At 37.7% G+C, this 60,948-nt stretch overlaps 2 protein-coding genes across 9 annotated transcripts; one reads left to right on the forward strand and one right to left on the reverse strand.

Moving 5' to 3' along the window:
* Positions 1 to 23,163: 23,163 nt before the first annotated feature.
* LOC108428912 (urotensin-2 receptor) lies at positions 23,164 to 27,654 on the reverse strand. The gene is made up of 2 exons (XM_017700291.1): positions 27,596 to 27,654; positions 23,164 to 24,474 (listed from the first exon to the last, which is right to left on the reverse strand). The coding sequence occupies exon 2, from the start codon at positions 24,313 to 24,315 to the stop codon at positions 23,164 to 23,166; it is 1,152 nt and encodes a 383-aa protein (XP_017555780.1). The 5' UTR covers positions 24,316 to 24,474; positions 27,596 to 27,654.
* An 11,834-nt stretch (positions 27,655 to 39,488) lies between these two features.
* kcnj14 (potassium inwardly rectifying channel subfamily J member 14) lies at positions 39,489 to 60,500 on the forward strand. 8 transcript variants are annotated; one of them, XM_017700513.2, is made up of 7 exons: positions 39,489 to 39,658; positions 53,953 to 55,299; positions 55,428 to 56,066; positions 56,167 to 56,206; positions 56,332 to 57,452; positions 58,070 to 58,387; positions 60,027 to 60,500. In XM_017700513.2, exons 5-7 carry the CDS (start codon positions 56,361 to 56,363, stop codon positions 60,291 to 60,293), a joined length of 1,677 nt encoding a protein of 558 aa, XP_017556002.1. In that variant the 5' UTR covers positions 39,489 to 39,658; positions 53,953 to 55,299; positions 55,428 to 56,066; positions 56,167 to 56,206; positions 56,332 to 56,360; the 3' UTR covers positions 60,294 to 60,500. The 8 variants fall into 8 exon arrangements, with proteins under 8 accessions (XP_017556002.1, XP_017556001.1, XP_037392172.1 ...); XM_017700512.2 differs by having other exon boundaries at positions 56,352 to 57,452; XM_037536275.1 differs by having other exon boundaries at positions 55,428 to 55,893; positions 55,982 to 56,066; positions 56,167 to 57,452.
* Positions 60,501 to 60,948: the final 448 nt, after the last annotated feature.

Consider the following 60,948-nt stretch of genomic DNA (forward strand, 5'->3'; position numbering starts at 1 on the left):
TATGCTGACTAGGCTTTTCTCTGGTGTCATGTTTTCTGGTTTTGATCACGTTATGTGTCTTCATTTAAAGGATCACTACAGAATCATCATTTATCTCTGTATCTTTCTGTAGTAGCTCTGTCGTTGGCCCTGGGCACGTCTTTCCTCTTTCCTCTTTGAGAAGGCTGCCTGGGAAGGAAAGAATAGAGGAGTTTGAATGAGATTGACTTGAAATGGTTGGGTGGCATATTTCAGTAATCAGTGCTGACCTTGGCAAGACTTTATTTCAGAAATATCAGCAGCCCTAACTGAAGATGAATTCTATGCTTTCAGTTCACATTTTTGCTCTTGAATTACAAATAGTATTCTGAATGCCTTTACAGTCTGTATTTTATCTTGACACACAGCGTCTGCTGTTCATTTATAAGGATAAAAAAGCTTCAAGTAATTAAACAAAATGAGCTTTTTTTCTTGAATGTTTTAATTTGATCCTCTGCCAAGGTCCACCCACAATGCTGCTTTGTGTGTTTAATGTAAGGATGTAATATTGACCAAAAATGATCACAGGAGGCACTCAATCATAATATATTAGGATTCTCAAGTTATATTGTACTTTTCAAGGTATTTTGTATGCTCAATACATATATTAATAGTTACGTTGAATTTTCAAGTATCAAGTACACAGTGGGGTCCAAAAGTCTAAGACTGCTTTGAAAATTTCATCCTACAAATACACAACAGAAAGTTTTAGAAATTTGACTTTTAAATTTTAAAATTTAGAAAGTTGTAAGGAGTAAAACGAACAAGAAATTAATCTTCACTAGGTCACTGTTCAAACTTAAGCAAAATTGTGAAACTAATCATGTTGAGGCCTTTGTACAAAAAATACACTTCCAATTTTATAAATGAAGGGTTGACTCTGACTTTTGCACAGTAAATTTAGAGTTATGTTGTAGTTGTTACACTGTACTTTTCAAGCTGTATAATATTCTATTATATGTTGTGTATATATAGCTGTAGTTATATTGTACATGTCAAGGTATGTTATATAGTTTCATTGTACTTTTTAAGCTAAGGCTTATATTTGTTATATTTTATAAATTGGCATGATTAAAAAATAGCATGATTATGTTTTACTTACTTTTCACATTTTATTGTATTGTCTTTGTAAAAATAATTAAAAATAGTCCAAACACTGGAAAACTAAATAATGAGGAAAGCCATCATGTGTTCAGTATGATGTTTGGATACGCTTCCATTTTACCATGGAATTGAATGAAGGCAGTAAATTTTGCTTTCTGATGTTTGATTTGTTAGAGCATGGCTGATATCTGCCTCTTCCACAAATTCCACTGCAGTATGAAAAAAGGTTTGTCATTACTTGCTTTTTGATACTGATGAGTGTAAGATACTCACTTCAACATTTACTTCAAAATTTGTAGTAGAAACGATCCTGTTCTTGGGCAGTTTAACTGCTTGGGAGAAATCTTGGCATGATTCAAACCTTACAGCCCTCCTGACTCAGTTAAGCTGCAACTCTAGGGTTATAATTTGTTTCTGGGATAGAAGTTGAGTTGTATCCTTTTGCTATGTCTGACCAAAGAGACAGATCAAATGTATGCTTACATTTTAAGAATGGCCTCCTACCTCATAAAATCTGCGCATTAATCTGGTCTTGGTTTACAGTATTCTTTGTCAGTTCAGACAACATGACTGGCTGCCCTCCCATAGAGATTTTAGTAGGCCACAAACCACAGAGAATTTGGATGCATTTAAACAGACCATAAACTGGAACAAAACATATGGCCCCAGCCATGAACTGAGCAGCCGGCAACTTGTTGACTCTTTTGCTGCTATCATGAACAGCTCATTGTGTACACTGTTCTACAAAATTATACAAAATTTCCCAAGATAATTATATACCAAAGGTTTGCTAACTGACCTTGAATATGATTTCTGCTCACATTGGACTTCTTACTGAATGTTGGAAGTTCAGATTATCAGTGAAGTGACTTGTTCGTGGCTGTGCTTTCTTCAAGATATGAGTTGTTTCTGTGCCTAATTTAGACACTTTCATAAACTTGTCTAGTATTCAGTGAAACAAGTACCTCAGTAAAGTTATAGACTTCTAAAAATCTCCTTCTTCTCTAAGCTATCATGTATATTTGTTCAATAAAGCCCTAACATTAAAATATACACATACCTGACACTTTATAAGGAACCCAGAGGAAATTTTAATTGCTGAAATGTTATTCTTTATAGCTCAGGAGTGATGGCTCTCCTAATGTTTCTTAAGAGAGATAGCGTTAGATGAAAATGAGACATTAGATGCAGGACAGGTGAAGGAGAGAAGTGATTATAGTTGCAGATAAACACAAGAATTGTTATCTCAGAAAATCTGAGCACAATATGTCACTTTACTGAGATTTTACTAAAATTCAAGGAAGACACATGAGATTACCAAAGACGTTTCTCAGGAAAAACATCTGAGCAGCAGGAGACTTAAGTGCTTAAACTTAAGCTCTGTTGTGTTTCCATTTAATTTGGTTGTTGTCTAAAGAGACTTTATAGATGTTATTGAGATCTCTTTTACTATTTTTCTTTTCTGTGTTACCACCTGTACACCTGATCTCTTTTGCAACTGTCCAGTCAGCCAATCATATGGCAGCAGCACAATACATTAACTCATGCAGACACAGGTCAAGAGCTTCACCAACTGCTCACTTCAAAGATCAAAAAATGTGTCAGAATTGCAGAATGAATCTAACACCTGCAGATAAAAACCCATGGTAGAGATTTACTTGAGGCAAAGGAATTCAAGGTCAAAACCAGAAGACAGGATATCCTGAACAAGAGAATCATAATGAGAGGAGAACACAATCCAGGGTCAAACACAGAAATGCAAAAACAACAACAGGGCAAAAGGGAAAAGACAAATTGCCACAGGTTATCAACAAAACAAAGAACACTCAGTATGCAACTGGAGATGTTGGCAATACTTCATGATTGACTAAACTAAAGTCTGGGCTTATATACTGCCTAAATGATTGCATGTAATGACATACAGATGAGACATTAGAGCTCAGGGTATGTGGAGTGTAGATAAAAAGAATCTATTGGTTGACGAAGATGAGGGTGGAGACACACGTTCCCCAAGAGAGTTATGGAAGAAGACTTACTACGTGACTTACTAATCGTTCTTGGCAGTAGGCATGACAAAATGGGATCTAAGACACTGACCTTGGCATGGTTGTTGATGCCAGTCTATTTCATGAATTGCTGAACTCAAAACAAAAAAAAAACATCTAGTAAATGGCAGTTCTCAGAGGTCAGAGTGGAATGGCCAGACAACCTAAAAGGAAGTCTATGGAGTAACCACTGTTTACAACTGTGTTGGTCAGAAAAAAACCTTTCTGAATGCACTAAATGTTGAACTCTGTGGTGGATGGGCTACAACAGCAGAAAACCATATCCAAACCTGTCAGCCAACAACAAAAATCTCAGAGAGTTTAAGATCACTAAAACTGGACAGCTTACAAGAGAAAACCGTCATCAGGGCTGATGAGTCTTGATTTCTGCTGCAAAATGCAGTTGGTAAGATCTGGCATAAACAGCATGAATTCAAGGACTTAATCTGTCTTGTGTCAGCAGTTCAAACTGGTGGTGGCATGCTGATATGAGGAAAGTTTTCTTTGCACATTTTGGGTCCTCTAACACCAACTAAGCATTTGATTAGTGTTGCTGACTGTGTGCATCCCTTTATGGCCACAATTTACCCATTTTCTACTTAGAATAATAATGTCATTTTACAAAGCCCAAGTCATCTCAAACTGGCATCATGAACAATGAGCTTGTGATGATTTTATGTTTCCCAGTGTGTGTCTCCAATGTTTGTTCTTCATCCAATACTTACTTTGAATAAGTACTTAAGTATGTGAAATAATGTGTGCTGGTGATGGAATTCAACAAATGTGCAATGGTTGGCTGAAAGCTTGTGTCCATCTATCTAATCAGAGATCAAGAATTTTTTTAAATTGAAATATTCTTGTCACCTTTTACTCCTTAATGTTTACTTGTATTTATTGTAATGCTACATAGTGATTTTACAAGATAAATACTCTTACTGCCCATATAATTTTTTTTTTCTGTTTCAGGTGACCTAGAGTTTTGTACAGTAACTATATGCTGCTGGGGGTGTGTGACTGTCAGTATGAGGTCAGTGGAGAGTTATGTTAAAGCTGGCATGTTCAGTATGGCCTGTGGCAAGCCCTCATTCAGGCAAGGGCTGGGGGGGGATACTAGTTTGATCCGGTTCTTTCTGGTGCAGCATAGCTCTTTACTCAGCACTTTTAACACTTCCACCATAAGCCACAGCAACACACCTGCCTCTGCCTATCTAACTCATGCACACATACACACTCTCTGTTCCACTCCATTTTGGCAGCGTTCCCTGTCTGCCTGTCCCAGCCTGCACACCATGCACCTGTCCTTCACAGCGATAATGTATCCCATCTCTAATTAACTACACAAGCACAGCCCAAGCCCACCAAATGCACACGGAAATAAACACATTCACTTTCTCCATGTGTCCCACATCTAATTAGCCTCCCAATCACAACCTAACCCTAAACAACCTATACAGACACATCTACAGACTACTCAGCATCTGAGTGTGCTGCAAGTAGTTGATGTTGCCAGTTTACTAGATACATCTGGCTTTTATTTACATTTGTTGGCCAATTTGTTTTGTTCATGTACCAAATAGGTGCATTTTAGGTATACAGTAACACACAAGTTACACAAGTGCACAAGTGCACAATTTATCAGCCCCCCCTCTATCTCATCTATCAGTTTAGAGGGCCTCTGTAAGGCCACCCCAGGATCACTGTAGACCAGATATTATTTGGCTGATGCATCATCCTTAACACAGCACTGACAACAACTTACTGACAACAGTAGCATGTTAATGTGTGTTGCGCTATGTATCAGTATATCAGCTGCATTATAAACACTTACACTGGCTACTTTATTAGACATCCACTGGGGTCTAAAAGCCTTAGACCACTAGAAACAATGCTTCTATGTTCTTCCATTTTATTCAAATTTATTGTAAACTTTTCAAAGAATTTATTTTATCAGCATAACTCTCTGAATGACCAGTAGAATCTTTTAAATATTTACATATATCCCTCTCTTGCTTGAATGACCACATTCATTAGAGCTGGCAAGTTTTTGCAAAAAAAAAACTGATTAGATCAAATCTACCTGTGAGTCGTTTGATTCACATGCCTCAGTGGAAAGGATAATAAGACTGACCATTTTGTACAAAAGCCTTAACATGGTCATTGTCACAATTTGCTTTGATTTGAATAATGACCTAGAAATTGTGCAGAATTTTGAATATCTCTTTTTTTTTTACTCATCAAAACCTTTCTTTGTTTTACTTTTTTCAAAACTCTAAAACATTTTGCTTTTTATTTCCTCATTTAAATAAAAAAAATCCAGAATTTCAATGTGGTCCCAGACTTTTGGACCCACTGTGCCTACTTTGCTACTTTTTGTAGTTAGCTACAACAGGTTAGCTATTACAAATAATAGCTACAGTGTTATGAAATGTAGATGGTAGCTGTAGCACCTACAAATTTTTATGTAGCTAAAAATGTAGATGCAAAAACAAGGAGATGGTCATAATGTTATACCTGGTCAGTGTATCTTGCTGAAATGTTTAAATTGTAGCAGTTTTATTCCAACAGTAGACAACACTTTGCACAAAATTCTCTGGTTTGTTTTTGGTTATTGGTTATTATTAGTCCAAATTCTTGTTGGATATCACGCCTTTGGGTGTGTAAGTTTGATTGTTGGTTACACTTTTTTTGTGATCTGCATATTTACATCTTTTCAATTGTGTGTTTCTTTCTGGCACATCATTAAATGCAGTGTCTTGTTCACACTATCAGTTGGGTTTGTTTGGTGTGTCAGGTGGAGATTCAGCCACTACTGTTTCTGGAAAAGTAGCTAAATTGTAGCTAGCTACAAAATTTGAGAAAGTAGCTACATGGTAGCTAACTATTCATTTTTCAGTAGCTATCCCAACCCTGCAACTTTGTTGCCACACTTTGTAAGCATACGGTTAGAGAATTAGAAAGTTGGGTTCCATTGACAGATGGGGTAGAGGGGGGCGGATACATTAAAAACAGATGAGTTCTATAATTGTAAACCTACAAAGTGCACCTATTTAGTAGGTGTTTCTGATAAAATGGCCACTGAGTGAAGGTACAAGGTACCTAATAAACTGGTACTACTGTGCAGAAATTAAATACACAAAAGAATAAACTATGAACACTTTAGTCCTCTGACACAGTTTTATCTCTTGAGGCCTGCCAGTGTCAGCGGTGTTTGTTTATCTCCTTTCCCTTCACCTATTAATGTGTGAGCAGTGAGGTGGGTGTAACTAACAGAGTGCTCTGAAGGAATGGGAGCTGACACAGTGAGTGTTTCTATCATGGGCTTTTAGTGGCTGTCGGCAAGACGCAGTCTCGTGGGATACGGCTATGAGGATGCTCTGAGGCATTTTGAAAACATAGATAAAAATGGCTTATAAAGATCATTTTATAAACTCTTTAGCTGATATGTGGAAGAGAGATTTCGACTCAAAACCTAGATGACTCAGACTTCAACTCGCCAGGCTGGCTCATTATATTAGCTTGAAAGTGAATGTAGAGTTTTCCCTGATCTGCTATATCACACATCTTTTGGTTATGTGTTTAGGAGAAGAAAGATGAAGCCATGGCTTTAGCACACCTCCTACTGTTTAACTTTCATTCATAAAGCTGCTTTTCTGTGTTGTATTATTTTAGGCTGTTATACAATGACTTCAAGACAACACCCCATGGATTGCACTCAATTATTTTATTCATTGTTACAAATTTGAGAAGACAACAAGGGAAATGTTCACTTTTTTCCTGTGACACGGTGCTAGGAGTTTAAAAATTAAGCTAGAAAAATAGGCTGTTTGTTGGCGCAGCTTGTGCTATTGACTGTAACTCAAAGTGTTTTTCAATCCCAATAAGTGATCTTTATAAGACCTTCAGAAATCACTGTCTAACAATGAAATTGATCAATAACCAGTAGCTCATGAGCTAATTGGCTTATGAATATGGACAAAGGCTCATCTTGAGATTAACTGGAAACCTGTATTTATGGCACTCGTGCACTATTAATGGAATTATGTCATCAGTGGTTGAAATTTTCCTTAAAAATCCTATAAATAAAGATCAAAAGATCAAGCACGGTCCAAAGTGTCCAGGTTCAATTCTTCCTTCACAAGAAAAAATCTTGGTCTATAAACAATGTAAGACCTTCTGAAAACACCATTATCCTACTTGTTAAATCTTTCATGTAAGGCCTGAACATATCTTGTCCGTATAAGCGTTCACAGTGCATGCATTTTATATTGTCACTAAGCTTGAAGTCATAAAAGAAGCAAGAGCTTCAGTGATATTGTTACCTGAATGAATAAAGGACAGAAGGAAATGGAATCCAAGACCTTGAAAAGAAAAGAGAATCTATAAGAATTCCTCTTCCTGCTGTCTTTGCAGTAGTGGGACACAGCCAAGGAAAAGACATAAAGCAGGACAGAGTCTGACGGCAAGACTAACTCTGAATATATGTGCATGCCCTGTGCCAAATTTCCAGTCCTAGAGGAAGAGTATTCAAAAACCTAAACAGCGTTGCTGTGTGTTTTAGCCGCAGGCCATGGTTTCCCTTTAAATGCTACTGCAGCTATTTAAATGCCACTAAATCCTACAGAAGCTTTTGGTCATCTTTCTGCAGCAAACATACACACACGCACAAATTCTAATTGAACCACTAAACTCTACTTGCCTGTGCATAACCTCACAGGCTCCCTTTATTTCAGAAGCTGTAGTGACGCCCACCTTGCTAAACTTGGACGACTCAGCTTTCGTTAAAGCCTCCTGATTACACTTGTCTGAAGCTGGAGCTTCATTTTGCTAACTTTACTCTCTCAGCCGCCCCCTGCTATTGCTGACTCGACACATTGGCTTCCTGGACATGCCTCACGTTGACATTCAATTAGTCCTCTAACTACTGCACCTCCCTCTACCTAATGGCTCAGAACCCTTCTTTTCCACAGGAATAATTTCTTTTCTTCCGTTTAATAGGCTCACCTCAAAATGGAAGGAAAAAATGGCCTTGGGATCATTACAGTTGGAATGAGAAGGTGGAGATGATAGATACGGAGGAGACCGCTCTTTCTCTTTCAGACTTTCTTCAAAAGAAGTTCTATTCCCAATGAATATTAAGGAAGCGGCTGATCAAAGAAATGTACGTATCCACATTCAGCAGTATTGCCTTCCACCCGGCGGTCCATTGCAACACCCATGTTATCTAATGCTTTGATCTCGAACGACCACTGAGGACCACAGAATTTCAGTGAGGTTCTTCAACAAGTTTCTTCTCTTAGTGACGTATAGTATTCAGAGAAACGATATAACCACAGAACTCTTTAAAATACGCTGTTTGTAGGAACCCTATTTCTGTAATAAGTACTACTGTATGTGCGAGACAGGGTACAATGAGAAATATAATATTCACTTGTTCCGTTGTGCACTTTCAGTATTTTAAATATGTTGCTCATAATTCAGTGACCATGACCTGCTGAACTATGTAAATAAATATGAGAAAAATGAGAAGAATCTCAAGCATTACGCTATACAATGTTGTGATGTGATATAATGATAAAAGGGGAATTCCATAGATTTTATGAAGTTTCTGCTCAGTTCACTCATTGAGATCCGGGATGGATTATTTTCTCCTGGGCATCAGCATCTTTGGAGCCCACTCAATAATGCAAGTAAATAAATAAATAAATAAATAAATAAATAAATAAATAAATAAATAAAAGACCTTAAATAACTTTAATACACAAATTATGCATACTTATATGCACTTTTTACAACATTGGAAAAATAAAGATACTAATTCTCGATGAATGTACAATGTTGCTGCACAATATTTGGTGTTAGGGAGCTTCTAAATATTTAAATAAAGTGGCAGGGTATGGGCTTTTATTATATAACATATTCAAGGGATATTTGTTCATTTAATTTTAAATCTCCTGGCCCTTGATGGCAGAGCCCCCTGGCTGACACAGGTCCCTGGGCGCTGGCCTCACTGGCCTGGTTAGAAATCCATTCCTGATTGATATGTAAAAAGTTGTGTATGCTGACTATTTTGCCTTACAACACCCTGCATGTGCCCTCTTGCATGATTAGATTTTTAAAAAGTACATTTTAGGCTTACTCTGTCATAAAACAATGTAACATATTCATAATCATTTCATCACTTCTGGTAACTATCAGCAGCATTGGGAAAATTTTTAACTGGCTAAGTTTCTCTAGAATTGACTTTGTTTATATCTTATTCATTTAATTATGTAGAAATTTTGAGAAATCTGTGGAATTCCCTTTAAGAGTGTAAAGCAGCATGTTAGTTTGAATGTGCATGCTGAATAAGGAGAAACAGTATCAGGGCATCACCTCAAGAAACAAATGGACTAGAAAGAAACTAACTGACTACTGTTAAAGCAGGAATGCTGCTGAGCCTCTAGTGTGGAATAAAGCAAGCTTCTACATTTGTATAAAAGAACACATTAACTGGGTTATGCTCAGAGGACACTTAATGTCTTTCTGACTTTTTCACTGCTTCTCATGCCCTAGTGTTTCTGGGCTATGAAGGCCCAATTGGCAGATTTTGGGTAAGGTGGCTGAAGTGGAGAAGTAAGGCTCCATCTAGTGGTAACTCTCATAAACTGATCAGTGACACTAACGGTGGAGAGCAGGGCACTGCTGCCATCCACAGGTTCTGAACATTAACAGAAATGTAAGACAAACGGGTCCTCATTCGCAATTCACCATACAGATGGTGCCTATGTTAAATCTCATGCTTTTAAAAATTCATGTTAAAGAAGTGCCTCATCAATCCTGAACATATGGACATATAAGTTCATTTTCAGTGCATTTCTTGTGCCCATCAATAACACACTGTCTCCTCAGATGGGTTGTAAAATGCATAGCATTTAAAATGGCACTGAAAATCTGTAATTTTGTAATACTCTGAAAACTCCTCCATTTGAAAGATGCTGGAGGGAGCCAGTGGCTTTAACTTGCTAGTTGTACTGATAATGATTTTCAGAAGAGCCCAGTTTAGTCAGAAATATAAAAGTTTTGAAAGTCATAGAGTGAGTTTTCTCAATTGTAACAACTGTGCATGTGTGAAATTGCAGTTTTGCTTTTTATTTTTCGGCTGCTACTCACTAGACACCAAGCAACAGAAGAAGGTGTTCAGCTTTGGAGGCACAGCCGCTACAGTTCGGAAACTCAGTTCTTGCACTGTATGTATGCATTTATTTATTGGCTTAGAAAAGAAATGGTATACCATTCTTTCTGTATTTTCCTGAGCATGAGAATTGTATAAATAATGTTATTCACACAATGCCAGTCTGCATTTTAAACTCAGTCATTAGGTGACCGTTATTAGTCCCACAACAGGGAAATTTCACCTCCACATTTAAGTCATCCATGAAGTGAAACACCACATACACACTATTGAGCAGACAGCACACTTTCCCGGAGAGGTGGACGGCCCTATCCACAGTGCCTGGGGAGCAGTTGGGGGTTAGGTGCCTTGCTCAAGGACACTTCAGTTATGTACTGTTAGCTCTGGGGATCGAACCGGTGGCCTTCCAGTCAAAGGGCTGGTTCCCTAACCTCCAGCCCATGACTGCCCATTGTTTGTTTCACTCCAGATCTAATCTAGTGGAGTCAACAGCCAAAATACAACTATGTCCAAATGGTACAGGTTTTATTAATTGATGCCATTGATGTTTGCTGATTTAGCCTGGACATATAAATAACTGGGACTATTTCTGACATCAAGAAGCCCTTGGTCTAAAATATCTTTGGAGGTCCTCCACAATCTGACACATAACGCAAAAAATAACAAATATCACCAGAAAAATAACTTTAATGAACAACTTGTGTTTGTTCATGTACAGTTTGAACAGCACTGGAAAAAGAATGTAATGTAATTGAATTACATATTACAAAATATAGCCTATTTTCTGATAACACGCTGAGTGGTCTTCAGCCCAGAGAACACAGTGTCCATGATATTCCACGAAGAATTTCAAATGTTGATTCCTCTGACCACTGGACACTTTTCCACTTCTCCTCAGTCCATTTTAAATGAGCTCAGTCCCAGAAAAAGTTACAGCATTTCTGGATCCAGGTTATATACAATTTCTTCTTTGCATTTTAGAGTTTTCACTTGCATTTAAGCATGTTTGTTTTTAATGCAGTGCCACCTGAGGGCCGAAAGATCATGGCCAGCAAATACTGGTTTTTGACATTTTTAAAAACCAATAACATTTCTCAGTTTTTGCATTTGATATGTTGTCTTTGTACTATTTTCAATTAAATGTAGGGTCTAAATTATTTACACATCATTGAATTTAGTTTTTATTTACATTTTGCGCAGCATCCCAACTTTGGAAATTAGGTTTTATATTGACACATTCCTTTGTTCACTTTCATTTTAGCATTTTTAATTTCTTAATTGTCATACAGTGATCTATGCTGTGCTAATTTAAACTAATAACTTTTTTGTCATTTTGTCATTCAATATATGACAAAGGATCTATAAGAAGAAAGTCAGTCTTTATGTTAGATTCATTCTGTTAAGGATGTAAAGTAGTTGAAGGCCCTTCTATGTATATATATATATATATATATATATATATATATATATATATATATATATATATATATATATATATTCCTTCTATATACATACTCCTGTGCTATACTGTTTTGTTTATTTCTTAAGAAAAAACATCCTCTGCAAATAACATACTCCTGCACATTTTACCCACAATTACTGTAAACAAATCCAGCAAATTATTACACAAATGACCTGAATGTGATATTTAAGTTTTTTCTCTTTAGAGGGTGTGTTGACTTATTTTCACCTTGAAAATCAACAAAGCATAGTGTTCACTTTTACATATGACTGTACATCTGCACGGTCAACTCTCATTCTTTCATTCATTTTTCCATTTTTGCATCTCCATCATACACATTGTGAATTTGACGCATTTTACATGTAATGTCCCAGCTTTGAATGATTCAATTGTTTAATACAAATCTGCTTTTATATCACCTATAATGCTATTCACTATGTAAATTTCTTTCTTTGCACCTGCCATGCTAATTGTTAGCAAATTACCAGCAAACACAAAACAATTACTTGTGCATTTTACTTTTCCAAAGAAACTAATTAGCTGCCATTGTTGCTGCTCCTAGCATACGAACCTCATGAGACAAACAGGATATTCTTAACAGCAAGAATAGAGACAAGAACTTACTGTGTTCAACACCATATCTCAATATGGCACATTGGCTCTGAATATCAGGAGACTCAAGGGGATTGCAGTCATTTAGGCCCAATCTTATGGGGCCGCACAATTCAGAATTCAGAATCAGTTAAACAGATAAAGCTTTTAATTATTTTAATGATTTCCGTAATTATTTCAGAATGAGCAGAAATAGACTAATGGTTACACATGTCTGGATTTTCTGCAAATAAGGAAATGTTACTCTCTTCATTAGCTGAGGAATACATTTCCTATCCACGTTCAGGATGGTCAGCTCTCTAATTAAATTAATTAAAGTTTCTAGGTACCTACTTCACCTGGTAATGTTTACTTATTAAAACCTTTCCCACAAAAAAAGCAGTGGAAAAATGAATTTCTACATTATTTCCTAAACATGTTTGATAAGCATATGTACAAAATTTGCTTGTGTAGTTTTACACTGAATTGCCAAGACTAGGAAGCCTATATCGCACTAGTTAGCACTGTAATGTCAAGTACACTTGCTTATTTTTTATGCTGTGTGACATTGTTATCTAACAGTGTTATCTAACATCTTTTATTGTCTATTTTATAGAAAACAGTATATCATTCATAAAGTGTCAGAAACCACATAAATAAGCAAACACCACAAAACTAAAAGGCTACATTAGGAATGTATAACATGATTGTCAGCCTCTGCTAAATACAGTGCCCTGCAGAGTCATCAGATTCATTTGGATTACAGTAATACAGTTTGTTCTAGCCAATATTTTTGTTGCACGCCAATGTGCACGTTTAGTAAAAGTACACGGTCAGAGTGTAAAAAAAATGTAATAGTGTAATAGATGGGAAAAAATGTCCTGTTTTTAGAGCACTCAGGAGTTACTGATACTAATGTGTCTGCAGTTTGTATATGTGTAGTTTGAGGTGCTTTCTAACACACACATGCAAGAACCATATTTATTGTATTCATATAAAATTCTAATGTGCATCACTGATCTGAAAAAAAAATGAAACAGATTTCTAGATGAATTCCCCTTCAGCAATTTTTCAGCTGAAGTGTATTATAGGCTTTTTGACACTAGGGGGCAGGTAGTTTGGCTTTTTGATTTTGTTCACCTCCTAACAGAACAAAAATCATAATTTAATTAGAGAATGCCTTTAAAGACCACAGACTTCAAACAGACTAGAAAAACCTTTCATTTGCTTTTTAAACATTTGCAGCCCTCATACACTTTATAAATGCATGAAAATGATAAATATATTTTCTTAAATGCATCAATATTTAATAGGACATTTCCACCCACACTTTTCAAATATACACTCACTGGTCACTTTATTAGGTCATTTTACCATAAATGTGCATTTTGTTGTTATACAATTACAGACTGACAGGCTGTTGTTTCTCTGCATAATTTTTAGAGATGAACATCGTCTCTACCTTTACTTCTAAAGCGGACCGACAAGGTAAGAGCATTTAAACAAAAGATAGAATGTCTACAGTATTTAAAACCTCTAGCAGCAATTCAGTGTTTGATCTTCTTGTACAAGCACCAAAATGTCATCACTACATCAGTGTCACTGCAGTGCTGAGAATGATCCACTACTCAGATATGTCCTGCTCTGTGGTGGTCCTGTGGGGCTCCTGATTGTTGAACTACAAAATGCAAGTATTGCATAAATGCACCTGATGAAATGGACATTTTATATACTTAAAGGTTGGTGTATCTAATAAATTGGATAGTCTGTGTGTATTTTATACTCTTCTTTGTGTTCTTGTGTTTCCACTTGTAAACAGAATGTGGTGAAAAAGGAGTTCATCTGTCATGATAATCATCATAATTCACAGTCCAGCAGGTATAATCTGATGATTTGGAGCTATTGTTGTTCTAAAGTGTGTTGAAATACGAGCTTCTAAGCATGTCAAGAAGGTACTGAGTGGAAGCTTTATTTGTTTATAGCAGTGATAACAGTCCAGTTGTGAAAAGTGACAGAGAATCAAATGGTGAAGTGGTATAATGGAGTGATGACTCATCCATTTGTAGACAACTGCAGTATGTTGCAGACCCCAGTGGATGTTATGAGGAAAATAATTTTTTTAATTTTTACATTTTTTTCGTCTTTGTTTTATTATTTTTGTGACAGGCATTAAGAGGCTGCTGGTAAGCACAGAGCTGAGCTCAAACTCTCTTTGCCTGCTGTTAACATTGGCTGTCCATTGTTTTTTTTGTAAAGTGTTCTTCCTAAGACACTCCTGTGCTTTACAAAAAGTACTGGACACCTGCTCATCCCATATCTCTCTGAAAACAAGGGTATTGATAGGGATTTTTTTTTCCATCTTTGCTGCACTAACAACATCTACTCTTCTTGGAAGACTTCATATTATATGTTGGAACATAGCTGTGAGAGTTTGATTGCATTAGGCCACAAGAGCATTAGTGAGGTCAGATACTGATGTTGGACAAAAGCCACTCCAACTCATCTCAGACGTATTGGATCACTACAGCAGATGCAGTTCCACTGCTGCACAGCCGTGCTGAGGAGCCTTATACCCCCTCTACACTTATAGAAATGATGGCGCTTCAAGTGTTCTTTAGAAAAGAAAACGGTTCTGTGTAGAACCATGAACACTCGAAGAACATTTTGAAAGGGTACTTTCTATCATGAAAGTGTTCATCAGACTGAGAATGTGTTGTATATGGATGCCCGAAGACTGCTGGGATAGGCTCCAGCTTCCCCCCGCGACCCTGACAGAGAAGCGGCTTAGAAAATGGATGGATGGATGGATATACATGTGGATAGAAACATCTACAGCACATTCTCCATCAATATGAAAAACCCTTTCACGACTCAAAGAATCTTTGATTAAAAACCCTTTAATTAAATGGTTCTTTGAGTGTTCATGGTTCTATATAGAACCATTTCTCTACTAAAGAATCCTTGAATCCTTTACTAGGCAACCTTGATATTGGACTTGTTGACCTTAGGCTCATGTGTGGCTGTTACGATTAAGGCTACAGCACTAAAGTTACAACTCACATTGTTCACCTTGCCTGAAAGATCTTCTGCAGCAGTTATTCATTGTTTGACTTGAGCAGGATAAGCACTGACTGTTGATCCAGTTACAGACTGTAAGCCAGTGATTACACACCATTTTAAGTGTCTGGGCTAGTAAATACACCAGAGGCTATGCTAAAAAGTTTATTACTGCATTGAACTTAGTGAGACTACGATGGTATCTGAGCAGTGTAGTTTTTCACTGGCTACAGATTCAAATGTACGCAGAATTTCTGAGGAATAACGTAATTATATACTTCGCAGCACCATAATAATGCATGCTGTTATTACCTGCTGTCTTCCATCCAGCTCCAGGGCTTGATAAAAGCAGCAAGGACTATGTTCTCCCAAACACTTGATTATAAGTAGTACTTTGGTTTGTTTTTGTTGTTTTTTTTTCCACTTGTGGAGTGTTATAAAAATATATGTGTTGCTGTGGGATATTGCATGAAAGCAAATTCTCTCTACTGGATCCATGGCTTTCATGAGACTATGTCTGACAATGTCTGAAAACCACCATAGTCTTGTGTAGCATTGTGTTGAATATGATTGCTTGCAGAGAAACAAAACTCATGGTAAGAAACTTCCAAGCATGACCAGCTCTAATGTCCAACAGTTTTTGGTCAGGCAGATACAGTCTAAAGCAGAGAAGAAGAGATGAAGAGATGGTAGAGATGGAGGCCCAGACAAGCAGATAGACAGAAACACAAGGAAAGCAACAGACAAGATGAAAGAAGGAGAAAGAAACAAAAGCAAGAGAGCCATGCAGTCATGGCATTTCAGCAGTTGTGCTGGGCAGAGCCAAGGTGTGAACTGCACTGCTGATGTCCGTTTGTGTAACCTCCGGCCTCTAAAGTGAGCAATCTGGGGCCTTGTCTGATCATGGTGGCTGACACAAAAGTGTGAAGGCATGGGGATGAGGCAAGCTAGTGGTGTTTTTTCTGCTTGTGGAGCCCCAAGGTCCACAAAGAGACACTTGTCTGGCTGGCTCCTGCTTGTTTGCAGGCTGATTTGCAGATTTCAGAGATTTCTTTTTTTCTTTATGGTGAGGTGAAATAAACATTCTGGAGGGTCTGCGTGAACAAGACTTACAGAAACTATACTAATATGTAAACCTTTTGAGGCTTTCTTAGCTTGAAGAAACCGAGACATATGAAAGTGAAGAGATATGCTGAAATGGGACCTGTGGGCCGTTGCCAATATCTGATCAATTTCATGTTCATATATGCAGATGCTGAGGCTGGTATATTTACATTCATCCTAGATTAAAATTTTTAGCATAGTAGCCAATGTTCTGCTCTTCTGGAGCTATAAATATGTCAACTAATATGAATTTAAAATATGTGTAAACCTAAACATCTGTCCAATGGCAGTATTTTTTAAAACAATTATCTGCTAATACAGATACTTTTGTACATTCTTAATTGAAACAACAATATAATACAAATCAAATGAATGTTATAATACCACTAATTAGTACACTCAGATAAAATGGTACAAAAATGTCACTGGGGCAGGACCCTTAAGGGTACATCTCAGTACCTTTAGTCAGGGAACATAATTGTACCATAATCCATTGCTATTACATTTTTGTAAGTTGTATTGACTCCACACACCCATCTCATGTCCAAGTTGTTAATTTTACTGTTCTGTTTTAAAACATTAGGTTTTTAAAAAAAGTTTCAAAATGTATTTTTTGCCCAGGAAAATGCTTATTTAAGGTATACAACTGGACCTTAAAACCTGTTGTACCTTTGAGGGCACATATACATTGTTCCTTGATGAACAAAAATGTACCTGCACAGCACCTTTATTTCTAACAGTATATGACTGAGTCCGGACTGAAACCTGGATAAAGTACATCTGAATTAAACCTAAGGCAAGGAGTGTGCTGGACTGGATCAAGACCAAAACCAAGCAACGAGCCAGTTCAGAAGTAAATAATTAAACAAACAAACAAATAAATAAACATTCATGTTAAGTTCATTATACATTGCACATTCTTGAAAAACAATTTACAAGTTCTCATTTCCCCAAGACTGACACAAGACCTAATAAAAAATATTTGTTTTAAAGAGGATCAGGTGTAAACTAAGCTCATCCATTAGTAATTATTATCTTCATAGACTCAAACAGGGTGAGAGAGGACACATAAGTAGGGGTAGAATGTGGGGAGACATTGTAATGCAGGAGAGAGACAGAGAGGGAGAAAGAGAGAGATTGAAAGAGGGAAAACAGATGGGGAAATAGAATTTTGGTATGTGTGTATGTGTGTGCCTTAGAGAAAGGGAGCCTCTTATACTGTCTCAGCAGGCGCTTGGCCTGAGCTTCGGCCTAGTCTCGTCTGCCCAGCGGGGGCCTTTCCTGAACCGGCTGCCCAGGGGAGGGGCACCTGCCCCAGCCACAAACACTGGACCAGAGGTGGGGGGCGTAGACCAGAAGCAGAGGGGAGCAGACAGGGGATGATGGAAAGGCACTCAGGAAAAGGACATGTTTTCGTATTATGAAACACACAGGTAGCACAAAATTACAGCTGGAAAAAATATATAGTGCCCTTTACATCCTGCTATAGGCTGTGGTCTGCAGTTCACTCCTACATCTCCTACAAAACACATGATTTCAGTACAAACATATCCTTGGTGGTTATTGTTGGAGAGTTAAACGGTACCAACTCTTTGTGACTCCCAACATAAACTGACAGCTTATGGATTTGTCGACCTCCCTCTGGGCAATATTTTCCACTGTTTGGGCTCAGTGGGTAAATACATGCGTTTGAAGTTGATCACACTCAATCCTTCAGACTAGTTCATAGAGAGAGAGAGAGAGAGAGAGAGAGAGACAAAAAAAAAAAAATGACAAGGCCCCATTCTCATTTCAGCATTGTGAAACTCCTGGACTAAAGCCTTCAGTTCACATTTTATCACTGAAGATGGTCATAAATTTCTTATAGAAGACTTTTTTTGTCCTATTTAGGAGAGGATTTGTTGGCCTACTGGATGATTTGCAGTAGCAGCATTGGTGGAGCTGATGCAGACACATCAGCTAGCCATAGTTGCTACATGAAGTGAAATAATTAGGTGGCACATATTGGCAATGACATAAAAACAGAATAGGATTATAAGCAGGAGCAAGGCGACAGAGCACTTTGTTGCACAGAAATTCTCAGAGCTCCATGTGTTTGACAGGGAATCTGAGGCTTGCTTGCCAGTAGAGGACACATGCTGGCCTCACGTGGATTAACCACACTGAGAGGGAGGTGGGAACAGCGGCTAGGACATCCTCACACATGCTCATTTCATCCAGGTAAATAGAAACATATGGCAGAGATGAAATAGAGCAGGAGAAAAGAAGAAAGACATACAGCTCTCTGCGCACCAGGTTTCGACGTCCCATCCACTGAACTCTGCTTTAATAGCAGAAGTTAAATTTGAACAGATCAAGCACTTGAACTTAACTCCACTGTGAGTGTTGGCTGCATAATTTATTATTATTATTTTTTTTATTATCATGATTTTGGCTTTTCTAATACTATTATTGTTGAAATTGCAATATGCAAATAAGTTACATTTGCTTATTGAATGCACTGCATACGTCCAAGCCGCATGTTCCAGATGAGCATTTTTATGGATATTATTGCAAAGGTGGAAAAAAACTTGAGTAATTCTACTTTGTTAAAGTAACATTTTCTTTTACAAATCTCAAAGGCCAGGAGATTTTTTTCTATTTTTCTCTTGCTAATCAGTTGAATTCTTGTGCATTACGAAATTGAAACTGCACAACCACAGCGACTTTGTGGTAGTGTGCTAGATTAGTATCACCCATTGGCCACCGCATTACATTCCACCAAGCAAAGAAATCTTTGAATAATTTTTAAAGGTTATTTTTTACATTTACATACTTGAGCACATTTAAATATAGATGCTTTTTGCTTTTTATTTCCTCCATATATCCACTTTTAACTGAGTAAGATTTTAAGTACTCATACTTTCACTTAAGTAGTTTTAAGTAAATTTCTTAACACTGCTAATACTTTTATTTGGAATAAATCATGTAGTCAAAGGGCCAAATAATTGTCATCAAAAATAGTCCATGCCACATTAAGGGTTCAGTGAAGCGGTTTGATATACCCCAAGGCTAATCATAGTTGCAATATGAAGTAATATAATTAAAAAATAGATTTTATTGATATACAGCCCTCCTTTGAATAATTTATACTCTTAAACTCTTTTTAAATCTCCTGTTATCCACACTGTCTAGCTTGTAGTTTTGAGATAAATTCTTAATACATTTGTTGAGCCAATTGTTGTCAACAGAGTATTCTTTAATCACAATGTCCTACGTTTGTTCAGATGATGTGAACGTTGCTGGTACAGAGCTATCACGGTGTTGTCCCTTTATTCATTATAATCTGACTTTTGCTGTAATAGAGGTGTCACAGCCTTTTCATCAACATGATCTTTGCTTGCTTTACATTCTCTTTATATTTCCTGCCACTGCCAATCCCTTGTGCTATTACAAAGTCAGTATATTGTCCTCATCGCCTCAACATAATCTTCCCCACAGACTTCAAGAACCTCAACGGCTTGGACCCCCATGTTACACACATATGTACACACAAAGTCTAAGACACACACACATAAACACATCTAAAGTCCTCACTCTGTTAAACAATATTTGTTCTTGTGCATCAGAGTTCAGCAGGCAACCTGACACAGTGCTGCCTTTCTTACATGCACAGACAAGACACACACACACACAGGGGCTCTCTCTCTATCTCTCTCTCACACACACACACACACACACACACACACACGCTACTCACATGCAAACATCTCAGGCAAAGCATGGAGAAAATGTGGTTCAGTGCATAAATTTACACGTGATTACAGAGAGCTGCATGTTGCTGGGTCCCTGGTTCAACAAAAAGGGTTCTAAAGAGTTAGTAGGTAAGTTATAGTAAAGCTTCTATGACTTGTAACAATAGGGCAATATAGCTATAGTGTAATATAGAAACCATTTTCAAATGTTTCTTAAAGAACTACATAAACTGTGTAAAACTCAGAGACCACCCTTCTTGGAAGATATTTCTGAGGACATTAGATAAAAGATAATCCAGGGCCCAAGAAAATATGAAATATGAGTTTCCAATACTGACATACCTGATAGACCACCAAACCTGTCACCTTCATGTTAACAGTACTGAAAACTCTCTTCTTTGAGAGAGAGGAGAAAATCAGGCTCCACTCTTGCTTCAGATCTGAAAAAATCCACAGGGGTTTCTGTCCATCCTTCCACTGTGAGAAGACAACTCAACACTAAGAGTCTGAAAGGATGTGTAGCTGTCAAGAAGGTGTGAATGAGAAATGAAACAGACAGTAAAGAAAATTTACAAATCAACAAAGAAACTGATGGTGTTCTCAGAACAATCGACTGTCCGCTCACGAGTTCAGACCTAAACATCACTGAATGTGTTTGGAATTAATGGGATTGTGAGAAACAGAAAATACAACAAACTTCTGTGGTGGAACTTTGGAGAAGTGGAAAAATATTACAACAGATTTCTTTGAAAAACTGAAAGCAAGTCTCTTGAAGAGAAGGAAGACAACAAAAGGGAAACACTCAGTGCTGAAAACATGTATTATATTGCAATTGTCCTAAAAATTAATCATTTGAACTTAATAGCTGTTTTGACTGGAAATTACATAAATGAAGGCTGGTCTCTGGCATTTGCACAGTATAATACATGCAAAAGACTATCTATCATGGAGGAAAAATATAACTGAACTATCTGTACATTTCCCTTAAACTAGTCTTTTCATATCATCCTATGTACAGTGTCATATATTCTAAGAAGTTTCAATCCAGTTAAGTTCCAGTAAATATGGCTAAATGCAGTTAAAGCACTGTCAGTCTCACACCATGCAAAAGGTGAATTAATGACAGAGCATAGATTCAGCACAGGGTAAAATGTATGAATACATTAAATAAATGATAAATGAAAGACATGTTTCTAACTAAAGTTTATTTCATATTTTGTTTACGTGTTGTATCTAATTGGCCTTGTATTCAACATGACGACCTGGTTCTGTGCAGGTTCATTTGCTTTTTGCTTTTAGAGTTAGAAAACCATCTTGCCCAGACTTTACATTTGAGAACACAGGACCATGAATGATTCCACTGGTTTGGTATGTAAAGCGTATCTTTATTCATGACTATATATTATATGCCCCACAAATGCATGTATATAAATGTTATATCTCGTGCAAAGCAATGCATAAAAAAGCAGAACAAAACACAATAACTGTTCAAAGTCTGAGGCTTTGAAGGGTCAAGGTTTTGGATACCCAGTACAAAAGTGCCTTATAGGATGCCTCCAGCTCTCAAATACAGTTGAGCTTTCAGAATGTTTCTATGTTTCAGAATGTTTCGGACATTTTCAAAGAAAATGTTTTCAGTGAGGGCAAAGCCTTGAAAGCTAATCAGTAGAACACAGTGGGCTGACTTTCACACTCACAAATTTTCATGAATATATGCACAGATTGAAAGTGATTTAGCAGTATAGGTGTGCAGCTTTGAAATACCATAGTAAACAGTAAAGAGAAGCACCTTCATGGCAATAAAAAAAAGGCAAATCAGAAAAAGTGAACAGAACAATTCAGCCACACATATATAACATACATAAAAACTAAAAGAAGGGGCATGATTGTTTGCTTAAATGTGATTTATCCTCTTCAAAGAGTACATTCCAAAGGGAACTATCCTTTAGCTTTAAGCCAAATTCAGATATATGGCAGTCCCCTTCATTTAGACTAATAAACCAATTTGGTTTTTAAACGGTTCACACCTGTAGTGAAAATCCCCCTTGGGCAACTTGGAAATCATGACAAAGCTTGCGTTGTTCCTTTATTGCTGCTTCTTTGTAGTCTTCTTAAACAGATGTGGTCTACACTTTAGTCCACCAATGTTTCACAACGAGTTGATGAGTGTCGTAGGACGGGCTTGTAATGAACAGCTGATTGCAAGCTAAGCTTAAAAACGAGTCACATACACACAATATTGTGCAAATTCTTAAGCGTCTATGAAAATGACATGGGAAGCCATTTATCAAGGCTATGAGCATTCATTTGTTTAAAAAAGCTGCAATAGAATAAATACAGATAAACAATAATGTGATTTTATGCATCTGAATGTATTCACCATTTCCATATCTCTCTTCAAAGAAGTCCAGCATTTACATTTATCTGCCAATACCTGCTTCAGATAATTAGTCCCTCATTAAATTAAATTAATGAGGGACATTAAATCAATAAATTAAAGCAAAACAAAAATAAACAAAAAAACTCTTCATGTTTTGCTGCATGTATGTGTATTTGTATTTATTCAAATGTTATTTTTTTTGCCTGCAAAAGCACATCTTGGCAAAATAAATAGATTTAAGCAATATTTGTAGCTGCCTAAGACTTCTGCACAATACGATACATTTCCCTCTAGTTCATTCTGTCAAAACCTTGGAGACTCCTAAACTCAGTCACCTGGGTTGTAATATATCTGCCTGCACTAATAAAGATATGACTGAACATTTTAACCACCAGTATAATGTATAATCTCACTAGTGAATAAAGTCATCTGTGGTGCTAGCAGTGGTAGATAGAGCTGCAAAGAGTGCATTTATTCATAGAAAATGAAGAGTATTTTCATTGCTGATCAGAACTGCCTTTTTGGCAGAGTGGAGCAGCGACGCTTGTTGTCTGCCTTCTGGTCCGTTGCCGCTTGCCTGTCAGCAGCGTGTAGAAAAATGGATTTACACATGAGTTCCCATACGTTAGTCCAGTCAAGATACGATTCACAGTAACTTGTGTGCCTACAGGTACCACACGTAGAACATCTGGTCGATACAGTGGTAGTAGTTGCCAGATCCAGAATGGGAGGAAACAGGCCCAGAATGTGAGCACAATTCCCAGGATGAGCAACAGGACTTTGGGCCGTGGTGCACGGGGTGGATAGGCACTACTTCCTCCAGCCCAGGCAGGCTGTGTCTGAGAAACCCAGTAGAGCCTTCCTAGGGCTGCATATAGACCCCCAATGGCCAGTCCTGGTCCTAGAATACTGGTGCAGAATAGTACACTGAGGTACGCTTTGGAGCTTTGCTCATCCCATGCTGGAACACACAGCTTTCCCTCCTGGTTTTCCCCGTCTTCTAGATGCAAGGTGATCATCATTGGCAGGCTAAGTGCCACAGCAAGGCCCCAGGCTAAAGCCACACGGAGCAAGCCAGAGGAAGGTGCTGAAGAAGCTGCCAGGGGATCCGCCACAGCCCGGTATCGGTCCAGACTCATTGCAGTCAGAGTGAAGATGCTAGCATGCATGGTGAGCAGGTCCAGGCTGAGCAGGAGCCGACAACCAAGCTCACCAAATGCCCAGTCAGACACCAAACTGGCGTAGACAATGAAGGGTGCTGTGGAGAGGTAGAGCAGATCCGCCAAAGCCAGACTCAGAACCTGCAGGTGAAGGGAAGAAGAGGTAGAGGAGGAGGGAGAGGGAGAGGAGGTAGGAGAGTGGGAAGGGGAAGAGATTCTGAGGCAAGCAGGAGTCAAACAGCAGGTAGGTGCCATTCGTCTCCTTCTTGGGCCCCTGCGACGTTGAATCAGCAGTCCCAGAGTGTAGAGGTTTCCGAGAATGCCCAGCAGGGAAAGGAGTGAAAGGAAAAAGCAAAAAAGAGCTGTGGAGGCTACACTTGGGGATGGAGAAAGTGAGGGAGAGGAGGAAGGGGTGGAAAGGTTAGGGAGGAAAGGAAAGGTATGAGATGGAGAAGGAGAGGACAGGGAGACAGAGCCAGAGTTTTCCATTTGGCTTGGACAGAAGAAGCTTCAGTGAGGAATTTGACAGCAGAACAGTTGATAACTGTTAGTGTGAAATGCAAAATGTTAATCACAGAGTTTTGGGATGACTGTTGGGGGAACAGGATTGTTAGAGGGTCAGAATTACAGAAAGAAGCTGTTAGTACTCTACTTGGGCAAGTAAGACACAAGGTGGAAATGCAAAAACAGGGGAAAAAAAGCAAAGTAAAGATAAGAATTTTCATTTTAAAATCTATGAAGATCTGCTTACAAAATATACATGGTAGTTTTCACATTTACAAAATTAATAAGCACATTCACAACAGGAAGAGTATCATGTACACCAGAGCTGCCCACGTCCAGTCCTGCATTCTTAAAATTAACAGTGCCAAAAAGGGTTATTGCAGGTGATGCCGTACTAGAACCATTATAAGTTTCTTGAAAAACTCTTGAACCTTAGATTATTTTTTGTAAATAAGATGTGTGAGTGTGAAGAACCATTTAAAAATGTAAATGTAATGTAAAGGTTTGAGAAAAGAACTCTTAAGTTTAACCTTTACATTATGAGAAGGTTCTTTAAGCCTTTTGAATATAAAGGCTTAAATAATACAAATAATGTTTTGGCATCATTCAAAATAATGACACCTTTTCTTTAAAGAGCATGGTAACCTGTAATTTTGGAGATCTACACACATGATCCAAGGACTGCCAGGTGAGCTGGAACTAAACTCTGCAGAGAACCAGATCAAAAGAATCAGACTTGGTAACCCCTGATGATCTATTACCATCGAGGACCATTACATAATTGTATATGTAAGACTTAGAGTTCTTTATATTATGGCTTTCAGGCTTCTCAAATTCATCATTCCTCTGGATCTCTGGTGATGCTTTATGTTCTGCTGGCATTAGTAGCAATTCAGTGACATCTATCTCTCTTTTTGTCCTGTTTTGTAGGGGACTCACATTACTCTCTTACTTAATTACTCAAGCCAACAAAACAGTTTCTTCATACACTTGTGAAATGCCAGTAAAGTACCATGGTCTGTCTGGTTTATGGTGGTCAATCTCACCTTGTTTCCATTACACCAATTGACTTTTTTCACTCTAGTAATCAATTAATCAATCTATTATCATATGTTTTGTTCAGTTGTTTGAAACTGTAGGTTTGGCCAGTTTTTATGACTAAAATCAATCACTCTATGATCAGCAGTGTTTATTATTGCGTGTGTAACTGTAACTTAAATGAATATTGAGTCTTGCTATTAGTCAAAGCCTTTTAATTTAGATGGGGAACCATCTTTAGCATTAAGAATATGCTGTAAATAGCCACTTTGTTGCCATTTATACTCTCACATTCCCATCAGGACGCCTGTGTGAGAGCTCGACTCTGTAACTCTATCTGGGAGAAGATCAAAGCCGAGTCTAGGGGCAAATTTACAAGTGGCGTTGGAGGGGGGGGGGGGGGGTTAGTATGTGCTACATGGTGGCCCTCTCTCCAGGCTCTCTAGGGTTAAAGAGGTCCTGAAGAACAGAGCACAGACACGGGTTAATAATTTGCTAATTTGCTTCAGATCTGCAAGGTGCTTCTCACAGTGAGAAAAAAATCTGTTTTTAAATGCGTCAAGTGTCTGAACATGAGTAAAATGTGTTACATTAACACAGTTGCTGTCTTTCTCTTTAGGCAAGACCTACATTGTTACACATTTTATGCACATCAAAATGACTAACATTTCACTGTCAGAACTAAAGGTATTGTGCAGGTACATTTTCCATTCAACAAGATGCAAACAATGTAAATGTGCCCTCAAAGGTACAACGGTGGGCCAGACCCCTTAGTTGCAATATTGGGAATAAGAGACTCAAATTTATGTCTGAATAAATTTCAGAAACAAGCAATTTCTCTTGGTGTATTTTTGGCAAATAGATTAATATTACAACAGTGAAAATCAGAAGTTGCACCATCATTTAAAGCATGGATCAGAGATTTTGCTAATGTGCTCCGTTTGGAGCAGCTATGATACAGTGTAACCGATAGACCAGAGCTTTTTGCCAAAATATGGCACCAATATTGGATCATATAGAGGAAACATAACTGATGTCTCCACCCACCGTGCATCTTTTCTTTCTGTTCTGTGTAACTCTATCCAAACAATGCAATTTTAAGTGCTATGTTTACTGCCATCGTATGTAAAGAATGTTGCTGTGTAGGAGTCCGTTTTTAGTTGAAGGCTTATACTATGTCCACATAACTGTCTGTTACATTATCTTATTAATTTACTTTTTTGTTGCCTGTTTTTTTCCCCTTTGATATTTGTCTGTTTTTCTTTTTATATGCATCACAACCTGAGCTTAATTACAACAGATACATAATCTCTTTGAGTTGTATTTGGAAAACCAAGTAAAAATATTTCTGGAAAAAAAGGTACAACAGTGGTTTTAGGGTCCAGTTTTGTACCGTATTTTTTTTTCTCAGTAGAAAAGTGCATACAGGAACCTTTTCATAATGTAATGTTTTAAAACAAAACAATCAAATAAAAAGCCTGGGGATGGGACGGGGTGTGTAATGCAACTTAGTAAATGTACTTTCAATGGATTCTGGTACAGTCATGCTCCCTGAGTAAAGGCACTGAGATGTACCCCTGAGGGTATCACTCCAATGACAAGAGGGGTACTGCCCCAGTGACAGTTTATTAGCTTTTATTAGCTTTATATCTGAAAGTGTTGAATCATAAAAACAGTGTGAGACTTTCTATACTTCTATTTCAAATGTTTAGTTTAGCACTATTTTACTAAACACACAGAGTTGCTGCTTTATTGTATTTTGTTATGTATTAGAAGAATCTAAATGAATAATAGACCAAATAAATGCTAGCACCAAGCTAAATGAATACTGAAATATGTTAATATGTGAGGCATTTAGAGATATGAAGCTGATAATCTACATCAGCTGGCCAAGCTGTTACATGTTGGTAGCAGCCTGTGCGCAATATTGAAATATAATAAAATAATAATAAAACTTTTCTCTTGACATTTTTAATGTTTTTCACGGCAAATTAATAGACAGAAAACATTTTTTGAACATTAGTACAATCTCCAGTTTAAAAGCCTGGAGCACAAAAAGACGAATCTATTAGCACTTTGAGTCAAGAGTCTTTGAGTCACTGGAAAAATAACAGAGAGCAGACGGCAAAGCTCCGTAACAGCGATGGGAAGCGATTCTGAAATGAGGGAATGTCGAAATTCAGACTGACAGTTTTTAGTTAGTTAGCGACGTCATGATGCGGCTTACCGTTTATATTCAGCTGTCATGTTCCGGTCAGCGCGCACTGATCTGCCCCTATGATCTCCTCACGAGGAAACTCTCAGTCCAGATCGCGCCTCCTCATTTCTCCATGGTGCCGTCTCCTAGTTAGGATGCTTTGATAAACCGTTTCCTTCTGCAAACTTTCAGCTCACCTTGCCTCTCCCCTCTCCTGCTCCTCATCTCATATGTTCGACTAGAGAAAGGAGGGACGGACGGGCGAGGAGGGCCGGGGGGGGGGGTATCACTCATCCCATCTAAGAAAAAAAGGAACCGGTTCACAGCTGCTCATCATTCTGAATTGTTTAGGCTCTGCTTTTAATGTACACAGCAAAATCACGTTCATGAAACACTATAGAAGGTTACGTTTAAAGGGCCCATATGCTCGTTTTTGCCCTTGTATGTGAGGTACACTTATGACTTTTTATGTAGTGAAAACAGACATGATTCACTTTCATATGACCGTTTTCACCCTCTCTTTAACCCTCGTTACTGTGCCTTTAAGAGTGATACATGGAATTCTACACTCAAATCACTCAAACATGTAACTTCAGTGTGGATAAAATGCTGTTGGCCGAACAAGTAAATCGCTGCTGTCGGAAGAAAACCTCATATCTCCATTTTTGTTGTTTTTCAGTTTTTGACATAATTTGAAAAAGCCTGTTGTTGGTTATATTGTGTGTACATTTCATGATGAACGGCCCAAAATGACTTGGGAAAGTGTCTGGTTCCATTGACCTCCATTAAAAGTAAAGTGTGTTTTTTCCTTCTCCTGTAAAGTTACCATTTTGGAGATACGAGGTTTTTTCCGACAGCAGCGAAATATATGTAAATATGCTAGTTTTTGTGACATCATAAAAACTATGAATTCAACAATGAGTAGGACACTTTTGTAGCATAGTTTCCATATATGGACTGAAGAGTGAATGGTACATTGTGAAACGTCAAAAATGTTCCATTGTTTAGATGTCACAAATTCAATTTTCTTCTGGAAAAAATGTGGAAAAAATAAAGGCTTGTTGTTTGTTCAGTACTGAAAGAGATATTTCAACCCTATAATGTTAATTCAGCACTACAGATGTTTGTTCAGCAGGGGGGATGTTGCTGTCCAGGGTTATTATCTGTTATCCTGGTTATGAAATTCGTTCTTCTTTTAGGCAACCAGTTAACATTTACTCGGTGTTTTAGTGAACACATAAACGTTCTAGTGCAAGAATTTATCAGAGCCAAGTTAAACTATCCACTAAAACTGACCATCTTAAAACTGTTGCAAACATCTGTTAACAAAATTTATTGAAATGATTTGAGTGCAGGGCAGAGGAAAGAGATGAATTATTAATACGCATATAACTACATGTCTACTTTAGAGTCTAAAAATGATGCCATGTACAACTGTACAAATGACAATAATAAGGTGTTTTAAATCCATTAGCCTGCTAGACACCAGTTTCAACCCCTAATATATGTTAATCATGCTTGAAAAATGCTGGATGTGATTTGAATACACTACCATCCAAACCACAGGCCAGGCAATGATCTCAAAACCGTACACTCACATGAAATACCGCACTGCACCCTTAGGGCTATACAGGAACACATTACCATTAATGGAGAGAAAATGTTTGAGAAGTACGGTGAAAGACATTTTCATCTCTTTAGTCATCCAAAACTTTAAATGACCTACATCATATTCATATCCACACAGTCATAAAAGAAGAGGGGAGAGTAGAGATGAAGGCTGGAGCTGTACTTCATGCACTCAAACTCTCTCTGGGTTATGGGACTTACAAATTGAAAGTATATGTAAGTGTGACATAAAATAAATGAATTGTGCTGCCTTTAAGTAATTGCTTTATGTAAAACGGACAAACGTTTATGAAATGCGTTTTAATGAATAAAAAACTGGACCAAAGGAACATCTGTTCCAATGAAACTCAAATGATTTGCATTTAAATGTTTCAGCTTTGCGATAACAAAGTCTGTGTATATCAGGGGTCAGCATCCCAAATGTTATGAAGAGCCAGTTTGGCCCTTCAGCAAAAATCAAACCACCTTGAGACCCACAATGTTTTATGTCCATTTCACCATCTTGACTGTAAATATATCTCAGTATGTGCTAATGTCTTAGTGTACACTAACAATTTTAATATAAATAAAAAGACAGACTTTCTTTGCTCTGCTTTCACCTTTAGCTCAGGTTTAGCCAGTTTTCTTGCATCTCCAGCAGGAAATGTTTCCAAAAGTGGAATATTTTATTGGAAAATGTCCCTCAATGTTTGATTTTTTTAGTCATTTAAAAAAAAAATGTGTAAGTCAGCTTCTCATTCGCCAGCTTCTTGTACAAGTTCTCTCATTCCACCTTAAATGGTGTAACAGGCACCATTTAAGGTAGAACAGGAAACTTTAAATGAGAAACTGACTTCAGCTTCATGACTTTTTAGTCTTTGACTGTTTCACATTGCAGATTAAACATGCAGGAAACTAAAATTAAACATGCAGTGTTTATAAATGCAAATAAGTCCATTCTTCTCCAACTTTAGCCAGGTTTGTCTTAAATCTTTCTCTTAGACATTTCCGTAGCTACTAGCTAGGCGAGATGATTGTCTGCACTGTGACCAGCAGTCTGAGCGCCAGTCTCAGGGTTAAAGGTTGGTAAATTAGCAGTTATACATGAACTCCAATGTTTAAAACCATTTATTGTTAAAACTGCGTTAGAACGATCAGCAGAGCTTCATATTACTGCAGTAGAGAATTATTTTATTTCGTACCTACCTCTGGAAGCCAGAAAGCAGCAATTTATTCATGCCAATAGAGCCATATTCATTCAAAAGTAAACTAAATATGGAATCAAAACATTTTTAGTCGGTCACCTTTATGCCTTTGATTTAGTAGTAACAGCAAATAGATCTATTAAACACATATGAGTTGGTCAGTGCACACATGCTTTTTACTGTAAAATGAGGATGACTCATAGGATGAAGGCAGTCCAATGGAAAGGAACATGTGTCTATGCCACTGACCAGAGAGAGAGAGAGAGAGAGAGAGAGAGAGAGAGAGAGAGAGAGAGTTATATTTCTGTCTCCTTCATGAGCTACTGACACCAACTTCAGCTTCACTCCTCATGCCAACACACACACACACCCAGACCAGAGACACCACATGTGTTTCATGGCCAACACACACAGATCTGCACATCCAGCACAGTGCTGAGCCAACATACACATCACCAACACACTTCTACTTCACACGAGCACTCAACACCAACACCGCCGACACTCAAGACATCTAACCCATGGAGAGAAAGAGTGTGTGTTAGAGTGGCCTCAGGAGCTCTGCTCTGCAGCTGGAGGAACAGACACTATCGCTTCTGGTTAGAGAATCAGTCTCAGCTTTTATTACTCTGTACACTTTGTTATGACTACCATAATAACCCAGGACGCAAACTCACCTCTAGATGGTTGTAACTGATACGCTACACAGTGCTTTGGACAATAGGAGCTCAGTATATGAACATGTGCATGTGTGCATTTTTGTGACAAAATGTCCAGACTTCATAGAAAAACCTGAGAAAAATGACCCTCAATGTCATGACCGAAAGAAATGGTCCTAACTTCCTGAAGTACTTTTCTGTTTTTTATTATTTATTTGTTTATTTTTGTCCAGGAATTTTCAAGACATTTCATTAAAATTGAAATGAACTGGTTTATTAGTGGTTACTGAGGTTAAGGTTAGGCTTAGAACATTCTTATTATATATAGGTGCAAAACATACAGTACTGTATGTAAAAGTCTTACACTGTTCATCAGCTCATCCTAAAAAGATTATTTCATGTAGTAACAGGTAAAAGGTTTGTATTTAAAGCACATTATAGAGCACTTTCAAGAGAGCACTTTCAAGAATTTTCTTTTTTTAATGATATATATTGTTGGAAGCAGGCTGTACACATACAAGACAACAAGACATATCAATGGTATATTATGATTAATGCCACCTTTATTAGAAAAATAAAATGCATTTTCCATTAGACATCAGCTATTAAAAACTCCTTACCCAAAACTGTCACAAATGAATATCCGGTCTTTTGGAATTACACAAATAAATTAACTCAATTTATTTAACCCTTAAATTAACTCCTAAGTTAACTTTGAATTATACTAATTTTAGTAAGGCTATAGTTAAATTGATTATATAATCTCTTTGCAGTGAATGTTTTACCAGTAAAACACTACATACAGAATAACTACAAATAAATATAAATACAGTAGAAATGAACAAGCATTTCTCATTTTTTTGAAATCACAGAATACACAGGTTCCTAATATCTCTGTGTCTGGTGTCTCTATTTATTAAGTTCTATCAGCAGCACCCTTGATTTCATGTAATAAAGGACTGATTAGCTGAGGCAGATTTCGGGTGGTACTGTAAATACTGAACTTTCTTGATGAGAACTTTGAAAACGGTTAAACTAATAGTTAAACACTCACATCAGATCCTGATTTTTAAATGATTCTTTAGTGTTTTTTTAGATAATCTTTTACTGTCTAGATAAATTCCTTTGCATATAATTTTCTCATACCTTTCAGTAAATGTGTATATATGCATAGGGGACATCCTTATGACCCCACACCCTCACAGGTATAAAGCAGACATGTGTATGTGTGCAGGTTTCTATTGCTATGTCTGTATTTTTTGTACGTATATCTGAATGTACAGAATGAACAGACTGAAGCAGGCTGAGAGTGTATGTTTTAAACACTGTGTCAGGTCAGGGCTCGGTGACATACATTTGCGTGTATTGGGTGTCCCAGGCATGTGCTGCATGTTTGCACACACAAGATGGACAGAGACAGGCACCATGGCTGAGACGAAAGGGAGGGAACATACCTCTCCCTGCAGGGTGTGTGGAATTTCAACAAATACCTGGCACAGGCCTGCCAAAATAGGCAAAGGGGATAAACAGAGAGAAAGAGAGAGAGAGAGAAAGAAAGAAAGACAGAGAGAGACTGTAGTATGAGATGCGCTGACACAAACACATTTGGGTAAAAAGCTTAATATAGCAGTGTAAAGAAGCCTAACTTTATTGTGCTTTAAACCTTTTTGTGCTTTAGCATCGAAATTTTCATACTTTCAAATATACTTTCAAATATTTCATAAGCGTACAAGAAGTCTTTCTTTTACTCCACATAAAGTAAGCTTCAAATAAGTAATAAGATGTATTACAGCTTCTGCTTTGTATTTTCTGGTGATAACTTAAAAATCATTTCAAATTCATGGGCTTCATATACGTGCAATTTGTACATTTAATACTGAGATTCTGCTGACTCTATTACAGCTGTCGTTACACTCGAAAATGACAGAATGGGGATGTTTGAACTGCCAGAAGTACTTTTAAGGTTTGTACCTCATATCTGGAAATATTTGCACTAAATGTCATTACCAAATATATGAAAACTTTTGTTTAGAAAATGTTTGAAACCCGTTTGAAACATTGTTTGAAAAGGTTTGGTTCAAAATAGTCAGTTTCACTTTATTTACAGTCATATCCAAAAGTTTGGGTACTCGGGGACAAACTACATTCTGTTGTTAAGTAGTATAAAATAAAATAAGTAGTGAGTTAGCACAAATTAGTGGTTCCAAAATAACATAATTTTTGTATTTTCTCAGCTCTCTTATGTATTCATTTTTCACAAGGGCATCCTACCTCTGTCCTGTACAAAGAACACACTTCTGCATATTTTAAAGCTCAATTACTGTTAACTTGCTGAATTTTAACTTATTGAAAGAAAAACAAATATGTGGGGCTATGCTAAAGTTTTGTCACAATTTATATTTCATGTGGTTTTTTATCAATATGTTGAAACTACATACAATATGTGCATGACAATTAGCAGAAAAATACCATATTTAAGTTTGAAAATAAAATGGGCTTTACTGTGTTCTTTATTCTCAACTATCAAACCTACATAACTTATTTTTACATAGAAAATCAACAAAACATACAACTGTATATTTAAAATTGTAGCAGGCAGATCTAACACTTTTTCTCTAAAAGTGTCATTACCATTACACTGTGATAACCGAGCTCTGCCACATCTTACAGGGTTCACATTCCCAAACACAAACACACTCTGTTGTCTAGACCCACAGCTGAGCCAGTGTGTGTCACAGCGCTATGCGTCAGAAAGATGACTCAAATGATCAGGTTATTGGAAGAGTAACAACTGACAACATAAACATCAATGGTCCCCTTAAATTTCCATGTGCCCTTGTGCTTTACCTGCATTATGTTAATTAATTCTCTAAATTGTTTGATTGCCCACTGACAGCTCCCCACCTGTTTGACTACATCTGAAGAGCAGATTTAATTAAATGGGCGGACACTTTTGCATGTAACAAATGGTTTGTTTCTCTTCCTGGCTGATTAATGGAGCTCAAGATGAGTTATTGATCCACCTTGTCTGGCATTGATGCCTATATTCACTCATTGGCAAAGTTGGTCAATTTCCTTGACCCATGTCCTATTCTACTAAACTTAAGACAAATTGCACTGATCAATGGCTTTTCACGGCCTATAAAAATGCTTTTTTTAACTCTCTCCTGCCAGCAAGTGCATGTAGTCCCCAATCATTTAAGAACCTTGACAGGCGCTTTATCAGCGTCCAAGTTGTTAAAGTCCTGGCAGAAAACTCTTTGAATACCCAAGGAATGTACTGAGGCAAATGCATGTAAATAAATGAAAGCAGAACATGCATTTATTGAGATACGTCACGGGTCTTACAAAACAATAAATTCAAACTGCTGCTGTAATACATTTAGAGCGTAGCAGTGAGTAATGTTTGTTATTTTGAGCACAAATATTTGCATACATAATCATAAACGTGACAGGCCTACACTTTTTTTTCTTAGTTCCATATTATGGATAGAGTCCACTCAAATTGCTCCGACTGTGATTTTGCCCTATGAGGAATGTCTTAATCTGCCTCAGGTCCTCTCAGTGACCTTTATGCTTTTATCCATGAACAGAAATCAGGCAACTTGTTCACTCCTTTTCAATGAGGCCACTGATTAAAGCAACACTGTAGAAGCAAAGAATGTTACAGGATGAATTTGAATTCATGCCTGGGTGGGTTTGTCTCTCATATCAGCTCATTTGTCCAAATACCCAGAAACTGAAAGTACTATTCTGTGGTTTTGTATTAAATTCTTTCAACTTTTATTCCACAGAATAGGGCACTGAACATCTGCATATACATCTGAAGATAATTAGCCAATGTATATAAGAAATGGTCAGGATTTTAAGTCAGTGCTGTGTAATTAGGTTCATGCTGCATTATGATACGAAGGGCAAAAGCTAATGTAAGTTCACTGTACCTGGACCTCCAGACTCCCTCAGAGGAGACTGGCATTTGATCTCAGTTGGACTGATTCTGTTATACTGACTTCAGAAGGTCAAGTTTGTACTCACTTTCATTAAAAGCAGCCCAATATATTTTATATTAGAAACGCTCTTGTCCTTGGACTTGTTGTCTGAGACCATAATCACTATAAACAAGCAAAAGATCTGATCTCATATCAGCAGATCTACTGTAAAGTCTGTGGATATCAGCCAGGCTGGTTAGCTAAATTTTCATTTTAAATTTAGCAAATGCTTTGGCTTTGTGTGTTAAAAGATGTAAAAGCCTATGTATCTGTTTCATATCTGAATTTACTTATTTTACTTGTTCAGTTAAAACAAAAAATCAAACTGTACAGTGCTTTAAACTCTACCCTCACTTTTCAAATGTGCCAGAATTCCAAGTCTTGACAGTGTAAATAAGACTTTTAATAATGTGTGGTTGGCTGTGTCTGAAACTGGTTTACTCACCACAGATGGAAGCAATATGGACTCTGGCACACTGTATAAGTGGAGACTTTGGCCTAACCGCTAACACAATTCTCAGCTCTAGAGTTAACCACCAGTTCTCTGAGGGTTTCACAGTAACAGTCAGCAAAAAATCAACAAAGGCTGGAAATGACAGCACTGTTAGGTTCGTGCTTAATAAGAACACAGTATGTACAGCATGTCATGCTATTATTGACTCATGAACACTGTGATAAAAACCTCACAGTGTCTAAAAGAACCCGTGCAATTAAAGTTTTAAAATAAAATATAGTGCAAAGTCACAATTGGAGACTATCATAGGTTTGATTCTGGATTTGAACTCCTTGTCTGTTGTAAAGACAGTATAAACCTGAAAACACAGTAATAATTCAGTGATCACAGTTCTGGGGGAAAATGTCTTAATAATCCATTATAAGGGCGTCTTTTGTGGTGGAAGAGCATTCATTTAATTTGCTTCCTGCAAATCTACAAACAGTGTAACTGGTTTTATTCGACTGAAACAGATATGTTTGAATGAAAAAAACGCCAGACCAGTAGATAAGAGGAAGGCAATATTTTGACTCAAACCTCAGAACTCTTTAAATCAGCTTGCCCTGCCCTGTTTACGGTTGCCACCCCTCCAGGATTGTCCTGGATCTTGGTTGTCTCTCCAAGAAAAATAAACACAAACTGTCCAGGATATTCAAGCATTGTGATGTGGTAGCATTTCTTATGAATTAAACAGAGTCTTTTTATCCAAGCGAACCATTTGCATACAAAGAATGGGTCTCATTAGATCACATTACCCTCAACATGAGGAACAATTACTGGGAAAGATGCACTTGTTAGTGAGATGTTCAGGCACTATGGGAAGCACTGTAGTGCGATTACCGTCTGTCTGCATTGCATCATGAGCTACATCCACCGAGTTTAGTAAAAACTCAAGCTTCTAATCAAGTGTCCAGGAATTCACGGGGCTGAAGTGGCATCACTTTTTCAGCGCGTGCTGTGCGCCTGTGCGGTAAATGCCTCAGTTTTAATGAATCTTCTGTCTACAGGACTGTGAGTGAAACCTGAGTGAAAGAAAACCTGGTAAGTGTTCCATAAGTTCCATAACGTCTACAAATATACAGCTAAGTTAAGTGTGCCATTACTTTCTGAGACGGTTGCCTCAGGAGAGTAAAAATAATCTCGCGTGTGAGCAGCTAGCTAGCTAACCGGTTAGCTGTCAAACTAGGTCAACGCATATTTACGGGTCAGCGTCCCTGCTGCGTGAGGTAGCTGGGTTATCTGGGTTACTGGACGCCCAAACCCCTATTTTTGGCTTTGTAATTTTTCTGCATTTGTGAATTGAATTGTTGTTTAATTTGGTGAACGCAGAGTTTTGCCTCTCTCCTGTGCTCAGGAAACTTTCAAAAAAAACTTTTAAAAAGTCCTGTGAAGCAACATTGAATCCTTTTAAATTCTCTTTCAGGACACTTGAAAGTATTTATTTTTAAATGTACTATTTATATATTCATGTTTTCTTAATTTGTCGTCCTCAACTGAAAATGCTCCTTTTCAAGAACATTGAAAAATTCTTTAGGAAACCAAAAGTAGCGTTTGTTTTTCTGTAACATTTCTCCAGAAAAGTTCAATTTAGCACCTATTTATAAAAAATGTAACTTGCACAATAAAGCACAAACTTAATAATAATAATACCAAGAAGAATAAGAAGAATAGTATTTTTAAATGGAACTAATAATGACAAAAAATACTATTATGCTTGCCTTTATCTGAAAATAATACTACAAATAAATTGATACCATGTAATAGAAACCGGCATAACACGATAGCAGAAGAGATACACCTGAAAGTTATGTTCCTGTAAAGATGTCTATGCACATTTGACCTCTGATTCATCTCCCTGAAACACTGTACGGACATCAGAATCATCTGATTGGAGTATCTCTTGATGATTTCCATTACATTCAGGAGACCTATGAGACCTTTTTCTGGATCAGCGTACTGTGAGTATGAGACTCCATGGAGCCACGATCTTGCACCTAAAAACAAATACCACGCTGCCTTCTAGTGGCTTTTTTTTGGTTTCTCTGTATAAAGTGAGTTTAGCTTGAGTTTAGCTTTAGTTTGTAAGAACATAGACTTGATAGAACTTTTCATCTGCACAAACTGTAGGCATCTGCCCTCTAGTACTTACTTAATGTATGTCTAGATAAAGAAAAGTCACAGTTAGCCTTCAAAGCTGTGCACTGATGTGGAGAGATTAATTGTTGTTGTAGGAGGCACATCATGGGTGTACAGGGCATGTCCTGAATTGTCAGCACATCTGTAATATATTGTACATAAGTTGTAAAATAATTACTAACGATGTACAGTCTGTATTTCCTACATAATCTGTGCTTTTAGGAGGAAATGGATGGAAGTGACGTAATTCTCTTCCCCCCTCCCCCTCCAACGACAGTGCCTGCAGAGAACTTTCCATTGATCAATTCCAATCTTTTTTCGCTTATGCAAGCTAAAAGGAAATAGTCAGCTAATCAGCTCACCTATATGTGCAGTGAGAGCCATGATGTGCCTCCATTGAGCTCATTCATTACTTTTCAATCATCATTTACTTGTGTTAAAATTAGTATATCTGTAAACATCCTTATGATTAAGTGAAGGTTCTTGTCATTATTCATTGAGGATTTCTACAGAAAGTGGACTAGAGGTCAAAGCAACAGGTGTTAAACTGACAGGTGTCAATAGAAGGGGGCATCAAGCAAAAACTAGAGACAACATGAAACCACTTTTTATTTTTTAATACTGATATTGACATTGAAGTATCTTGAGTATCGGTTGATACCAAAGAATATAAACACCATATTTTGTTTAAAACTATGAATCTTTAAAATGAACTATTTTAAATTAAAGCATTTAAGATGTACATCTAAATCTCGGCTAAACTACCCAAACACTCTACTAACACTGTACTACACACAGCTAACAACATCACTTCACACAATGTAAGTGTGTGCTATTTCAGGATAGACTTATTACAGGACTGGATTCTTTTTTTCCTCTCTGGTATCTGATCCAGCATTGTTTGCTGATGTCAGCCCCATATCAATACCCATCAGTACCAATATGTCATTTCCAACAAAAACATGTAAAGTAAATGACTAGAAGACTAACAGTTCTGTAAATAGAGGGTGATTCAGAAGTCAGGAACCATCCAACTATCTGTAAGACACATAATGTTGACTTCCTGCGTATCACCCTCTGAGATGGCTTTACACTATATGTTGGAACACTGATGTGAGGATTTGATTGCTTCAGCAACAAGAGCGTTAGTGAGCTCAGGTACTGATGTTGAATGATTAGTTCTGGATCACACTCCACTCGTGCTGCAGGCCCAATGCTTTACTTTTATATGTGCTTGACATTGGGCATCGTGACCTTGGTGACTGTCAGCAAACAGTGCACCTTTATGTAGCTGATATCACCCATTAGAAAGGGGTGTCTGGACACTTTTGCACTCCTAGTGCGTAATGGTAATGATGGTAACTCACAGTGTTTACATGATAAACTGTGGCTGTGCTGCTTGTACTGAAAACAGAACAGTATACAAATTAAATTTGTATATAAACATTTAGGAAGCAGATTTGAAATACCTTCAAATTAAAAGAATTCACATAAAATGGGTCTCATCCTACTTCAGCTCTGGTAGATACAAATACCATTTAAAAACAGCCTTAGTAGATTGACATGATGAGTAATGTTTAATATATGACATGAGTATTTTATTTGAACAATAGTTTTCTTATTTTGCTGTGTTTATTATGAGAACTATTAAAGACATTCTAGACAGTATTAATGCATTTTAAACATTTTCATGACATTTTCTCTTTATATATATTCTGCTTGTTATAATTTAACATTAGACAAATGTGCTGGGTGAGAGAGAGAGAGAAAGAGACTGAGATGCAATGCTTGTTGCTGGCCCTGTGCGATGCGCATGCACGAGAATCAGCTTTTGTGTGTGTGTGCCAGTGTGTGTGTCTGTGTGAGTATGCCAGCATATGTGTATGTGGAGCTCGTGGGAGTCTGTAACTGAAATCAGGGTTTATGTCTGCAGGCTCCAGTCACACAGATTGCACTGTGCTGGATACACGAGCAGCTGGATTTACTGAAACGGCAGCGAGACAGTGAGTGCTTTTTTAAATGTCTCAACTGAAACAATGAGATACAAACAGAGAGGGGGTTGAAGTTCTGTGGATGCTGGTAGACTGTGTGAAGAGTGAGAGTGTCGTATACTGCTGGAGACAGGATTATAAACAACAAAAGTGTAGTATTTATATTAAATAATTTGTCCTCTGAGAATAGCTATCAGTGTCCTCTATGATAGGATAGAAAGTAGAATGAAAACAGAAATAGTTACTTAACTGTCTCTACGTCAACTACTGCCTGGTGGGAATGAGCAGCACTGTGTGATGGACTTATGACTTATATGAGAAAAGCAGTTTAAATATTTTTACCCATGCTCAAATATATTTATGAGGAATTCTGTTGGTTCAGCACCTGGGCCACTTTACTATTATTCATCATGCTTTCAAGCTTTAGCATTTATTTTATTCTAAAAAGAGAAGTGTAGTGGCTAATAAAATTTAGTTCCTATTGTGATAAATGCAGGATGTACTTGAAGTCTCATTGTACTCTTGAGACTGGACTGGATACTTTCTACTCCAAGTTGTTTTTAGCTACTTTTAATTCTGCTTGAATATTTATCTCACTGAAGTTACAATACCTTAACTTAATGATAATTCTAGACTACTCTAGTGCCACCTGTTTTTTCTCATTACCCTGTGATCTCTCATTTTTTGGGAGTTGATATGATTAAACTTCTTGCCGTCAAAGGTTGACCTTTAACCAGGCCAAGGTGACTCCAACTGCTTTATTCAGTTCCAGTTTGAAGTTATGAAGGAGAGCCAAACTGTACAATAGAATACACCTTAGTCTGCATAGCCTTCAGTCCAAACTGCAGCTTTTTATTTTGAATGCTGTCGAACTCTTTACGTTTTTAGTTTGACACCTGTTAACTTATTAATCTGAAAATAACGTTGTGCACCGAAGAAGCATGCAAAACAAATGTTGAATTCCCTCATTTGATGTGGACATTCAAGCAGTGAACTGAAGCAGGAGTCACTTAGAAGCGGCCCGAGAACTGTTTTTTTGTTGGACCATCATTTAATGATGCAGACCTAAATACGGCTGGAATGTCCAAACGTCATAACAGACCGAGCTAAAGTTTCTGTTTTATGTCTGTATGTCAGCGCTCCATGTGATATAGAGAGAGCAGAGATTTTGTTTTTGATGTAAGCATCCTGAACTCAATCACAAAGTGCTGGGTCTTTGCACTAGTACTTTGAAAAGTGATGGGTCCAATGCCTGCTCACCCTCTCAGTTTCTGGTGGCCTTGGTGTAACATATAGTTTTAGTTAACTTTAGTTTTCTCTAGAATCAAATGCATTGTTTGCATATAAAGCTATTATATAATTCTTCCCATTAGATGCTCATGTTCACAGATGACTGTAGTAGAAATATAGAAATTAGAATTACTCCTGGATAGATTTGAGAACATCCTGGCTCATCTTTCTACTCTGTCACTAGGTTTTGAAAGTCAATTAGCAAGTGTTACTGAAATGCTAATATAGTAAAAGTCATATGATTCATCTTAGGTTGACATACTGACACCATCAGCATCATAATCATTGACATACTTATTTCAGTGTACATGAGCGCCGAATGAAAATGAACGCATGACCTCAATTTGTGGATTACCTTCACATCATGTGGCGGCTTTGTCTTGTGAGTCGCAATAGCAGAATGAAGAGAGGCACATAGGTTACTCCTGCCTCCTCATGCAGTTTTTTAGGTTTACGTTATGTTTTTACATTATGTAAAAGTATTAGAGGTAAAGAATACATTTTAAAATGACAACTATAGACAGCTTAGACACTGCATGTATAATCTTCATTGTAAAGCTTTGCCAATAGAATAGGCTGTGGAGCAGTGGAATTTGTGTTCTCTGGAGATGAGTTGGAGTGGCATTTGTGACCCAGAACTAATCATCCTCATCCTCAAGCATTTCACTAATGCTCTTGTGACTGAATGAAATCAAATCCTCATAGCAGTGTTCCAACATCTACTGTAAAGCCTTTCCAGAAGATTAGCTAGCAAGTGGATGAGCAGGTGTCTTTAAACTATTGATATATAATGTACATATTGTCTTATAGTTTTAGAGAAAACCCATTCTTACTCTCTTTTCTACCTGAATAGTGTATCATACAGTGATTAGCCATAACATTAAAACCATATCCCTGTTTCTACACTCATTGTCCATTTAATCAGTTCCACTTACCATCTAAGTGCACTTTGTAGTTTTGCAATATAAAATAGTTCTGTTGATAGATCAATAGATCAATAGTTCTGTTGATCTGCGTACTTTGTTAGCCCAGTTTTACCCTGTTCTTTAATGGTCAGGACCCCCACAGGACTACCAGTGAGGAGGTATTATATGATTGGTGGATGATTCTCAGCCGTGCAGTGACAAAGATGAGGTGGTGGCGTGTTAGTGTGTGTTGCGCTGGTATGAGTGGATCAGACACAGCAGTGCTGATGGAGTTTTTAAACACTGTGTCCACTCACTGTTCACTCTGTTAGACACACCTACCTTGTTGGTCTACCTTGTAAAATCAAAGCTCATCTCTTGCTACACAGTTTGTGTTCACGATCTTGTAGTTCTTCATCAGTGGTCACACTCACACCAGTACAATGCACACTAGCATACCACCAACACATCAGTATCACTTCAGTGCTGAGAATGACAAGAAAGTGGTTTTAATGTTATGGCTGATCAGTGTATATTACCATTAATTGTAGTTGTCATGATAATAAGAATATCTTGATTAATAAGTATAAAATAATGAATGTAACAGAGATTTAGTTCCATCAAGCTTGTAATTGTTTTCTGGTAGTTTGCTGTGACAAGGCCAAAGGCAACCAGTTACGTTTTTTATGTGAACCTTCTGAAATCCCATTAAAATGGTAGTGTTACAGATTTGAAACAATTGCAGTGAGTAGTAAAGAAGGAGGAGACAGAAGGTTGAAAAATGAATGGGGTAGCATGTAACCCTCAACATTTTGCCTGTTTACAGGAAATTGACAAAAAAGCCAGAAGAGGGGGAGATATGTGCATGTGCAGTAACCAGAGCAACCCAAAAAATGACATTGTTGTGCTTTATTTGAGCCAAATGCTGCAAACTATATATGTGATTTTTGGAATTTACCAGTGATTTCAAATGTGTTTTTGTGGCTTTAAGTTTTAAGTTTATAGGCTTCTCTTAATTCAAAGAGATAATAGTCTGGTATTGTATGACTGGAAATACCTGCTCAAGGGTGTGGCTAAGATGGGTGCCAAATGGACAGACTTTACTGTATAGATTTTAGTAGTGGGCTGCAGTATAAATGTAAGAAAACATGTCATACTGCATGACCTGGAGGTTACTATTAAAGGACTGTCCAATGTAACCCAGGCTTTAATAGGTATATTCCGAGTATTTTTAGATCTCAAGCACCCTTTTGTCACCTCCACACCTCACCAGATACGAGGTTGGTTGTTGTCAGTTTCTCTTGGATGAATCACTCCTGTACACACCGTCACATTTAATTTACTGTTATTTATAGAAAGTACTCCATGAGTACTCCATATCTCAACCCAGGCACTATATATGATGAAACTCAGATATCAGGAATTCTTCCCAAGTGACTTGACTTGACAAGGTGCTGACAAGGCTCATTATTAGGATGTGTGTATTTTCAACATGTTGTCAACATAATCTTTGCTTTACCAATTGTGAATTAGGATGAAGGTTTAGTGGAATTTTAATGGAGTTTAGTGGAGCCAGCACATTTCGATTTCATTTACATACACAAAGGTCACTGTATCTCTGTTGGTTTAATTAGAGATATGATTCAATTATGACTATCAGTACTTTATGTTTAAGAATACTTAATTACAATAATTAGCTAAACAGAATGCTTTCTTAACACTGTCATACACATACTGATAGTTAAATTGAAAGAGAATAGGGCAGAGAGAAGCAGAGAGAGCCAGCATGTGAATGTATTGACATAAGAGCACGTTTTGTGGCCCCACTTTGTAGCACAGGGAGATTGATGGCTGTATTGACTTGCATGACAGTATCTGGGTTGCTGTACTCTTGCTGCTGGTGGCTTAGCATACTGATTAACAATAGTAAATACAAGAAAGTCATAAATTGTATGTAGACTCAGAATTTATTTAGATCATTTCTGTCTCATTGATGTTACTCAGCCACGTGCAAGGGAATAAGTTGTGTTATCTCAATGAAATATAGTGACTTGTCAGCTTTGGTTGCTAAATGTTTGATTAGTTAATGCATCCTTGTTCAGGAAAACTCACTGCTTTCCAATGGCTCCTGGCCCAACCTATTTGCAGATTGTGTGTATATTTCCCATTATTTTACAAACCCTCTGTATGATGTCTTTCCCTCAGTCTTCGTGCATACACGAGGAAAGGTAGAAATTACGTAAATAAAACTTAAATCTTGAATTTACCTTGAATTACCATTTGTACTTTTGTTAGTTAAGCATAACCAGTGAATTTAAAAGTATGCAAAAATGATCAGTCCAATTTATTTGAACATTTTTATGTATTTGATGAAGCATATTGCTGCTGTCAGAAGTATATTGTTGCTTAAACTTTTTGACATAATTTGAAAGCATAAGCTCTCGTTTACATTGTGTGAAAAGTTGTAATAAAACCTTTTTGCATTAACTTGCCTGGAAATTACCATTTTTGTAATACAATCATACGCAAAAGTTTGGCTGCCCACAGATGTTTTGTTTTCAGTATTTGTTGATTGTCAAAGTGAAAATACATTAACACGGCATTAACATTACATTTTTTTTTATCAATACAGCCATAATAATTCATGTAAAAATTCCAAATGTTTAAAATATCACAAATAGCCAGCATAGGGTTCTCCTTTAGCAGCCTGTCCATGTTGTCCATCTTGTTCATACACACACACACACACACACACACACACACACACACACACACACACACACACACACACACACACACACACACACACACACTCTAAGAGCAGGCCAAGTAGGAGGAGAACAGAGTGAAGGACACAGCACCTCCATGGATTCCCCATGGGTTCCCCCCAACACCACATGTGTAATATAAATGTGTAGGGGGTGAACAGTGTGAAATCATTGAAATTGTGTTATATATTCCTCACAGAAAATTAGCAACAGCCAAGGAATCTGAGGTTGGTATAATAATAAATCACATAATTTTAAGTTTATTTTGATAAACATTGAAAATGGGTCTCACACACCCCAACAGAGTTAAGATTGTTCTCTATAGAGGATGTGTATTTGTAGACGATATGCACTCAAGTATCTAAGGAGCCGTTTAGCACTATGGCATGAAACCACTGGAGGAAACATTCAATTAATATCATTTTAATATATATTAAAAATTTATGTTAAATCAAATTTTATTTAAATTTACATTTTTTGACAAATATTAGGGGTGCATTGCATAAACACAAATTTCAAGACATAGTATAGTATGGGTTTTTACCACAATACAATACGTTTTTGTCACAGTTAAGATATGGAAGTTAAAGAAAGTGAGAAATGCCAGATTCATGTTTATTTTTTTGGTTAAAGTCCATTTGCCAAAACAATACGTTGGAGCCTTGTAAAAGCATAATTAATAAAAACTAAATATTTTCAAAACAAATTTAAAAGCACAGAAGTGTAAATGGTTTTGGAAGCAGTGCATGCAAGTATGCAAGGTATTTTCTCGGGCTGTCTCTTTTAGGAATATTGAGGGATTTTTTTTGTTAGAACAGTGGAAACCATTTCCACTTTATTTTCCAGCAGCATGTATGGCCTTAACACACCTGCACAGAAAAAAAAAATATGAGCATGCATATTGAAATGTACTTTGCACATACTGTGCTGTAACCCTGTGCAAAGATGTAGCAGAAGTATAAAACCACCTGAAATGATTAGCTATACTGATCTGCTGTACTTCAAAAACATGTCCACTCCTCATCTCTGGCAGGTTGCTAAAGGCTGGGATTTGTCTCTTTGGTAGCCTGGCAAATAAAAGATGATTCTGATTCTTAGATAGACTCCCAGGTGTTTCACTGTGTCTTTGCGATAGCTACAGTGCACTGTCCAGCATTCTTATTAAGATGTGCCTAGAGCTATCAGGTATCCCAGTACCACATAATCACATAAAGAAATGTTGCTGGTTTTTTGGATCCCACTGATCCCATTGTTGGATCTCCACTAGAAAGATCTCATGTTTCCTGACTGAATAAGAATATTAATTTGTAAATTCTGATATAAAATGTGCTATAAACATTGTGGAGAGTAGTGTGCTTTACTTTTGGTCACTTTCTCCTCATTGCCACAGATTTACACTGATGGTGTGTGAGGGACCAGCTTTGTATGAAAGCTCAGAGCACATTATGATGACACTATGAAAACACAGACACTTCTATGATGACATTCATGACCTTTTCAACTCGAACATCAAAATACATTATGAATTACTAATATGAGCTTTGAAGACTGTCGGCATGAGGTAATTTGTGAAAGGAAGACAGACTGAGTGTTCCAGATTACTGTGAACCACAATGTATAATCTCTTCACTTATGTATCAGAAGAGATTGCTGTATGTGTTCATGAGGTTTTTCACACATGCCTACATTTGATGATGTTTTAAAATATTTTTTTCTGTAAAAACATATTTTCTGTAAAATCTGCAAATGAGAACTGGGCAGCAGTTTTACACACTTTATTTGCAGCATATGTACAGGGAAACATTGGTTTATTTGAATCAGAGTAATTAAGTTAAAGATTTTGTCTTGGCTTTTGGCTTTTTGTCTTTGGCACAAATGTGCATACTATGACGTTTAATATTTTGGGATATTGTTTAGGAAGATTACTCATTTTAAGTGAAATTGTTCATCCTTCATAGCACACCTGTATGCCATGTCATTACATTAGAAACCCCACTGTCGGCCACTGTCAGTGCTGTGAACTCATGATGTAATAGCTTGTGGACTTGAGGGCTTCCAGGTATTCTGATCACCATCACTTTTCTGTATTTTTGACCTGAAGAGGTGAAACTGAGAGAGAGATAGAGGATGGATGGATGAAGAGTTTATCCGTGGCTTATTGAATGACATTGAAATCATATTCACAGTGAGGCTTAATCTACCTACATAACATCTGAACATGGGCAAATAATCTGGACTAAGGAGAAAAAGAAAAAGAATGAGAGACATGGGGGTTGGGACTAAAGAGATATTTGGTCTCAAAATGTTAACTTTGGTAATCAGGTAATAAAGTCATTCATGGTCCATTTAGCTTGTCTTGACAACAATCTCATGCAAACTGGTTTCCAGTAGTGCTGATTCATTTTAGCTCTGTTAGCATTTGTGAAGGAATTAGCATCAGTTTTTAAGCCACTATGTTGAATTTAAGGGACGGGGAGCAGGCTTTGTATCTGTTTGTGGTATTGAGCACCTGCATCAGCAATGGGTGCACTTTAAAGTTAGCGAGGCTCATTCCAAATAATTTTAAGCATTTAAGGAAAATGTATCAATTGCTTGTTTCACACATAGTTCCTAGCTTATTGGTATCAGGAATGTTTATGTATTCAATCCCCCCGCCTTGCTCTCTCAAATGTTTTCTCAAACGAAACAAAAAACATGAAACTACTCCACTTTAAAGCTTATAACAGAGTCAGTTGGGATACAGATATTTATGATTGGAGTGAACTGAATCTAATATGTTAGATCTAATATGTCATATGATGCAGAGAATGTGTGTATCAAACTGTTTTGAAATATCTGCTTCGAACACAGGAGTTCCAAAAGAATCAAAACATTTTGAGATTGTAAGAAAGCAGTAAAAGTGAAAGGGCCATGCCCCCCACCCATGTACAGCCTCTACTATCCCGTATTGTTACAGGTGTGCCCATTTGGGTTCTAAATTTCATCAACATCAAAGAAACTGGTTTAGAATAATGATAACAAACTCAACCATCTCAGTGAAATGTATATTTTTCATTAGTGATTTAATTTCACTCATTATTCATTACTGTAGTTTCATCCTTTGATTTCAAAGCAAAAAGATCATCACTATTACTGGAGTCTCAGCCCATTTAAGATTAGGACCTTTCAGGGAAGGAATGTTGAAACAAACCACAACTGATGGTGCCATAAATAAGTTTTAAATGGTGGCCGTTTGCCAGTCAGAGTGTCTCCATATCACTGTGACCCTGGAACTGTACTGGGCTTATCTGACACTCCAGAGTTTCCCATATAGTGAAGAGTGAGAAGACAGATGGCATAAGCCCCCTGACATCCAGAGATGGAAAAACACAGAGAAATTATACCTAAGCGAATGTATCAAGGTTATGTGTCAAAATCTTCCACATAATAAAAAGTGAGAGTATGAAGTGAAAGTAAAATATATACAAATACAAAACCACAGAAGTAAATATTTTTGTACATGAAATCAAGAGTTAGCACATTTTTTTTCTTTTTATTTTCTTCTTTTTTCTTTTATACTAGACACATAGTGATTGTGCTCTCTTAACTCAGAATAGTGAGTCTTAACCTTTTTCAGCAAACTGTTTAAATGGTTGTAAAATTTAAATTCCCATTAACCTAGGATAAACTTGCATGCTTATATATGGAGCATGTTATTGTCATGACCATACTTACACAAACTTATTTACACAAACTCTTAGCTAATCCCCATCCTGCAGGTATACGCTACACTCCTGTTCCTCAACAAAGCAGGCCACAAGTATAGTAATGAGCAGTAATGAGCAGTGCTCTTTCTTGCACACAGTGTGTAGTTTAGACATGGCTAGTTAATTTTATTCTGACAAAAATGGCTTTTCAGATTTGTAAGTACTTTGAATGTCTAAAAGAAAATGTAAAGAGTAAATTTATGTTTTTACTTTTCTCTTGGAAATTTCAGTAATTCTCAAATATAAAAAAAAGCAAAAATTACATTTAGTTCATGTACCTTTGCAGGAGTTCAGCATGGTGCTCTGAATATCAGTTTCTAAACTACAACTTAAATATTAAACAGCATACAGAATGACTAAACTGAGCTGAAACAAAAACCAGGTATACATACAGTGCCAACAATAATATCTTACTTTAAATCAACTGGTTCCAAGTTAATACATGCCCAAAACAGATTATTTCTTCAGAGGATTTACTTTTTATGACAGTTGTGTAATATTACATCTTTGAAAAGTAATTCTTCAGTGAGGTTTTAAAATTCTTGTGTAGTTTTTTAGTATTCTTACGATTCCTGCAAGTCTCTGAATTATTCATTTCTTCATGCAATATTTGAATCTAGACAATAAGTTTAAACTCACAGCTAAAATCCTTTTTGTAGCCCTTTTGTCCCTATATTTTATAAATAGGGACTAATCTTACTTTCTATGTTAAAGTCAAGTCAAAATTAATTTATATAGAGCATAACGAGCAAATTTTAATAGGAGACAAAACTGTGGTGAAGCCATCTTCCTCTGGTTCACATCAATCAGTGACACAACAAGAGCAATATGAAGATAGACTTTTACATTTAAGATACAGTATTGAATGTAGAGAAAAGGGGGATAAAATCTGCCTGCCATTGTACAGAAGTATTCAGATTAACCAGTGATGACTGAAGTCTACTGTTGGAGGCCTATCAGAGTAACATGAGAAATAATTCTATAAACTCTGTTATTGTTACAGTTAACTACTATTAGGACCATGTCACGGTAATCACAGTAAAATTGAGAGTTTAACCCTGTGAAATCCCAGGCTTATTACATACTAAGGTTTATTATTCAGTAACTACATGCACAACATTGCAAACTGGTTGAGGTATTCTGAGGTTTCAGAAGGGTGTAGTAAAACTTTGGACCAGCTGGTCTTGGATATTGAAGCAGTCAATGCATAAACATCAGTGCCTATGCTTTAAAGGCCTACCATAATGATACGTTAGTATGAATATGTGAGGAGCTCAGTGTATGTGAGGCAAGTGAAACAGTGTGTATGATTTAAATAAGTTATGAGTCAGTATTATCAGGAGGGTAAATGGGGCATACTGGTGAGCCTTTCTGCACAGCATTGGACATGCAGAGTTGGGTAAGCAGAGATAGCGACATCAGACCACACAGGATGGGCAGTTCTTCCCAGCAAAGAAATCCCAATCAGGGCAGATATTGCAACAGCATCAGACCAGACAGGATTGGCAGTTGTTCAGCTTGGCAAAGAAACATACAGACAATTCTGTCTGGGGTGACTGAAAACAATATGTAGTGTTAATGGAGTGCAAGCAGTGACTCTGGCAAGCCTATCTATTAGAGCTTAAGTAAAAAAGAAGAGCCAAAAAGTAGCAGAAACAAGATGGCTCCCTGAGATGTCAGTTCTCCTCTTCTCCATTATCAACAAACCTGAGTGAGTGCATGAGAGCGGCAGGACGACAGCATTCTCAGTTTCCTATAATAGTGTATGTCATAAACCCCCAGGTCTGCACCTTATAACTAAGTAGACTGGAAAGTTCTTCCAAAGCTTGGGTGGCTTTATATGAAAATGCTCTACTGTCTGATGTGATGACTAATCCTGAGTACCAATAGTGAACCAGCACCTTGTGATTCAGTGTCTGATTGACATGTAGGAAACAGTGCAGATGTTTAAGACTTATTGATTGTTTTATCATTTTTTAAACATGAAATATTTGACTAAAACAATCATAAACAAATCCTGAGAATATTAATGGCACTGCATTGATATTTTTCATGGTGGAACAACTTAAATTGAAGTACTTCCTAAATTTGACAAGCTCTAGGTGAGCTGGCATGGAATGACCTCTAAGTATTTTTCACCTGTGTTGACACTTTTGTCCAGATAGCCAACACATGGAGGGGTTGTGGGGACAATCAACTGCTTTTCGTGTTAGTCACAGAATCATTTTAATAATAATACATTATTGATGTAGATTAGGAAGCTTTATTTTAGGCAGTTGTTGCATCCAGATGACATATTTCACAAAAAAACATTCAGATGGAGTAGAAACCTTTTATATCTTAAAAAAGAATGCAGTATTTAAAGAGTAATCTGGCACACAATGGTACTGCAATTCAGTGGGCTGTCCACTGATTCACTGTGAGAGTCAGATCAATGGGTTTGGCCCAGCAATGAGATCCTGGTAGACAGAAATGGACAGCACATCTACACACAGACAAATGAAGCCTTGGGTTATATGCACACAATGTTTGTAAAGGTCAAACCAAAGGGTCACAGGCTGAAAAAGAGCACAGCTAGTGAAAAGCAGCTCCATTACTGATCTATGATCTGTGAATCTTCTAATCTGTGATAATAGACGTACTTTCATTTCACAGTACTTTTATCACATAACATTTTTGAATAGTTCACAAAAGTTCTGTTGTATGGAGGCATGGAGAATGTTCAGACAGGAGGCATTTGTAGAGTATAAATTAGACACCTGTGCTTCTGCAGTTGTCCAGAACTTTTTATTAGCCTTATTTTAATGTTTAGTAGACAGAGATCACATTCAAAGCTATTATTTTCTTGATGCACACTATATGAACAAATGCATTGCAACAACTGCACATTAAACCTACAGGAGCTTTAATGACATCCCATTCTAAATGCATAAGCATTACTATGGAGTTGATCCCCCTTTACAGCTCTAACAGCTTCTACTCAAAAGGCATTTGTGAGGTCAGACACTGATGTTGGACAAGATGACTCACAATCTCTGTTCTAGTTCCTTGCAAAGGTGTTTGATGATGTTATGATCAGGGCTGTATGTGGGCCAGTCAAGTTCTTCCACACCAAACTAACCCAGCCATGCATTTATAGACCTTTCTTTGTGCACTAGGGCACAGTCATGCTGGAACAGAAACAGGCTTTCCTCAAAATGTTCTCACAAAGTCTAAAATGTCTTGGTATGCTGAAGCATTAAGATTTTTCTTCAATGAAACTAAGGGGTTGAACTAAGGGTTTGGCACAATGCAGTCAGGCAGGTAACGTCCTGACATTCACCAAATCTGGACTCATTCAGACTGCCATATACAGAAACAAGATTTGTCACTCCATAGAATACATTGCCACTGCTCCAGAGTCCAGTGGCAGTGTACTTTACACCACTCCATCTGACACTTAGTAATGTGCTTGGTGATAGAGGGTTTTTATGCAGGTGCTCAGCAATGTAAACCCTGCCATGAAGCTCCTGGCCCACAGTTTGTGTACTGATGTCAAAGCCAGAGGAGGTTTGGAGCTCTGCAGTTATTGAGTCAGCAGAGTACTGATGACTTTTATGCACTATTCACCTCAGCACTCAGCGACCCGCTCTGTAACTTGCGTGATCTGATGCTTCATGGCTGAGTTGCTCTGGTTCCTAAACACTTTTCAATAATACCACTAAGAGCTGATCGTTGAATATCTAGGAGGGAAGAAATTTTGCAAAGTGACTTGTTGCAACAGTGGCATCCTATTACAGTTCCACACTCAAATTCACTGAGCTCTCTAGAATGACCCATTCTTTCACAAACGTTTGTACAAGCAGACTGCATGTCTGAATGCTTGATTTTATACACCTGTGCCAACCAGACTGAATGAAACACCTGAATTCAATACATTTGATATATATATTTGAGATATGTGCCAAAAAAAATTAAACTGATAATTCAGATTTCAAATGAGTGCATTTTTTACTTATTATCACAAGTGATTGTTATTTATTATTATTCCAAAATGAAAGCATTTAAATCGCTACCTTCAAACGCATCGATGCATCAGTTATTTCACATTTCACAGATCTTCTCTTCCATAACCAGCAACCTAGCTGGAGTATATTAAGCGTTGATATAAAGAGGTATTTCTACAATTTTTTAAGATTTCTGCATAAATAATTTGTTCAGAGGCAAAGTGTCAGAGTAGTTCAGAGCAGTTTGATGTGAAATGATGCAGAGAAACATATGGACTTCTTTACAGATGAGGTGATAAGAACTAACCTACATGTAACTCTACACCATTAATGAATTTTAAGAATACATTTTAGGCCAAAACTTTGTATTTGATCATAAAACAATGTCTTGGGCATCACATCAGGCAGCAAATTCAGATTTTCTGCTTCAACCACTGTAAATAATTTTCACTCTGTAAGTTTCTGTAGAAAAGAGCATATCACATCAAACCACTCTGAATGATTTTTTATAGCTTAATCATTACATTATACAGAATTTTTTTAAAAAGCAGTGAAATGTTGGAAATATTTTGTTATCCATTTGTATTGCTTGTACTAAAGTGTAAGTTATTTTTGTATTGCTTTTGAATCAGCCTTTGAACAACCTGCTGTTTCCTGCGGATCTGGTTTGTGGAAGCCAGACCTTTTAACAACTAATGTTAAATCCACACTTTAATCCCCTGAGAAAGCTGGGTTTGATCAGGCTCAATTTCCTTAACAAATTCATGCTCATGAGAAGCACGCAACCAGTGAATCGCTTCACCGGTGATTTTAGGCAATGCAAGATTGGGATATTTTCACAGCACACTTACCTTTTGAGATAACCTTTCGGGATTATTCTAATCATCCACTTTCATAACAGTATGTGCCGCCACTTCCTATCAATCCATTCATCATTTTCAGATCTTTTTCTTTTTTAACACAAAACAACAACTACTAAAGGAACTTCTCCTAATAGGGCTCTAATAGCAACACATGGAAAACAATCAAAAAAGATCCCCTTAATATCTCTGAAGTTTCTCCTAGACAACAATCAGATCAGATGGAAAGACAAAAAAGACTTTTGTTTGAGTCTCCTGCTGATGTTTCTCCTGAGAAAAACTTCAGTGATGTCATTTGCCTCCTCTTGAGTTTTACTAGAGCATGCATGGTGTTTAGATTTTCCAAGATAACAGCAAAGCTTGTTTTTCTGCAACTAAAATATCATGTCTCCTTTAATCCCCCTGTATCTCATGTCTCCTTTTTGTCTGATAATATTCCTCCTAAAGAAAATTATATAAAACCACCATTAATTATCCTAAACCATCAACAAGCAAGATTTGAGCTTTAAAATCTTATTCTGGGAAGGTTCAAATGACCAGCCTGCATTAACATCTAACCAACAGGACTTGCAATAGCTTCAGCATGGGTGATTATTCAACATGCATGAAGAATGCTAGTTAAAAGTCACAGTGGGTACACTAGTCAAAGACGTTTCATTGTGGTTAGCATAATATGAGGTTTGCTTTTTTTTATTTCTCTTTTTTCCCCATATTTTTGTATCTCAATTGATTGTATGCTTCTTTTTTCTAGGACTGAGTGAAAAGAACCAAAACTATTGCCCTTAGACCAAAGGGCAAAGACTGCAGACAAAATCAGGAAATAAAGTTGGAAGTGCAAAAAAGAATCTGTATCTTTTGAACTGCTGCTGGATATAGTTCACTATGAGTGTTGCACCAGGAATTTGAAGATGAACCCCTATGTCACCTCTCAGTTCAGGAAAGATCTCTTTCCCCACTTTCATTTGTTGCTTTTTTTGAGTTTTATCTCTGATTTCTATTGGTTTTCCAAGTGGGCCTTTTGAGCATTTTGTTTCCTCTTCTGCTGTGCCTTGATGCTGTCTTTTTCAGGTATTTGAAATGTTTTCCCAAGAGCAGCAACACCTTCAATTCAGTGAGAATCAAACTATGGATACGCCAAGAATATGGATTTTAAAGTATCATGTGAATCAAGCTTTATTCTTGACCTCTCTGACTCCTGCATGTTTATTTTAAAACCTTATTTAATCCTATTCAACACATCCAAAAAATACATACCAACCCGAGAGGCTCTTTTTGACATCAGCAAAAGGCTTTTTGTGGACCTATTGATTCCTTCCTGCATGTTCCATTTTTTTCTCTGTTTGCCCTTTTTTAGTATCTCTGGCCTCATTTTCACAGGCAGATGTTTTAAAAAGTGTATGTTCTCACAGCCCACCTGAATTTAGTGATTGGATATTAACAATCTAAAATGTTGATGATTCCAATGCCATAAGACCTCAGAGACTTTAGACAGTGATGTTTGAACTCTATAAAAATGGTCATCAATTACCAGGTCATATTTCCACTTTTAGTAAAACTAGTCATTGTTAATTTGAGTATATCTACTCTGTAATAGATAGGTTAGATGTGATTTCTCTGTTCTCTCAAACTTTTGTCTCTTGATCATCAGTTTTGTCTCTAGAATAAGCAGACTTTCTGATCTAAATCTCTTGATCGTTTCCCTCCCAGAGAGGCCTCTTTTTATACTAACCTTTAATGAGGACATATATCCTGGATTCTCTCAATTGACCCTTTTCTTCTACCCAGAGCAGACATTTTTGTCTCCATTGGAATTCATCTGTGTTTGGAGCTACTCAAAAGATGTGATGCTGCTACACAAAATGACACCGTGTTTTGGAGAACTGGGGTAAAGCTTTGGGGCTGGAAATTCTGTTGAAATTAAATGAAAGTGGACAGCATATCAGATCCAACATGGACCTGGGACTGTGACAGAGCATCTTGTGTTATTTTTCCATTTATTTATTTTTGTCTGCATCATGTTGATTGGTAATTGAAATGTCTGTTGAGATCTGTGTGGACTGCACCTGTTGAATGAGATTTAAGAGACTGCCATTATCCAGTGAGTAATGACAGTTATAACCATATATATCTATAATCATCTATATTTATAAATGTGTGTGTGTCAAAATATCAGAAGTACAGTTACAGGGTATAGTAAACCAGTCTCCTTTGTTTTCCCAAATGAAGGTGAAGACGTCTTGGAGGGATAAACCGGTCTGTATAGGCATGATGCTTATTGTTGGCTGCTTTAGTATGGCTGGTTTTTTAATGCATGCCTCATACATTTTTTCTCTTTATCACACTTTCCTATGCTTCCTGCAAGAGGAGTGATTTCTGAGTGCTTTCTTTAGTTTGCTTTATTTTTCCCTGTGCTATTCATGTTCTTTCAGAGAACTGTATATTTTAATATAACTGCCCACAACTTTCTGCATGTCTGTCCTGTGCAAGCCAAGCCTGGTCTGTGTGTACCTTCAGATTCTGTGAGTGTATCTATGCTTGTATCCTCCATACTTTCACACATGTGCACACTGTATAGATCTCAGATCTTTGTTTTCCACCAAATGAAGAAGATATTGCCGCTGGAATTCTCCTCTATGGTACTGATGTATCCTGACCTCCAAGGATTTGGATTCTTTTGTCATTTACAACTCTGGTAAAAGCTTCCTGTCCAATTAAGTCTGTTTAGAGGACCGTCTTTGGAAACGGTTTGTCAATGCTGCTCCTTTTGATGATTGTTCCAGTATTTTGCCTACAGACACCACAAGTCTCTCAGGATTTTAATCTACTGCACACTAAACAGGATTTTTGCAAGTGATACTTTTCAAGGTAAAGAAACACTGGCCTGGAAAACATTTTTATATATCAGTGTGAACCTCCTGACAAAAACATATTTGGATCATCTTTTTTTTTTTTTCTTTCTAACTAGATTAAACCACTGGAAACCAGAGACTATATTATGATGTGGGGTATGAACTCAGTAACAGCTTTGAACCCACACATACTTTGACATATGTATACCATGCTTAATTTGTGTTTTCAGCTCCAAACCTTCACATTTTGGGCATTTCCCCATTCTGTCATCTGCACATAGACTCACATATTTGTCTGTAGTCTCCAGTCATGGGAGCTGCACGGGTCAAGCGACGCTTCAGTGCCGTGGTAGACACACCCCTTGACGAGGAGGAGGTCATGAAGCTCGCTCAGAGTGATGATGTCACAGGAGCATGTGGAGTGGATCTCCCCTCTCCAACCTGCAATGGCAAACTGCTCAACCTGCTCCACAACAATGAAGAGAAAAGTGGTGAGAGAGACGAGGAGGATGATGATGATGATGATGATGATGATTATGATTGTGATGATGGTGGATCGATGGAAGGAAGGGGGAGAGGAGGAGGAGGAGGAGGGGGAGGAAGGCGTGGCCCGGCACTCAGGGGTGCGGGCAGGAGGGAAGGGGGGTGGCAGCGAGCCCAGAGAAGTTCATCCCCCTCCCCTTCCCCCTCACCCCCCCTGGGCATCCAAGGCCGCCGCCGCCGCCGGCCCCGTGGACGCTTTGTGGGCAAGGATGGCCGCTGCAACGTCACCTTTGTCAACATGAGCGACAGGGGCCAGCGATACCTCACTGACCTCTTCACCACCTGTGTGGACATCCGCTGGCGCTGGATGCTGGTGGTCTTCACCCTCTCTTTCCTGCTCTCCTGGTTGCTTTTTGGATTCGCCTTCTGGCTCATAGCTGCTGCACATGGGGATCTAACTGTCACATCATCATCTTCCTCATCCTCCACATACACTTCTTCTTCTACATCTTCCTCTCCTTCTACAACTTCACTGAACCCCGAAGTGGAGCATTCTAGGAAACCAGTGGAGCCTGATGAACGTTGCTTTCAGCAGGTGAACAGTTTCATGGCTGCCTTCCTCTTCTCTCTGGAGACGCAAACCTCTATAGGCTATGGTTTCCGTAGTGTGACTGAGGCCTGTCCCCTGGCGGTGCTGGCTGTCGTGTTGCAGTGCATTGTGGGCTGCATCATCGACGCTTTCATCGTTGGGGCGGTCATGGCCAAGATCGCTAAGCCCAAAAAGCGCAACGAGACATTGGTGTTCTCTGATGTGGCCGTGGTGGCAATGAGGGACGGGAAGCTCTGCATGATGTGGCGTGTAGGAAACCTGCGTAAGAGCCACCTGGTGGAGGCCCATGTCCGGGCACAGCTGCTGAAGGTGAGTGAGAGTGAGGGATTGAGAAGGATAGCGAGCTAGCGATGGGGGCATTAGATTTACAGGAGTTTTTTGCAAAATATTTTTATCATGACTATAATGTTCTAACCCATGTGAAGTATATCTGAGAGAGAGAGACAGAGACAGCGAGAGAGATAGGTGGACATCTGGGCGGATGGTTTGGTAAATGAGAGCTTGTTTTGTTCTGGCTCTTTCAGGGGTTTATAAGATTTGTGGGGGGATTAATTGTACCAGGACTGTATTGCTACAAACCATTGACTCTCTGATCTTATCTCTCTAGGATTGTATTGCTGATTAAATCTGTTTGTGTCAGTTTGTTTGCATTTAACTGTAACTAAAATCTTGTTTTTATCATGTGTATGTGAGCTGGTGGTATATGCAGTGAAAATAATTTTCACACTGCTGTATGCGCATGAATTTACAAAGTGTGATTTGCTAGTATATAATCATAGAACCCACATTCACTAATAATTCCCTATGATCTATGCAACTAAAAGGACTAGGAAAACAAATTTCATGTAAATTTGCAGAATTATATGTGTTCGATGAAAGTAAGGCTGCTGATTGTTTTTCTTATTGTACTCTAACCTTTCTTGCAGCCAAGAGTGACCCCAGAGGGGGAGTTTCTACCTTTGGACAACGAGGACATCAATGTGGGTTTTGACACAGGCACTGATCGAATCCTTCTGGTGTCCCCGGTGACCATTGTGCACGAGATTGACGAGGAAAGCCCATTTTTTGAGATGGACAGGCGGACACTAGAGTCAGACACAGAGCTGGAGGTGGTGGTCATTCTGGAAGGCATGGTTGAAGCAACTGCCATGACCACACAGTGCCGCTCTTCTTACTTGGCTTCTGAGATCCTTTGGGGTCATCGCTTCGAACCTATGCTCTTTGAAAAGAAAAACTGCTACCAGGTAGGACAGAGCCTAGCTACAGAGGTACTGGCATAGAAAGGGCATGAAACATCTGTATCAATTGACCTGTCCATGCTTCACAAACAAATGTTTCTTTTGTGGCTGTTACAAATGGATAAGCTTTAAAGAATTCTAACAAAATGCCATTCATTGCATAATTTAGCAGAACATGAATTAGCGAAGCATTTTGTTGTTTATTTTTGTCAAACAGCTTAAATTTGTCAAAATGCATCAATTATTGTGTATTTCTGTAGATGGTGACATTGTTAGGGAAGTATATGTATATATTTCAAGTATATATTTCAAGGCAACATATAGTTGTACTTACTACTTACTGTTTTTGCTGTAATGTCAGTATGTATGGCAAGTAGAATATTTAACCCCTTATATGGCTAGGGCCTGTTGGTGGGCGCAAAGTAATTTATTTATAAATTTAATTACACACTTCTATAATCTAAGAATAGCTCCACAAGTTTATATTCAGTCCCTGTAGTTAAAGAATAACAAGCCTTACTATGTAATAAGCCTGTGATATTAAGAGGTTTAGGGATTTGCCAAAATATTAACTTACTTAGCTTACTATTTGAAATTAATAATGCAAACTAATGTAGTTGTGCACTACAGTTTCTCAAAAGATTGAATACATCTGTAAAACCTCCTGCTTTGCCCTCAGCATCTACAAAAGAATACATTTGTCGGCAGGGCATAGAGAAGTCAACTAGGCAGTAAGCTTGAACAATAGACAACAAATTATCATCTGCATAATTATCACAAACAATATTATTGTCTTCCAAATTCAGTTACGATGTACCACAGAGCATTATAGAACCTTACCAGTTAGCTTGCAGTTTCTATGATGGCAACGCTCTTTAATTACCAACAACCAGCTGAGCTGGTTTCTAACATTACTTAATCCTTGATAATGATAACAATATTCTGCACAGACAGCATGTAACACTGCCAACATTGCGGTTCTCTTGGTTTGGTTGGGAACCCAAATATTGTCAAATTGTTGTGTTGGCACCGTCCTTCTGAAAATCTACATAAAATTTTGGTGGTGGTATGGATGTGTTTAGTTAGTTAGGTGGTTTTGTTCTGTTTGTATAGCCTTTAATCAACTGCAATTTCACCTTTTGCATCCATTTCTGAACAAACAATAGATATAGAAATGCTATGCAATAAATGTAATTTATCGGCCTAAGGCTAATAACCAGGCTAAATGAAAGTTCAATAGAATAAATCTAAGATCAAATCTGTTTAAGTCTTGCCTTCTGCCCAATTGACTGCTGGGATAGGCTCCAGCACCAACCCGTGACCCTTAGGGAGAAGCGGCTTAGAAAATGTGTGTGTGTTTAATTCTTTAAAACGTGTGTATGGATTTACACATAAATACTTTAAATATTTTAGAACAAATATCAATTTCTTCTAAAATAAGTAGACTTGCTCACAACTTTCTAGTAAAGCATCCTATTACCATTTACAGTGTAATGAATAGTAAATCTTGTGTTAAATAACTGAACAGTAAGCCAAAGATTACAACAAATAGAGTCTTGGGACGTCATAAAACAAGAAAAAAGCATAGAAATATTTGTTGTTTCTCAGTGCTTCTTAACATTGTCTGTGATGTCTCCCACTCTAGGTGGACTACTCTTACTTCAATAAGACATATGAGGTCCCTGACACGCCATCCAGCAGCGCTAAAGAGCTGGCTGAGAAGAAATACATCCTGGGCTCCCGTTCCTCTTTCTGCTACGAGAATGAAGTGGCATTGCAGCTCTCCTCCTCTCCTCCCTCCTCCCCTAGCAAAATCTCTCCATCCCCCTCTCTCTCCCCTTCAGTCACTCTCCCCACGCCTCAGCCCCCGCCCCGTCGTGGCTCCCGCAATGAGCACCCACACACACACTGAGCCCTCCCAACTGCTGGGGGCAAAGGGCATTGGGCACAGGGGAGAAATGGGGTCAGAGAGAGAGAAAGAGAGAGAGGGAGAGAGAGAGAGAGAGAAATATAGGTAGAGAAGAGGGTAAAGAGAAAGGACAGAGTTAGAGGTAATGAGGTTCTGTGGGGACAGAGAGAAAGCTTCAGACAAAGGACAAGAACTTTGAAAGGCAGAAAAGAGAAAGGAATGGATTAATGGTACTAGGCCACAATCAAGAGAAAAGGATAAGGAGAGAATGGATAAAGGAGTGGAAGGTGGGGGTAGGGCCCCTGCTTAGAGCATGACTGAGACAGTGATAGACAGAGGAAGGAAGACAAAGAAAACCATAAATATCAGATCAGGGCTGAAGCGTAACAGAAAAAAAAACTGCACAGCCCACATGTGGGGACAGTGAGAGTATACTGAGGATTAGAGTGAGGAATGAGGCAGGTTTTACTTCCAGGTAAACAGGACCAGGACATGGAGAAAAGTCAGCAAAGATTTAGGTCAGGAAAAGCAAACATATGTATATATATATATATATATATATATACACATAGTCAAAAGCTTAAATGACCAAATAAGTGGACTGAATTAGACATGGATTGGACAGAAAGTGATTGAGAAAAAGAGGAAGAGAGGGAGT

This window comes from Pygocentrus nattereri, chromosome 3, assembly GCF_015220715.1.
Source record: "Pygocentrus nattereri isolate fPygNat1 chromosome 3, fPygNat1.pri, whole genome shotgun sequence".
NCBI classification, from domain to species: Eukaryota; Metazoa; Chordata; class Actinopteri; order Characiformes; family Serrasalmidae; genus Pygocentrus; species Pygocentrus nattereri.

Excerpts from the sequence above, each read along its gene's own strand:
- kcnj14 (XM_037536263.1), top strand. The coding sequence starts at position 56,361 with ATGGGAGCTGCACGGGTCAAGCGACGCTTCAGTGCCGTGGTAGACACA. Across the intron at positions 57,453-58,069 it reads TCCGGGCACAGCTGCTGAAG|CCAAGAGTGACCCCAGAGGG; the intron begins GTGAGTGAGAGT and ends CCTTTCTTGCAG. Across the intron at positions 58,388-60,026 it reads AAAAGAAAAACTGCTACCAG|GTGGACTACTCTTACTTCAA; the intron begins GTAGGACAGAGC and ends CTCCCACTCTAG.
- LOC108428912 (XM_017700291.1), bottom strand. The coding sequence starts at position 24,315 with ATGGAAAACTCTGGCTCTGTCTCCCTGTCCTCTCCTTCTCCATCTCAT.